Raw genomic sequence first — 72,089 nt, 5'->3', positions numbered from 1 at the left:
ATTTCCAAAGATAAACAGCTTTGATATAAATGTATTTTCAGGTTAAAGGAGAACGAAACCTCAGAAGATGGCTGAAACAAGTGTTTATCAGATAAGACCTGTATAAATTCTCCAAAATAGTATAAATTCTCGCTATGGTCTTGGTACAGCTGAGAGGAAGGACACACAGGTATTTCTCCCACCTTGAAGATTAAATTAGGCTATGATTAGCTTAGCCAGCTTAGTAAGGCAGTGACAAAATCTAGATCAGAAATGGGATCCTTATTTAATGCTCTTAATGAATATTAAACAGAAAAACAAAATAATGCAATCTTGGTCCTAGTCTTGTCATAAGGAAAACAAATTTGACCTCTTTGAGTACAGGCACCTAGACTGTTGATAATTAGATGCCTGATAGCCAACATGGGTTGACTGGCAGGTATAACAGTGTTATATTTCTTTACTCAATTTCACCTCTAACTCCAAGAGCTTTCATTTGGAAATAGCTTGGCTGGTCAATGAGATGAGGATGGATTGGATTGCAAATCAGGCAGTACAGCCTCTGGATTGAAAAATACTGCTTTAAAGATCATCTTTGTGAGGCTTCTTTCCTGAGGCAGTGGTAGAAATTTCAATTCTAGACAGTGCCTTGGGGAACCCACTGTGTATTTGGGGGATGAATTCGACCTTGTCCCTGGGGAAGCCATTGTCACATAGGAGGCAATCCTCTAATTCAGTCATAGCTGCTTGCAAAGCACCTGCATCAACCGGTTAGATAGCTTGAGTGTTTGGGCTTGTGTTAAGAAGGGCTTTGCCTTAAGGTCATTGGTCTTTTTTTTTTAAGGGAAAGCTAGATAAAAATTGCATTATGTTTAAATACATCACTCAGTCTAGAGAAAGTAAGTGAGAGAAAGGAAAAAGCTTAATAACTAAGAAACTAGATCTGAATCCAGAGACCCTTGCCTAGGCTTCAATTCATGCTCTGCCAGTTTTCGGCTAAGTGACTCTGAGCTCTCTAGTTCTCTAGACTCAGTTTCCTCATTAGTAAATCAGGGATAACAGCATCCATCAGACAGTGCTGCTTTGGGAACCGAGCAAGATCACCCATGGAAGAGCAGAGCTGGTCACTCGATCGCTTTAAGAGCTTGGCAAGCATTTATTAGGCACAACTGTGTTCTAAGCACGGGGTTTACAGACAGATGAATGAAAATCAGTATCTAGAGGAAAATGTGAACAAATGAGTAGAAAGTGTGGCAATTATAATGGGAGACCCCATGGTACTCAAAGAGGGTGGTTTCTTGTGCCCCATGAAGCCTCAGCTGCCTCTGGAAGGATGAGCAGAGTTTCCTAGGGGAAGGAGGTAGAGAAAGACATTTGGGGTGGAAGAAACGTTAAGTGGTGCACATAATTTTTATGGGGAATAAAACGCACCCTAAGTGTGGCTCTGCTACTTTAAAAATATTAGTTTAACCAAAATCAATCAAGCCACAGTCTAGCTAGGCTGTGTCCTGAGAGTGAGGGGCAGGTGGAGAGAAAAGCTTCAAGAGAAGACTTTAGCCCACCAGACCAGGGTCTGGTTCAACTGTCTTCATTCAGCGTCCTCCCCTCTGTGGAAACTGATGTGATCTTAATAGCATCCTCGTTGCTTTCTTCTGCAAGCTTCTGCCCACCCCTCTGAAGTTCTGTCCCCTCGGCTGCATGCCTGCTTCTAGTTTAGTCTCTCCCATCTCACCCCTATTCTTTCCTCTGGTCTAATCTACATCCTTCGGCATTAATGTTGGCTCATCTCTAATGACTTTAATCTCATTTTCAGCCATTTGTCAGATTTCCTTTGTCACTTGAAATGATGCTATCTACATCTCTGATTCTGGGAAGAATTCAATAATCTAAAAAGTGTGTTTGGAAGGTAATCCTGGAAGCCCTGAGTGGAGGGAGCAAGTGCCATAGGGAAGGAAAGGAAGCCAGGGAAGGAAGCAGACTGGGCAGTGGCCTCTGGGTGACTCGGGCTTGACCCCACTGGGACCTCTGGAGACAGTGTGGAACAGGTCTCAGGGTGTCTCCTGAGGGGTGAGGAAACTTTTTGCAGGTTCTTCTTGCACCAACTCCAGCCTGGCATTGCTTGGGGCCACACACAGAGTCTTAACTCCCCAGGACCTGTGGCCGCTGGAAGGAGCCCTCAGGTAGCAAGGGGCAGGTGCCATCACAAAGAAGCTATCCATGCCCAGTGCACAGAGAGGTGAGTCCTAAGGACACTGACAGCACCTGTTGCACTAAACTTTGGTCATCTGGCCTTTCTTCTTGCCTCTAATAGCCTCCCTTCCTCACAATGAACCTACTTTTGTTGCATCAATCCATTTAATCAATTCATTTAATCACAAATGCATGTACAACTAGGACCTGACAGTTTAATATAGTAAGTCCCCTACATATGAACAAGTTCTGTTCTGAGAGCATGTTCATAAGTCTAAAAGTTAGACTCGGTACCCAGTTAAGACAATCAGTTATATAGTACTGTACTGTAAAAAGTTTATAATGGTTTTCTCACAAATGATACATTAAAAACAAATGACAAAAAATAAACATTTGTAATCTTACAGTACAGTACCTTGAGAAGTACAGGAGTACAATACAACCGCTGGCATGCAGGGGCTGACATCGAGTGAACGGGCAAGAAGTTACTGACTGGAGAAGGGAGACGAGGTGGGAGATGGTAGAGGTGAAAGCTCGTCAGCAATAGGAGATTGAGGGCAAGCCACAATTTCACTCAAGCTTGATGTTGATGGAAGGTGGCTTTGCGTCTTCGGAAGTTTGAAACTTGAAGGTTTGTATGTAGGGGATTTACTGTACCCAGATGTCACCTTTGCAATGTCTCATGCCCCACTCCCCTTGGCCCTTCTCTTCTCGATTCAACTTCATCACCTCTTTCTGGTCCACAGCTGGAGCCTCCCAATTAGTCTCCCTGCTCCTGGTCTCTCTGTCTCTGCCTCATCTTACGTACTGTTGCCAGAGTCATGTTCTGAATGCAGAGTTAACACTAGTATTCCCCCTGCTCCTTCAGACCAAAAAAAAAAAAAAAAAAAGAAAATCTTTGGAAGTATGGAATGACTGCTCAGCCTAGCATTTCAGATTCTTTAAAATATGGGCCATATTTATATTTACAGCTTTGCTTTTCTGCTGCTGCTGCCAAGTCACTTCAGTTGTGTCCGACTCTGTGCGACCCCATAGACGGCAGCCCACTAGGCTCCTCTGTCCCTGGGATTCTCCAGGCAAGAATATTGCGGTGGGTTGCCATTTCCTTCTCCAATGCATGAAAATAAAAAGTGAAGTTGAAGTCGCTCAGTCGTGCCCGACTCTTAGCGACCCCATGGACTGTAGCCTACCAGGCTCCTCCATCCATGCGATTTTCCAGGCAAGAGTACTGGAGTGGGGTGCCATTGCTTTTCTATTGGTCCCTTAAAAGTTATATGCATTCCCTACCACTCCCTGCTGCCAAATTTGCCCAGTATGTCCCCATCTGTATGACTTTGTCCCCTTGAAATGCCTGCCCCACCTGCCACCATCTATTTGCTGAAATTGTAACCATTTTCATAGTTTAACCTGAAGGACAACTCCTTCATGGAGCTCTCCTGAGTTCTCCCTTCTTTGCCCCTTCTATTCAATCTGTGCCCCATGGCCCTTGCCCAATTTTGCCAGATATTGTTGTCATTCCCTCACTGTGCTGTAAGGCCCCAGAGGAAGAGAGTAACTAAAACACAGCACTTTGCACAGGGACAATATTTCTTGGAAATAATACATGTATATAAACTCTATTGCTAGAGGGTATATTTTCCAATGAGCTTCCTTGCGTGGCTCAGCAGTAAAGAATCCACCTGCAATGCAGGAGACATGGTTTTTATCCCTGAGTTGGGAAGATCCCCTGGAAGAGGGCATGGCAACCCACTCCAGTATTCTCATCTGGAAAATTTCATAGACAGAGGAGCCTGGTAGGTTACAGTCCATGGGGTTGCAAAGAGTTGGACACAACTGAAGTATCATAGCATGCACACATGCATACTTAAAAGTATAGTTTCACCTTATCAATAAATTTTAAATGCACACACATGAAATATATTTTGCCCAAATATAAATGGGATTGTCTGACTTATCTTACTTGGATGACAGACACTCACACAGTGGGTGTTATTGTAAAGCACTAAGCAGGAGTCATAACATTATCAAATATGCTACAGATTCCAGGTACTGTATCAAATGTGTCACAGACAGGATTATCTCGGGGAGAGGTAAAGGCTAATTTGCTTCTTCTGAGTATAATTGCAGGAATTAAAATACAGAACATCTGGTACACAAAAACCCTTCTCCCTCACCCACAGTGATCACAACCTTTAGCTGCCAGCTGGAATCAGGTCCCCAAGAAAGAACTATCTTACTTCAAGGCCCTGGCCAGGGGCAGCCCTAGGAGGTGAGCTGGGTATGCCTCGGGCACCCATGCCCTTTTATGACTGCTCTGTGGGCATCCTTCCCCCCCAGCCAGGCTTGTTTTCTGGTGTCCCATCCCACATGGCTGGTCCTCATTGACTGATGCTCTGTTTCTCACCAGCAACTCGACTGCCCAGGTGCTTATCACTGCAAGCTGCCTCACTTCCCCAAAAATGTTAAATTAAGAAGGTGTTTGATGTCTCTTGAGCAACAAGAGCTACCTCCTGTCCAACATTCCTTACATAATGAGTTTCTTTCTTTCTGTGCTGGGTCTTTGTTGCTTTGTGTGGGCTTCTCATCGCAGTGGCTTCTCTTGTGGCGGAGCACAGGTTTTAGGTCCGCGGGCTCAGTAGTGGCAGCTCACAGGATCTAGAACACAGTCTCATGTAGAATCTTCCCAGACCAGGGATCGAACCTGTGTCCCCTGCATTGGAAGGAGGATTCTTATCCCCTGCACCACCAGGGAAGAGCCGTATATGCATTTCTTAATGTGTAGTGCATGGACCACCAACATCAGAATCACTTTATTTGGAGGAGTACTCATTAAATATTCAGATTCCAAGCCTCTACTACCATGACTATGAAATAAAAATCTTTGGTGGTAGAATCCAGGGAACCCACCCCCCCCCCCGCCACTTTTTTGCAGATATTTATGCACACTAAAATTAGAAAACTCTTGCTTCAAAGTGTCTTACTTTGGGAATGGGAAATGTATATGCCTGTTTCTTTCCTGGCTGGTTGAACTCCTACATGTGACTGTGAGCAAGGTCTGTGATAAGTGTATTGTCACTTTAAGAAAATCTTGCAGAATTTATAAAGGAATTTTGATCACCTACATGATTATATAGGTTCAGAATGGAAACAAAATAACTAACACTTGAAATAGTAAATATTAAATTGGAGGTAGCTGGGGGAGAAGTTAAAAAGGAGCAAAAAATAAAAGTAGACAGGTCAACAATAAAAAGCCTACCATTTTCAATGGTCTCAGGGTATGTCCATCAACCAATCCGGGGATCCATTAATTCATAATACTGGGGGCTTCCTTGATGGCTTAGTGGTAAAGAACCCACCTCCCAATGGTAGGAGACATAGATTCCATCCCTGGATCTGGAAGATCCCAGAGAAGGAAATGGCAACCCACTCCAGTATTCTTGTCTAGAAAATCTCATGGACAGAAGGAGTTTGGCAGACTATAGTCCATGGGATTGCAAAAGAGTTGGACATGACTTAGCAACTAAACAATTCATAATATTAGCTTGAACTCACAGGCAGCCTCTTATCACCATTTGAGTTACATGTGCTCTTTTATGTAAATGGCCTCACCTTTACAAATCATAAGCTGTGTTTTTAATCAACCTTTGAAGAGATCCTTGTTGCCTACTGATACTCAGAAGCCAGAGCTGTTGTTGGCTGACAGCTCTGCCGCCTTCTGCCTCCGTAAGCTTCCTTGTCCCGGCTCCCACACAGATTCTCTAGACCCTTGCAGAGCCCTTCTCATCTGATACTGCCTCTGTCCTTTGTACATGGTAGGAATGGTCACAATGATTCTTGTATGGTAGAGCCCGATTCTTGTATATTTTGCCCCTTATCATGAAGCATAGTCCCTTAGAAATTGCTAGAGGTTCTAGCTTTTTGTTTTTATTGAAACTCTTCCTTTCTTCTACTATCTTTCATCTCTGTGTCTTACTAGAGGTAATCTGGGAATAAAGGCATTGTGGGATCAGGAAGGTGGGTTGGGGGAAATGATTTTGGTTTTCAGTTCAGTTCAGTTGCTCAGTCGTGTCCGACTCTTTGCGACCCCATGAATCGCAGCACCCCAGGCCTCCCTGTCCATCACTAACTCCTGGAGTTCACTCAGACTCATGTCCATCGAGTCAGTGATGCCATCCAGCCATCTCATCCTCTGTCGTCCCCTTCTCCTCCTACCCCCAATCCGTCTCAGCATCCCTCTTTGCATGAGGTAGCCAAAGTACTGGAGTTTCAGCTTTAGCATCATTCCTTCCAAAGAGATCCCAGGGCTGATCTCCTTTATGATGGACTGGTTGGATCTCCTTGCAGTCCAAGGGATTCTCAAGAGTCTTCTCCAACACCACAGGTCAAAAGCATCAATTCTTCGGTGCTCAGCCTTCTTCGCAGTCCAACTCTTATATCCATACATGACCACTGGAAAAACCAAAGCCTTGACTAGACGGACATTTGTTGGCAAAGTAATGTCTCTGCTTTTGAATATGCTATCTAGGTTGGTCCTAACTTTTCTTCCAAGGAGTAAGCGTCTTTTAATTTCATGGCTACAGTCACCATCTGCAGTGATTTTGGAGCCCCCCAAAATAAAGTCAGCCACTGTTTCCACTGTTTCCCCACCTATTTCCCATGAAGTGATGGGACCAGATGCCATGATCTTCGTTTTCTAAATGTTGAGTTTTAAGCCAACTTTTTCACTCTCCTCTTTCACTTTCATCAAGAGGCTTTTTAGTTCCTCTTCACTTTCTGCCATAAGGGTGGTGTCATCTGCATATCTGAGGTTATTGATATTTCTCCCGGCAATCTTGATTCCAGCTTGTGCTTCTTCTAGCCCAGCATTTCTCATGATGTACTCGAGCTTGGCTAAGGAAAATGCATCATTTTCACACCTAGCTTATATTAGTACATGTGTTTCTAGAAAAACAACCATCAATACTTGGAGAGCATCTATATATAGTTTAGATTGACCACGGAATATGTCATTCTTCCTGTGGGAAATACAGTCTAGGTTCTACAGCAATGCATCTCAGAATTTAACATGTACGTATTGATCATATGTGTGCTGTGCCAAGTCACTTTAGTCGTGTCTGACTCTTTTGCAACACCATGGACTGTGGCCCACCAGGGTCCTCTGTCCATGGGATTTTCCAGGCAAGAACAATGGAGTGGGTTGCCATACCCTTCTCCAGAGGATCTTCCCGATCCAGGGATAGAACCCAGGTCTCTCACATTGCAGGAATATTCTTTACCATTAAGCCACCTGGGAAGATCAATGGATCAGGGGATCTTGCTAAATGTAGATCTTAATTCAGTCGTTCTGGAGAAGAACCTGAGATTCTGAAGTGTTAACAACCCCTCACGCTAGTAAGTGAAGTTCTAGATAAGAAATATTAAAAACCTTTACAGTAATTTGGTCACCAAAATATTTTTGTGACTAGTAGTCTTTTCTTGGGCTTCCCAGGTGGCTCAGTGGTAAAGAATTTGGCTGCCAATGCAGGAGCTGCAGGAGAGGCAGATTTGATCCCTGGAGGAGGAAATGGCAACCCACTCCAGTATTCTTGCTGGGATAATCCTATGGACAGAGGAGCCTGGTGGGCTACATTCCATGGGGTTGCAAAGAGCCAGACACGACTGAGTGACTGAGCATGATCTGTCTGTAATTAGACCACTCATTTGAAATCTGCTTTTAGCATCTTAGAGAATACCCTTAAATGTTGGCCTTTCGTGGTGTTCTGTTTCAGACATTTTTCCATTCATATACACCCTAACCACTCAAGCAGAGGCTCTGTCCTCCTGACGACCTCTTGAATGTAGCATCATGCACAGGCCTCTCCCTAGATGTCCCACACAGATCCTCAAAACCAAGGCATTCAGAAGTCAACTCATGTTTCTTTCCTTCTAAAACATAAATAATTTTTAAGAGAACATCTAAGCTTCTTATCACCCATTGAGTCATCCTGGCCAGATGATTTCTGGAACCTCCACTCCCATATCTTGTGAGTGACCAAGATGAATTCTATCTCCTAAATATCTCATCCGCACATGTTTTCTTCTTCATCCTCTTTGTCACCACCTGTGATAGCAGAAGGGTTAAAGAATTGCTCAGTCACAGGCTGGAATTTAGTTATTCTAGAGAGTCTTGAGATAATAGGAAGACAGAGGACACAGTGGAAGTTCATTGATAAATCGGTGGCAGAATAAAAGTGAACCTTTTGGGAAATATCCTGACAGTCTGGAAGAATGTGCTAAAGCAGGTAGGGTAAATGTTACTAAATCATGTTACCTGTCTGTTATGAGCCATACTCTTTTCTGGGATATTTCATGTATTTTATTTTGTTTCTTTCTTACAGTAATCCTGGGGAAAAAAGGATAATGTTCCTACTTTGCAGAAAGTTTTATAGAAGTTACAGTGGTAACTTCTCCCACATCAAATGCTTAGAAAATGGCCAAGCTGGGGTTTTGCTCAGTTTTCTAATTTATAACCAGAGGTCTTTCTACTTGAGAAAAGAAGGAAAACCGAGTTATGACTCTTATTAACAAAGGTATGAAATGAACTCTTTCTCCATTTTTCTAACATGCAAAATTGTTTGACTTAATTGCAGGTTGTCTATTTTTTTCCAGTATTTCATGGTACAAAAATAGTTATTATATCTGCTGCTCAATCCATCCAGCGTATGTTAACCATCAAATGTTTGCCAAATAGATGAATGAATGAATGTTCTCAATGACATAGAAGACATTTTTCCTTTGGGCACTTAACTTAATTAAGAGGGTGTCTGAAGGGCTAGGAATAATCATTAAATCCTGAAGAGGACATACCCCCAGGTCTGTAATATCCCTCAGGAGTTCCTCCCTAACAAGAAGGATAAAACTTACTGTGACAGAAAGCAAAGGCTTTATCATTATATAAAAATACTTCCCTTCAATTTATATGTAGCAGTATGCATGCTAATGTATAATTGCTAGTGTAATTAGTGTTTCTTGTATAGCAGGTCTTGTTGTTCAGTTGCTAAGTTGTGTCTATCCTATCTAACTCTGTAACCTCATGGACTGCAGCATGCCAAGCTTCCCTGTCCTTCACTGTCTCCTGGAATTTGCTCAAACTCATATCCATTGGGTCGGTGATGCCATCCATACATCTCATCCTCTGTCAATGAGCTCGGTCTTTTGGTCTCAGATCTCTTGTCTGAGAAATGAAATGGATGAGTGAACAAGGTTTTCCAATATCTGGGCTGCAGCCAGGAATGTTGTGATCTCTGTTGAGAAGTAAAACCCATCGAATAGTAGTCTCCAGGCCTCCCATTTCAGAGCCCGCATATCTTTACCCAAATGAAACTCAAGCCCCTGCTGCTATGGCTTCTGAGTCCCAGTCACCAGCAGAGCAGGTTTCTATGTTTTTGGAGCTGCTTAACTGTCTCCACGTGTCTCCTCCTATTAATCCCTTCTTGCCCCTCCACTGAGTCTCCAGTAAGTCGTCCATTAGACCTCAAATAAGTCAAAAAGACCTGAGACTTTCTTTTCAGGAAGGAAGAATCAACACTGGATCTAACATTTTCTGAGCTGGGTTTAAACCATCTTGGTAAGCAAATTATTCCAGAAGCTTCTGAGAAACTGGAGGTATTCTCTAGCTGAGTAACCGCTGTCTAAAATACTCTTCAAAACAACAACAACAACAAAACTATTTGTTTGAAAGATCAAATACTATACCTTTTTTTGAAAATGTTTTTCACTTTATGGGAGCAATGTCTTCTCTTTTTAAGAGCAGTGTCTTTTGTAGGATCATTTTGCTATTTCACATTGTGAACATTTATTTAGAAATGTTCTAAATAGAGCCTGCACAACCCAATGGAATTCTATGGCTCATGAAAACTTTGTTCTAATCAACACCTTTCATCAGCTTCACACAAACAGAGGAAAAAGAAATTGATCAGATTCTGACTATATGTCCACATATAATTCATAAAGAAGCTTGGATATTGCCATGGCACTTATGGCTCAGACTTGTGCTAGAGAGCTGCACAGACTGGATGATAGACAGTTAGGCTGCGTAGTCTCTAAGAGCCTTCCGTCTCTGAACTTGAGCCTTTTCTGCTCGATGATGGCTTAAGCTGTCCTGGCTGTCACGTGCAGGAGAAACCTTCCCATGCTCAGACATACTCATGCACAAAGCTTGAACACCAGCTTGTCTGATTGCTAAAACACTTTCAGTGAAGTAAATGAGAAATAAAGGACATAGATGCAAAGACCCAAGTCTCTCAGAACACGGGCTATGGAACTTTTTCATTTTTGCTGGTGTGGAAAGTTTAGAAACTGGAGGGCACTTAGTCTCTGATGAAGCAGGGAGAGTAAAGGGACACCCCTGGAAAAGAAATGAGGAAAGTGGGGAACCTCACAACTCTGAGTCCAGCTGTTTATCCTCCTTTTTGCCGAATGGGCTGTGTGGCCAGAAGGGCTGCCTTGGTCTCATGATTCAGGACTTCAACAATATGTGAACCATGAACTTCCAGATGCTCAAGCTGGTTTTAGAAAAGGCAGAGGAACCAGAGATCAAACTGCCAGCCTCTGCTGGATCATCAAAAACGCAAGAGAGTTCCAGAAAAACATCTATTTCTGCTTTATTGACTATGCCAAAGCCTTTGACTGTGTGGAACACAACAAACTGTGGAAAATTCTGAAAGAGATGAGAACACCAGACCACCTGACCTGCCTCTTGAGAAATCTGTATGCAGGTCAGGAAGCAACAGTTAGAACTGGACATGGAACAACAGACTGGTTCCAAATTGGGAAAGGAGTACGTCAAGGCTGTATATTGTCACCCTGCTTATTTAACTTATATGCAGAGTACATCATGAGAAATGCTGGGCTGAATGAAGCACAAGTTGGAATCAAGATTGCTAGGAGAAATATCAATAACCTCAGATATGCAGATGACACCACTCTTATGGCAGAAAGTGAAGAGGAACTAAAAAGCCTCTTGATGAAAGTGAAAAAGGAGGGTGAAAAAGTTGGCTTAAAACTCAACATTTAGAAAACTAAGATCATGGCATCTGGTCCCATCACTTCATGGGAAAAAGATGGGGAAAGAGTGGAAACAGTGTCAGACTTTATTTTTTTGGGCTCCAAAATCACTGCAGATGGTGATTGCAGCCATGAAATTAAAAGATGCTTACTCCTTGGAAGGAAAGTTATGACCAACCTCAGTTCAGTTCAGTTCAGTCACTCAGTCATGTCCGACTCTTTGCGACCCCATGAATTGCATCACGCCAGCCTCCCTGTCCTTCACCAACTCCCGGAGTTCACTCAGACTTGTGTCCATCGAGTCAGTGATGCCATTCAGCCATCTCATCCTCGGTCGTCCCCTTCTCCTCCTGCCCGCAATCTTTCCCAGCATCAGAGTCTTTTCCAATGGGTCAGTTCTTCACATCAGGTGGCTAAAGTATTGGAGTTTCTAGCTTCAACATCAGTCCTTCCAATGAACACTCAGGACTGATCTCCTTTAGGATGGACTGGTTGGATCTCCTTGCAGTCCAAGGGACTCTCAGGAGTTTTCTCCAACACCACAGGTCAAAAGCATCAATTCTTCAGCACTCAGCCTTCTTCACAGTCCACCTCTCACATCCATACATGACTACTGGAAAACCATAGCCTTGACTAGATGGACCTTAGTTGGCAAAGTAATGTCTCTGCTTTTGAATATGCTGTCTAGGTTGGTCATAACTTTTCTTCCAAGGAGTAAGCATCTTTTAATTTCATGGCTGCAATCACCATCTGCAGTGATTTTGGAGCCCCCCAAAATAAAGTCAGCCACTGTTTCCACTGTTTCCCCATCTATTTCCCATGAAGTGATGGGACCGGATGCCATGATCTTCGTTTTCTGAATGTTGAGCTTTAACCCAACTTTTTCACTCTCCTCTTTTACTTTCATCAAGAAGCTGTTTAGTTCCTCTTCACTTTCTGCCATAAGGGTGGTGTCATCTGCATATCTGAGGTTATTGATGTTTCTCCCGGTAATCTTGATTCCAGCTTGTGTTTCTTCCAGTAGCATTTCTCATGATGTATTCTGCATACCTACACAGATATTTAAAAGCAGAGACATTACTTTGTCACCAAAGGTCTGTCTAGTCAAGGCTATGGTTTTTCCAATAGTCATGTATGGATGTGAGAGGTGGACTCTAAAGAAAGCTGAGCACCGAAGAATTGATGCTTTTGACCTGTGGTGTTGGAGAAGACTCTTGAGAGTCCCTTGGACTGCAAGGAGATCCAACCAGTCCATCCTAAAGGAGATCAGTCCTGAGTGTTCATTGGAAGGACTGATGTTGAAGCTGAAACTCTAATACTTTAGCCACCTGATGTGAAGAACTGACCCATTGGAAAAGACCCTGATGCTGGGAAAGATTGAGGGCAGGAGGAGAAGGGGATGACAGAGGATGAGATGGTTGGATGGCATTAATGACTCAATGGACATGAGTTTGAGCAAACTCCAGGAGCTGGTGATGGACAGGGAAGCCTGGCGCACTGCAGTCCATGGGGTTGCAAAGAGTAGGACATGACTGAGTGAACTGAACTGAACTGAACTGCAGGATGGTCTGACTGCAATTGGACCTAAGTAAGAACCTTGACAGTCACATTTTGTAGTTCTTTTCTTCACTAATTGTTATTTCTGAGGTGGATTTGGAGCTTATAGCATTTTCATCCATTGAGCAATAGATCAAGCATTTATTCCTTTTTAAAATATTATTACACAACGTTTTAAGCATATAAAGTGAAGTGAAAGTTGCTCAGTTGTGTCCAATTCTTTGTAACCCCATGGAGGGTAGTCTGCCAGGCTCCTCTGTCCCTGGAATTCTCTAGTCAAGATGTCCACTACCTACTGGAGTGGGTAGCCTATCCCTTCTCCAGGGGAGCTTCTCAACCCAGGGATTGAATCCAGGTCTTCTGTACTGCAGGCGGATTCTTTAGCATCTGAGCTATCAGGGAAGCCCTATGGCAAAGTAAAGTATATATATGTACATATACATATATATACATATATATACATATATATACATATATATATATATATATATATATATATATATATATATATATATTTTATGCTGTGGAGCTACTAAGCCTGTGCCACGCAACTACTGAGGCTCTTGGGCCTAGAACTCGTGCTCCACAAGAGAAGCCACCATAGTGAGAAGCCCATGCACCACAACTAGAGGGCAGCCCCTGGTCACCAGAGCTGGAGAAAGCCTGTGCGCAGCAATGAAGACCCAGCAGAGCTGAAATAATTAAATAAAATGTAAAAGTTTTACAGTGAATATTGTTATACCCATCTCCTGGATTTCACTGTTAACACATTAACTCATTAACTTATAAGTGAGTTATTTCTGGCTGCCAGAACCTGGACCTACTAGCCAGCCAACTGTGGTGCTACTGGTAAAGAACCTGTCTGCCAGTGCAGGAGACATAAGAGATGTAAGTTCTATCCCTGGGTAGGGAAGATCTCCTGGAGAAGGAAATGGCAACCCACTCCAGTATTCCTGCCTGGGAAAGCCCATGGACAGAGGAGCCTGGCAAGGCTACAGTCCATGGGGTTGCAAAGAATCGGACATGCTGCTGCTGCTGCTGAGTCACTTCAGTCGTGTCCGACTCTGTGTGACCCCAGAGACGGCAGCCCACCAGGCTCCCCCATCCCTGGGATTCTCCAGGCAAGAACACTGGAGTGGCTTGCCATTTCCTTCTCCAATGCATAAAAGTGAAAGTGAAGTCACTCAGTCGTGTCCAACCCTCAGCGACCCCATGGACTGCAGCCTTCCAGGCTCCTCTGTCCATGGGATTTTCCAGGCAAAGATACTGGAGTGGGGTGCCATTACCTTCTCCTGCACAGCACCAAACCTGGGACCTACTAGTCAGTCAACTAGTTCTCTTTTTCTTTCTGCAGAGGTTTCTCTTTCTCACCACGGACCTGACAATGTATGCTACATGCAGGGAATCTGAATATAGCCAGAGTGGGAGGGAGGAGAGCTCAGTGAGTCACACAATAGAGTCCAAGATTTAAAAAGAACATATAGAGATATTTGAATGCCCAGAAAGGAACCAGTCTGACTTTTATGAGGGCGGGAGAGCTATCTGTTCTCAACAGGGGGGGAAAGATGACATGAGAAACAGCAAGGTTTTTTCTGAGCTTCAAAACGTGTTTTGCTTTTTCTATTAAACCCGTTTATCTTCTCAAGATAAAACCTTAATAAAAACTTACTTCCAGAGAAAAAAGTTTCCAAAATGGATGAAAAATCTGATTTAAACTAGCCAGATATCTTAAATAAAGCACTACTGCCATTCCTTAGTGGGCTTTGTATTAGTAAGTCAATTCAGAAGTAAAAAATTCTCACTATATTGCAATCCCGTCTGTAAATCACAAGAATAGTATGGGATAGTGATTTATGTCATGTATGTATTATCATATTAACCTTGCTGCGTGCATGTGTGAGTGTTCATTGCCCTTTGAGACCTGCTGGTTGAGATGGCTCTCTTCTGCACACATAGCTTAGCAGAGACCAGCACAGGACCCAGTGGTTTCTTCCACAGTGTGTCCAAGTATGGCCCAGCCTTCCAGTGGTAGGAGGAAGGTGACAAAGCAATGACCACTCCCAGGATAACAAAGGGTATTCTGAGTTTATTAATGTTTACTTGCCAGCTGAGAAAACAAGGTCTACTAAACGTTCACTGAAGCGCTATTTACAATAGTCAGAAAATGGAAGCAACCTAAATGTCCATTGATAGATGAATGGATAAAGAAGATGTAGTACATATATACAGTAGAATACTACTCAGACATAAAAATGAACACAATAATGCCATTTGTAGTGATGTGGGTGGATCTAGAGACTGTCACACTAAGTGAAGTAAATCAGACAGAGAAAGACATATATCATAATATTGCTTATATGTGAAGTCAAAAAAATTGTATAAATGAGCCTGTTTACAAAACAGAAATAGAGTCATGGATGCAGAAAACAAGCATCTGGCTACCAAGGGGGAAAAGATGGAGGGATAAATTGGGAAATTGGTGTTGGCATATGCACACTACTGTGTATAAAATAGATAACTAGTAAGAACCTACTGTATAGCACAGGTAGCTCTACTCAGTGCTTTGTAATAGCCTATTTGGGAATAGAATCTAAAAAAGAGGAGATATATGTATAATTGATTCACTTTGTTGTATAGTGGAAACTAACACAACATTGTAAATCAACTATACTCCAATACAGAGACACAGATGTATAGCACAGACGTGTGGACACAGTGGGGAAGGGAAGGGTGAGATGAACTGGGAGAGTAACGTTGACATGTATATACTACCATATGTAAAATGGAAAGCTAGTGGGAGGCTGCTGCACAGCATAGGGAGCTCGGCTTGGAGCTCTGTGATTACCTAGAAGGGCAGAATGGGAGGGTGGGAGAGAGGCTTAAGAGGGAGGGGATGTGTATACACATACATCTGGTTCACTTGGTTGTACAGCAGAAACGAACACAACATTGTAAAGCAGTAATACTCCAATAAAAATTGTTTAAAAAAATTAAAGAACTGTATTGCAATAGAAGAAATTTTTAAAAACAACAAAAACAAATTATCTGAGTTTTTTACTGAGAGGGAACAAACAGGACAATTTGCAAGCTAAAAAGTGATCGAGAGTTTACACTTTGGACAGGGCAGAATGAGTCCTAGAGTCTGTACACAGTTGATTCAACGAGGTCCATTCCACTCTGGTAAAACTCTTCACTGGGAACCAGGAAGATTCCGGCATATTCAAAGGGCATTCAAAGCTCTTAATCATTTACCAGCTTAGGCCAGTGAATGGCTCAAAGTTTTTGGTTGTTTTAACAACTCTAGCTATGGTGAAACAAAGCATTCCATTTTGTTATTGCCTGGGCAAGTTCTGGGCTTCCCCGGTGGCTCAGCGTTGAAGAATCCACCAGCAATGCAGGATTCACAGGAGATATGGGTTTGATTCCTGGATCAGAAAGATCCCCTGGAGGAGGGCATGGCAACCCCAGTATTCTTGCCTGGAGAATCCACATGGACAGAGGAGCTTGATGGGCTACGGTCCAGGGGGATCCAAAGAGTCAGACACGACTGAGCACACACGGGCAAGTGCTGATTTAAGTGGAAAGTTTTTCTTTTAAAAGTCTAACCGCAGCACTGTTTATAATAGCCAGGACATGGAAACAACCTAGATGTCCATCAGCAGATGAATGGATAAGAAAGCTGTGGTACATATACACAATGGAGTATTACTCAGCTGTTAAAAGAATTCATTTGAATCAGTTCTGATGAGATGGATGAAACTGGAGCCGATTATAAGCCAGAGAAAAACACCAATACAGTATACTAACACATATATATGGAATTTAGGAAGATGGCAATGACGACCCTGTATGCAAGACAGGAAAGAGACACAGATGTGTATAACGGACTTTTGGACTCAGAGGAGAGGGAGAGGTGGGATGATTTGGGAGAATGACATTCTAACATGTATACTATCATGTGAATTGAATCGCCAGTCTATGTCTGACGCAGGATGCAGCATGCTTGGGGCTGGTGCATGGGGATGACCAGAAAGATGTTATGGGGAGGAGGTGGGAGGTTCATGTTTGGGAATGCATGTAAGATTTAAAGATTTTAAAATTTAAAAAATAAAAAACTAAAAAAAATTAGGTACACTCTCAGTAGCAGTGGTCTAACCGGTCTAATGATTCTCGATCTGACTTACCAATTTACTTTCCCCAAACTTCCTTGAATGTATCAATCCAAAAATGTTCTTTACTTTCACTACCACCTCTCCCTATTCTTCCTACTAACAGAGCACATGGCTGCAGCCAGTATCCTTAATCTTAGACCAGTTAAGGCTGGAGTGGCTCTGTCTGGTCTTTGAGCCAAAACAGAGTTCACATGTGGCTGTTTGGGATCTACACGAAGGCCTCCGCTTCTTCCTCTGAGTCCCCAGACTGCCGCCTGACCTGCCTCTCTTCTTTTCTGCTGCCATTACCTTATCTTATTTTCTGAACGTCTTCTCTACCCAGCCTTGCTACAAGAGTGAACTCATTTCACTCTTCCCTGCTGTTTCTGAAATAAGCAAAGAAACCCCATTTTGACAATGAGCGTTCTTACTGCTGGTCACATCAGGGAAGCCAATAGGGTTGGCTAAAATGACAAACATTGATGGTGAGGGTTTGCAATATTTACAAATTCTGAAATTGTTTCAGTATTCCTCTGAGATTTAAAGACCTTGACAAAATAGTTTTGCCTTCTTTCCTAAGAAATCATCTCATTCCTTTTCTTATATCACATAACCATTTCTACATTTTTAATTATATTTTAAAATCATTTAAAATTATTCATGTATATACTCTTTGTAGAGGAATACCTTTCAGAGTCTTCGCCTTGCTCGCTTGATCCCATCTGGTTTATCTTGGGCTAAGTGACTTAGTCCTTAGACCAAAGTAGACTTTTGCTGTGACCATTTTCTGTGTGTGTGTGTGTGTGTGTTTTGTGGTTCCCTTTCAGAATCTACTTCCCCATACCCTGTGATGACTTGGCTATGAAAGGCTTGCCCTCATCTGAGCTCCTACAGTCTTTTCTGGGGCATCAGGCCCTGGTGTCGAACTACAGTCTCCGTGTTGCATGTCCTGTCTACCTCTGTCCCTTTGTTCCTCTTTCTCTGTTTCTCTCATGAAGCAAACAGTTACCGCTTTGAGTTTCAAGGTGACCTGCAATGACCAAGCATAGCTTTCTTTCCCATTCATGATAGTTTCTAGCATGTGAAGACCCTGACTCTTATCCTTGGTTTATGTTGATTCTTCTTTTGTTTTTGCTGATAGCCAGGATCCAGTTTCAAAGCTATCTTTTTTTTCCTTATCTTTAATTTTTCCACATGTTATTCTAGTAAATTTTTTGTGCTTCTTCTGATGTCCATTTAATATCATTTTAGTGTCTGCTTTTATGTAAATGACTCTGCCATGTGTTCATCTACCCCCCTCTCTGTTTCTTCTTTCTTTCTCCTCTTCGAGAGCCTCCATATTCCCTCTTACTCTCACCTTCCCACCCACTGCTGAGGACCCAGGAGTCTCAGGACAGAGGGACACCTGGGGTCTCTAAATGACTGCACAGAGAAAAGACTTCCCCTCTTCACCCCATAAACCTTTATTTTGTAAACTACTGGGTTTTGTTGTTTTAGCTGTTAGACTGATTAACACAGCCTCCAGGAACTCCAGCCAGCTGCTACCTCTCCCCTGCTTCCCAGTAAGTGCCCACTGGTGTTAGTTGCTCAGTTGTATCTGACTCTTTGCAACCCCATGGAGTATAGCCCGCCAGGCTCCTCTGTCCATGGAATTCTCTAGGCAAGAATCCTGGAGTGGGTAGCCATTCCTTTCTCCAGGGGATCTTTCCGACCCAGGGATCGAACCTGAGTCTCTTGTATTGCAGGCAGATTCTTTACCCACTGAGTCACCAGGGAAGCCCACTGGTGAGTCTCTAACAAATTCCTGTTTCTGCTCTGGGTGAGTCCTCCAGCTCTCACCTTTTCTGGAGCAGAGGTGGTGGCCTACTGATCGCAGGGAGACAAGCATGTGCCAGCTCCACCACTTCCTGGCTTGGTTTCTCTGTTACCACTGCAGACTCTCCATTTTAGCCCTGCCTCCCCAGCTCTCCATCTCCCTGGATTCATCCTTCACAGAGCCTAGCTGCCATGATAGCAGAGGAAACACTAATTCTAAACAGAGAAACAGGCGCTGGTTCTTATTCTTTTATCCACACTTAGAGAAATTTTAGCTTTTCCCCAGCTCTTCACTGTCAGTCCTAAACAAGTCTATTGTATCTTTTAAATACAATTTTTTATTAATTTTTGGCCACACTGTGTGGCATGTAAGACCTTCATTCCCTAACCAGGATAGAACCCATGTCCCCTGCAATGGAAGCAGGGCGTCCTAACCACTGGACCACCAGGGAAGTGCCAACAAGTCTATTCTTCGTCCTCCTTTACATCCTAATGGTTCCTTCAGCACCATAAGTAACTTTCAGGTGACACGTACTATTCCTGATTTTCATTATCCTAGTTCATTTTCCCAACAATCCTGACATGTCAATATATCTACCCTGATTTTACAAAGAGTTAAGTAACTTGCCTGGAGAAGGCGATGGCACCCCACTCCAGTACTCTTGCCTGGATAATCCCATGGATGGAGGAGACTGGTAGGCTGCAGTCCATGGGGTCACGAAGAGTCGGACACGACTGCGTGACTTCACTTTCACATTTCACTTTCATGCATTGGAGAAGGAAATGGCAACCCACTCCAGTGTTCTTGCCTGGAGAATCCCAGGGACAGGGGAGCCTGGTGGGCTGCTGTCTATGGGGTCATATAGAGTCAGACACGACTGAAGTGGCTTAGCGGCAGCAAGTAACTTCCCTGAAGTCACACAGCCTGCAAGCGATAAAACCGAAGTTACGCCCTGGAAGGAGCCAGATCTTTTGCTCTATTTTCAACACTGTATTGTTTATTGTTCATTTTACCACTTACTTCTGCTGGCACTGGAGTCTTTTTATTTGTATAGTCTCTAACAGCCACTAGGGGTAAAAAGCCTAACAGAGATGAAAAAAAAAAAAAAAAGTTTGGTATCAATAACTCTCTAAAGCTATTAAAAAGCAATTGTATAAACAGAAAAAAAATAGGCTATATATTTAAGCTGATAATTTTCAAAATTGAGACTGGCTTGGTTAATATATGTGTGTATAACTTGTTACCATGTCCCACTTGAATTTTTTGCTGCAAGATTGGTTCTGAAAGATCTCTCCAGTGTAATTTTTAAGAAAAGATGATTTTAGATTAATAAGCTCTTAGGTAGAGTTTCAGTAGGCTTTGTTTAGTGGCCTGACTGAGCCAAAAAAGGGCACCATTTTATCACTTTTGGCTTGACCGTTATGTCTTCAGTTTGGGGATCAGTAGTGGCTAGAACATGAGCATATTTCAGCAAGAAAATCTTACTCACTGCTAGAAATAACTGAATTCATGCTCTACGTTCTTGTAGTTTATGGCTGTCAAAAACTCAAAGGCACAAATACCAGTCCAGAGACACAGAATCCTCTGGCATAAGTAATAATCATTCTTGCTCAGTTAACATAACCTTACATATACATGCTGTGCTGTGCTTAGTCACTCACTTGTGTCTGACTCTTTGTGACCCCATGGACTATAGCCCACCAGGCTCCACTGTACATGGGGATTCTCCAGGCAAGAACACTGGAATGGGTTGCCATGCCCTCCTCCAGGGGATCTTCCCAACCCAGGAATCGAACCCAGATCTCCCACATTGCAGGCAGATTTTTTACCACCTGAGCCACCAGGGAAGCCCCTATAGGTACATATATATAACATATTTTTTATCCATTCATCAGTTGATGGGCATGTAGGTTGTTTCCATATCTTGGCTATTGTAAACAGTACTATGATGAAGATAATGGTGCATCTATCTTTTCAAACTAGTGTTTTCATATTATTTGGATAAATACCCTGAAGTGGAATAGCTAAATTATATGGTAGTTTTGTTCTAAATTTTTTGAGAAACCAACACTGTTTTCCATATTGGTTGCACCAGTTTACATTCCCACCAATAGAGTATGAGAATTTCGTTTTCTCCACATTCTGTCCAACATTTTTTATTTCTGGCCTTTTTGATAATAGCCATTCTAATGGTGTGAACCATTCCATCTCATTGTGGCTTTGATTTGCATTTCACCAATAATTAGTGATGCAGATCATCTTTTCATATGCCTATTAGGCATCCATATGTCTTCTTTTGAACTATCTCACATCATATACAAAAATCAACTCAAAATGGATCAAAGATTTCAATGCAAGACCTGAAACCACAAAGCTCCTAAAAAGAACATTAGGCAGTATGTTCTTTGATGTTGGCCTTAGCAATATATATCATTCTGGATATGTCTCCTCAGGCAAGGGAAACAAAGCAAACAAATATGATCACATCAAATTAAAAAGGAAATGAGAAGAAATTTGTGAATTTGGTTAATATCCAAAATATATAGTAAACACATACAACTTAACCACAAAAAGTCCCAAACAACCTGATTTAAAAATTTGTGCAGGGGGATTCCCAGGTGGCTCAGTGGTAAATAATCTGCAGTGGTAAAGAATCTCAGTGGTAAAGAATCTCCCTGGTCTAGGAGGATCCCACATCCATGACTACTGAGCCCACATGCTGCAACTACTGAAACCTGTGCAGTCTTGAGCCCATGCTCCACAATAAAGAGAAGCCACCCCAGTGAGAAGCCCATACACCCCAGCTGGAAGGTAACCCCTGACTGCTGCAACTAGAGAATAGCCCAAGCAGCAAAAAAGACCCAGCACAGCCAAAAATAAATTAATAATTAAAATTATTTTTTAAAAGGGCAGAGGAACTGAACTGATATTTTCCCAAACCACATTGCTGATCTTTATTACTTGTATGCCCTAGCGAAGTCTAAATAGGAATAGTTGTCGTAAATCAAAGACATGAATTCTGTGAGTAATTTAGCAGTAATAACTCCTATTCTTAAAGATAGGGTAATATCTTTAATGATTAGAAACCTAGTAATGCTCATTTGACCCTACCTTCAATCTTCCTTTCCTGGGCATCCTTATGTCAGACTGGAAATATGTCTTAACACCCCCTGGAGAAGGAAATGGTAACCCACTCCAGTATTCTTGCCTGGAGAATCCCATGGATGGAGAAGCCTGGTAGGCTACAGTCCATGAGGTCGCAAAGAGTCGGACACGACTGAGCGACTTCACTTACTTACTTACTTACTAGTGACAAATGATCAGTATACACATCACAAAGTACAGTGGAAGCAAAGACTGGCCTTTTGTCAGAGGATGTCACGTAATCAAGTCAACTGTTCACACGACAGTGTAGGGCTTTGATTGTGGTACTTGATGTTTAGTATCTGGCCGAAGTCTGTTTGAGGCAAGTTCAGAAGAGTCCTTCAAAATTGGTATGGATTCCTGACTGAACTATCTTTTCCCTCTACTTTTAGTGAAACACAGTGCTGGGGGAAGCATATCCAGAGCTATTAGACCATCAGGTGTAACTCCTGGCTAGTACATCTTGGGGGAAGAGTCCCAGGTGGGCTTAAACTAAGCTGGCAGTCCAGACTTCACAGAAAAGAGAAACTAAATCAACTTGCTGCTTTGTGAAAGGCTAGAATTCTTTGAGTAGTTTCTTTTTAAAAATTTTTATTTTTAATTGAAGGATAATTGCTTTACAATATTGTGTTGGTTTCTGTCATACATCAACATGAATCAGCCATAGGTATACATATATCCCCTCCCTCTGGAACCTCGCTCCCACCTCCCACCCCATTCCACCCCTCTAGATTGTCACACAGCACCAGTCTGAGCTCCCTGAGTCATACAGCAAATTTCCACTGGCTATCTATTTTACATGTGAAATGAAAGTGTTAGTCACTCAGTTGTGTCTGACTCTTTGCGACCTAACTGACTGTACTTCTGTCCATGGAATTCTCCAGGCCAGAATACTGGAGTGGGTTGCTATTCCTTTCTCCAGGGGATCTTCCTGACCCAGGGACTGATCCTGGGTCTCCCACATGACGGGCAGATTCTTTGCCATCTGAGCCACCAGGCGATCCCTATCTATTTTGCATATGATGGTGTATATGTTTCCATGCTCCTCTCTCTCAGTTCATCCATCTTCTCCTTCCCCTCTGTGTCCATAAGTCTGTGCTCTATGTCTGTGTTTGTTTCCACTGCTGCCCTATAAACAGGCTCATCAGTACCATCCATCTAGATTCCAATTATATGTGTTAATGTAAATGATATTTGTTTTTCTCTTTCTGACATACTTCACTCTGTATAATAGGTTCTAGGTTCATCCACCTCATTAGAACTGACTCAAATGTGTTCCTTTTTATGGCCAAGTAACATTCCATTGCATATACGTACCACAGCTTCTTTATCCATTCATCTGTTGATGGACATCTAGGTTGCTTCCATATCCTAGCTATTGTAAATAGTGCTACAGTGAACATTAGGGTACATGTGTCTTTTTCAATTATGTTTTTCTCAGGGTATATACCCAGTAGTGGGATTGTTGGGTCATATGCTAGTTTTATTCCTAGTTTTTAAAAGAAACTCCATACTGTCCTCCATAGTGGTTGTATCAATTTACATTCCCATCCCTCGAGTAGTTTCTTTATTGTCTATCTTTTCTGAATCAAGTGTAAGGCATCAGCCAGTCTTGATGCTTACACATCTATTGCATAATTTATCAGGTTGAAGAAGTCTTTTACAGGGAAGCTTCCCAGCAAAGACCTTTCAAATAAACTTAAATCTCCAGTGGGAAACTGTTCAGGACATCAACTTTGATACTGCACTTCAAAGTTTGAAGATAAGTATTTAGAGATGGTCAACGGACAAAGATGACATTAGTGAGGTGTAAGTGTTCTTCAGAAATGGTACTCACCTTGTAATTAGCTTGGGTACTGGCTCTCTACTGCAATGGATGGGGCAGAAAGTATTATCAGTTTCTCTGTCTTTTTGTATCATTCAGTCAATGCAGAAATAATATTAATTTTCCATTAAAAACCAAATTGACATAGTTTTCCTTGACCTCATCTTTGCTGATTGATTTCCCCATTCTCTGCTCCCTTTAATAGGTAAGTTTATCTTGTGAATCAACTGTACATACTATCTCTAGATCCTCACTTGCAATTTTTTTAACTTTTTTATAACTTGAAAAATTATTCATGTGCATAATTTCACGATAATTTAGAGTAGAAGGCCTTATACTAATAAAAAAGCATCTTTATTTTGTCTTCCCACTCCTTTCCTACCCCATTCTTTTTAACTTTCTCCAGCTTGAATTATTTTGATACTTGTATTTATATCACTACATACTGACTTCCTGGAATTATGATTGATGATTTAATTCACTTATAACATCATCTCCTCCTCCTCTTCTTCCAGCATAGTTGTATTACTACATTTAGTTACTTCATTACTTACTTTTGTAACTTCACATAATAAAGTGCATATTATCTCTTATTCCATCAATTATAAGTAATTACAGACTATGTCTTTTGACTAACTTCCTAATAAAGGGTGTGTGGAAGATAACTGCATCTTTGCATATCTGGGTATGTCTTTACTCTTTCTTCTCATTTCCTTTTTGTCTTTATTTTCACATTCAATATATTCCTAAATCCATTGGGAAATGACTTTTAGGTTGTAAATCCTGTCTCTCAGATTTTGAAGATACTGTTTTCTTCTAGCATTAAATGTTGTGGAGGAGAAGATGCCATTTTTACTTCACAGATGATTTTTCATTTATTTTGCTGTTTCCGCATACAAAAGCAGGAGCTTGTTAATTGTTTGTCCTTGGTGGTGGTCCCCCAAATACCATCATGTGGGAAATTCTCAGTGTCAGTGGTGTCAGTGGTGCTGACACCCACAAAAGCTGTTCTGATTTTCCTTTAAAATTGTGTTCAATTTTTAAATAGAATATCCCTATTTTTTTCCCCATGATGGAGTAGAAATACTTGCCTTTTGGCATTTTATGTTATAGGTGGAGAGTGATGTTGAGTGGGTTTATATGACTTTGTATATTGACTTCTAACTAATTGATTTGTTTTCCAGCTGTGTTTCTTACTCAATCTCCATTGTATTTATTTTTCCAAGTTTGGGGTTTCCTTTTTCTTTTGCTTTTTGCCTTAATAGTCACCACTTCTTCATGCTTTCATACAGATCCTCTTTCACTCCACTTTTCTTAATCCACCAAAATTTATTGAAACCTCTTGTCTCTTGGAGAGCACTCTCTTATTCTTTTCATTCCCTAAAGTGAATTATTATGCTCTTAAGAGTTAAAACTCATGAGCAACTAAGAAGAGTCAGTTGCTTCCTGGAAGGAAAAATCACTTGGAGTTAGTGGAAATAAGGAAATAAAGAAATATTAATTGAAAGAAATTCTAGGGATTTCCCCCCACTAGAAACCCAAATCAAAAATAGAGCAAAAACAGGAATTTGAAGAAAAATGTACTAAATTACTGATAACAATTTTTGTGCAGATAGATAACTTCACATTTTCTTCTGTTCATTTTCTCAAAGTTTTAGATCAGGTCATTTGGCTGCTTATCCAGCATCTAAAACAAAAACAAAACTCATTGAATCAAAGAGTTTATGGTCTTTGTAGAGTATTTGGAAAATGCATAACAGTGCCAAGTTAACAAAAACTGAGCATACATCACCCATGTGAACATTTTGGCAAATTTTCTTCAATTTAAGTACATTTATAGGTATATCTCTATTAGCCTTTGCCCTGCTTCATTCCATATTCCAAGGCCAAATTTGCCTGTTACGCCAGGTGTTTCTTGACTTCCTACTTTTGCATTCCAGTCCCCTATAATGAAAAGGACATCTCTTTTGGGTATTAGTTCTCAAAGGTCTTGTAGGTCTTCAAGAACCGTTCAACTTCAGTTTCTTCAGCATTACTGGTTGGGGCATAGGCTTGGATCACCGTGATATTGAATGGTTTGCCTTGGAAACGAACAGAGATCATTCTGTCATTTTTGAGATTGCATCCAAGTACTGCATTTCAGACTCTTTTGTTGACAATGATGGCTACTCCATTACTTCTAAGGGATTCCTGCCCATAGTAGTAGATATAATGGTCATCTGAGTTAAAGTCACCCATTCCAGTCCATTTTAGTTCGCTGATTCCTAGAATGTCGACGTTTACTCTTGCCATCTTCTGTTAGAGCACTTCCAATTTGCCTTGATTCATGGACCTGACATTCCAGGTTCCTATGCAATATTGCTCTTTACAGCATCGGACCTTGCTTCTATCACCAGTCACATCCACAGCTGGGTATTGTTTTTGCTTTGACTCCATCACTTCATTCTTTCTAGAGTTATTTCGCCACTGATCTCCTGTAGCATATTGGGCACCTACTGACCTGGGGAGTTCTTCTTTCAGTATCCTATCATTTTGCTTTTTCCTACTGTTCATGAGGTTCTCAAGGCCAGAATACTGAAGTGGTTTTCCATTCCCTTTTCCAGTGGACCACATTCTGTCAGACCTCTCCACCATGACCAATCCATCTTGGGTGGCCCCACACAGCATGGCTTGGTTTCATTGAGTTAGACAAGGCTGTGGTCCGTGTGATCAGATTGGCTAGTTTCCTGTGATTATGGTTTCAGTGTGTCTGCCCTCTGGTGCTCACTTGCAACACCTACCGTCTTACTTGGGTTTTTCTTACCTTGGACGTGGGGTATCTCTTCACGGCTGCTCCAGCAAAGAGCAGCCGCTGCTCCTACCTTGGATGAGGTCTCCCCTCCTGACCTTGAACGTGGAGTGGCTCCTCTCAGCCCTCCTGCGCCCACGCAGCTGCTGCTCCTTAGACTTGGGGTTGCTCCTCTTGGCCGCTGCCCCAACCTTGGACGTGGATCATCGAAAAAGCAAGAGAGTTCCAGAAAAACATCTATTTCTACTTTACTGACTATGCCAAAGCCTTTGACTGTGTGGATCACAATAAATTTGGAAAATTATTAAAGAGATGGGAATATCACACCACCTAACCTGCCTGTTGAGAAACCTATATGCAGATCAGGAAGCAACCATTAGAACTGGACATGGAACAACAGACTGGTTCCAAATTGAGAAAGGAGTACGTCAAGGCTGTATATTGTCACCCTGCTTATTTAACCTATATGTAGAGTACCTCATGAGAAATGCTGGGCTGGAAGAAGCACAAGCTGGAATCAAGATTGCCGGGAGAAATATCAGTAACCTCAGATATGCAGATGACACCACCCTTATGGCAGAAAGTGAAGAGGAACTAAAAAGCCTCTTGATGAAAGTGAAAGAAGAGAGTGAAAAAGTTGGCTTAAAAGCTCAACATTCAGAAAACGAAGATCATGGCATCTGGTCCCATTACTTCATGGGAAATAGATGGGGAAACAGTGTCAGACTTTATTTTTTTGGGCTCCAAAATCACTGCAGATGGTGATTGCAGCCATGAAATTAAAAGATGGTTGCTCTTTGGCAGAAAAGCTATGACCAGCCTAGAGAGCATATTAAAAAGAAGAAACATTACTTGGCTGACAAAGGTCTGCCTAGTCAAAGCCATGGTTTTTCCAGTAGTCATGTATGGATGTGAGAGTTGGACCATAAAGAAAGCTGCAAGTGAAAATTGCTCAGTCCTGTCTGACTCTTCTCCAGGCCAGAATACTAGAGAGGGTAGCCTTTCTGTTTCGCAGGGGATCTTCCTAACCCAAGGATTGAACCCAGGTCTCCCATATTGCAGGCGGATTCTTTACCAGCTGAGCCACAAGGGAAGCCCAAGAAGACTGGAGTGGGTAGCCCATCCCTTCTCCAATGGGTCTTCCCCATCCAGAATTCAAACTGGGGTCTCCTGCATTGCAAGCAGATTCCTTAACCAACTGAGCTATCAGGGAAGCCTAAAGAAAGCTGAGCACTGAAGAATTGATGCTTTTGAACTGCAGTGTTGAAGAAGACTCTTGAAAGTTCCTTGGACTACAAGGAGATCAAAGCAGTCAATCCTAAAGGAAATCAGTCCTTAATATTCATTGGAAGGACTGATGCTGAAGCTGAGGCTCCAATCCTTTGGCCACCTAATGTGAAGAACTGACTCTTTGAAAAGACCCTGATGCTGGGAAAGATTGAAGGCGGAAGGAGAAGGGGATGACTGAGGATGAGATGATTGGATGGCATCACCGACTCTATGGACATGAATTAGAGCAAGCTCTGGGAGTTGGTGATGGACAGGAAAGCCTGGTGTGCTGCAGTCCATGGAGTCGCAAAGAGTGGGACATGATTGAGTGATTGAACTGAACTGAATTGATAGGTATATTTCTCTGGTGGCTCAGATGGCAAAGAATCTGCCTGCAATGCAGGAGACCCAGGTTCTATCCCTGGGTCAGAAAGATCCCCTGGATAAAGAATGGCAGCCCACTCCAGTATTCTTCCCTGAAGAACTCCATGGACAGAGGAACCTGGAAGGCTACAGTCCATGGGTTGCAAGGAGCCATACAGGACTAAGTGGCTAACCCTTTCACAATGTGCAGTGCTTAGTTTCTCAATTGTGTCTGACTCTTTGTGACTGCATGGACTGCAGCACACTAGGCTTTTCTGTCCTGGGATTCTCCAGGCAAGAATATTGGAGTGGGTTGCTATGCCCTCTTGCAGAGGATCTTCCCAACCCAGAGATTGAACCCAGCTCTCCCACACTGCAGGCGGATTCTTTACCCTTTGAGCCATCAGGGAAGGCCACTTTCACCATAAGTATGTTTATTTAAAATTACATATTTTAATTTCATATTATAATTTTACCTTCTATTTTTAATTAGAATTATGTATTTAGCATTTTGACATTATTAATTAATTTTACAAGTCATAATTTTTAATAGCTGTATAATAGTCCACAATGTGGATAAATGACAATTTGTTTGACTTGTTCTCTATTATTGGACATAAGGAAATATTTAGAGTTTTTGTATCAAAATAGTGTTTCAACAAAACTAATTATGTATTGCTATTTGTCTATATCTTGTTATACTAATTATGATGATTTTCAAGAACTTAATTTAGTTGGTCACAGACTGTAAACTTGTATCAGACCCCTAATGTGTGTGTGGAAAAAATTTTCCAGAAGCACTTCACAAAATTATGAGAATTTCTGACTCACCACACTCCTCCCAAGACTAGTATGAGTTTTTAAAACATTAATCAGTTTTATAAGTGCAAAGTAATATTCCACTTATAAATGCCTTTAATATTAGAATGTCTCATAAATAATTTATAGTTGAGTAATACATTTTTATTCTTTTATTGAAGGAGCTAAGTCTCTTTTTAAAAATTGTTGTACATTTAACATTTCTTTGTTTTCTTCTTTGTGTGTGTGTGTGTGTGTGTGTGTGTGTGTGTTTACTTTAACTTTTGTTTTCTTTCTTGGAGATTTGAAACTTTTTAATTTACTTTTGGACTTCGCTGGTGGCTCAGATGGTAAAGCGTCTGCCTACAGTGTGGGAGACCTGGGTTTGATCCTTGGGTCAGGAAGATCCTCTGGAGAAGGAAATGGCCTTTAACTTTATCACTAGATTACCTTGAAAATGTTTTAAAAGTATATTTATTTACATCTTTAGTACTGAAAAACTGAAGGATAAACATTTGCACTCCTCTTCCTTACCTTTGTAGGATGAGGAATTTTTTTCCTCAGCCTAATTTCTCCTTTTCCTTGTCATTCTAGCTTTTGTTAATATCCTGGAGTTTTTTCCTTTAAAATTATAATTGAAAATTACTGTTTTTGCACTACCTATCTTCTCTTTCAGGAATCATTTCAGCATATGAATTTAATTTTTATTGTCATTATTACAACAGGCAGTTAGATTTAACTTTATGTTTTCAGTGTTTCTTGGTGGGCTTATTATTTATTTACACTTTAGGCTGAAGTATAGTTGACTTAAAGTATTATAGTTTCAGGTGTATAACATAGTAATGATATTTTTATAGATTATATTTCATACAAAGTTGTTATTAAATATTGAGTATATCCTTATGCTGTACATTACATTCTTATATTCTTAATCTTCTCTGCCTAGTTTGCTTCTCCTAGTTTGCTTTTTCACTATTGCCTTCTAGTAACCACTAGTTTATTTTCTGTATCTGAGTCTGTTTCTGTTTTGTTATATTCATTTGCTTTTAGATTCTATGTCTAAGTGAAGACATATATATTTGTCTTTTTCTGACTTATTTCACTATATTTAATACCCTCCAAGACTAACGGTGTTAAGTAAATGGCAAAATTTCATTCTTTTTAATGGTTGAGTAATATTCCATTGTCTATGTGTATCACATCTTCTTTATCCGTTCATCTGCTGATGGACACTTAGGTTGTCTTGATTATTGTATATAAAGCTTCTATGAACATTGGGATACATATATCTTTTCAAATTAATATTTTTGTTTTCCTTGGATCTATACCAGAAATGGGACTGCTGGATAGTTTGTGGAAGGCTTATTAAAAGTATAATTTCTATATTGGCTTTCTAATTTTTAATCTATACCTTAGCTGGAAAATAACTTCAAGTAATTAAAGAAAAGTCCTGTCAGTGGTTTATATTTTGTGGCTGTGCACTTGTGAGAAGGACTTTATTGTCTATGTATATGAATAATAAATTATTTGGGATTTGTTATAAGGGCTCTTTAAAAAAGGCTTTTTAAAAAACCTCTTTAAAAAAGCATTTTCACCTAAAACCTCTGTTGATATTGCTTCACAGTTCTGACATTTAGAAGTAGAGAGAACACTCTGATGCTTTTTGTATAAAATTTGTAGAAATTTTCCCTATATCTTTTCAATTCAATAGTATCATTGGAGACATTTTGTGGGTCTTCTAATATCTTGCCTGATACTTTAAGTATAAGTCTTTGCTTTGGTTCCTGTTGTAGTGATTTATTATGTAGGTATACATATAATTCTCATGTGCAATTTACCTTCTCTTTTCTTTCTTTCTTCCTTATCATAATTTGAATACCTTTGTCTTTCCTCCTCACATTCTTGGCAAGCTTTTCAGGTTTGCCCTTCACAATCAAAGATTGCGCTTTCATCCAGTGATAACCCTTTCTTTTTACCTTCAGTGCAAATTTTAATTCTGCTATCGCCTTTTGGCTTTCTTGCAATCTTTTCCCTCTTACAACCAGTCTTCATCTCATGACATTTAAAAATCTCATTATTTCAATTTTTTTTCTCCATAGAGGCATTTTTGCTTGTTTGTTTCTGATTTCTGGTGAATACAGAGGGGAACTCTTGCCCCAGTGTAATTTGCAGGAACATGTTTTTCCTGGTGGGATACCAGGAGCTTCTTCAGGTGAGTTTTAGTTGCATGTTTCAAAACTAATGGCTTGAATCTTATTTTGATCACTTTGAACATGATCATTATCACCTTTTACCCCTGTTCTGAAACAGCATTTCTCAATCTTGGCATTCTGGACATTTGGACAGGATAATTCTTTGTGGCAGGGGCTGTCCTATGTCTTGTAAGAGATTTAGCAGTGCCCTGGGGCCCCACTCACCCGATGCCAGTATGCCAGTAGCATGTCCTGGACCACTCCCTGATGCTTACCACCCCCCCCCCAGCATGTCTCCAGACATTATCACATGTCCCTTTGTACCTGATGAGAACCACTGCTTTAAAGGAATTTTACCAAGTTAAACTCAATTCTAGAAAGAAAAAAGAAAGTTGTTAAGTAGGTTAGAGGTCAAAATAAGTCAAGAAGTCATGAAAAGATACCCTTAAAATGACTTTAAAGCAGCACTTACATTCATAGAAACAATATGTTGTTTTCTACAACAAATGAATGACCAATTGACCATGAATGCTCAAAGTGGTGACTTGTTTTGTGAATACTGCCATTAGTCAGATAATAACGTGACAGTAAACACAGCAAGAGCTAAGAAGTGACAGCCGCACCACCGTTTCCATCTTCACTATGGGAATGACATGGACCCAAAACCAAATGGTCAACCTTCCAATAGATAAATCAATATTCTATCCCAGACCATCAGTTTCAAGAGTAAGACAGCACATTTTAGTGTCTCTAGATGGGGCTCAGTGGTAAAGAATCTGCCTGCAATGCAGGAGACCTGGATTTGATCCCTGGCATGGGATGATCCCCTGGAGTAGGAAATGGCAACCCACTCCAATATCCTTGCTTGGGAAATCCCATGGACAGAGGATCCTGGTGGACTGCACTCTGTGGGGTCGCAAAGAATCAGATATGACTCAGCGACTGAACACACACACACACACACACACACGCAGAGTAATGTAAAGTGATGTAAGTCAATTATATAGTCTGATACAAGTTGATATTTTATCTAGGCAGCAGTTTTATGTGCTTGTAGCAATGTAATCTGAAGTTCACCCCATTTGAAATAGTTTTCATTGTCTGGAAAAATGTTCATTGTTTTAATTCAATCAGACATACAATATGGCACAACTAATATGATTATATAATTTTTTTGACAAGTATCATATATTTTCTCTTTTTAAATTTAAAGGCAATAATCCACATCAACTTAATTATACAGTCATTTAAATGAATTTATATCTATTTTGGAATCGGTTCAATGACTATGAGATTCATTTTGCCACTTTTTTTTTTTTTTTTTTTACTGTTCTGCTTCAGAAGGAAAATGACTAATGTCTTTTGCTAATAGCAATTACAGGAAAATATGGTTCATGTAGCAACAGAACCCTTCATGAGCAACATTCAACTTTTTATGCCAGAACCTTTTTTCCTTCCAAAGTCTGTATTGCTTGAATAGTTTAATTGTGTGTAAAATGTTGTCCAAATCTTAGATTTCAGGCAAAATAATCAAAACACTGCACACTGGCTGCTATTTTGATAACTGCCTGCATGCTCATCAGCCAAAATGTATCTGGGAATGCAAAGAAACCATGAACTTAAAGGCTAAAAGTGAGTTGAGAGAAAACTTTTTTCCCCCATGTGAAACTGTATGTTGCATAATGTAACCTATCAATATTCTCAGAGTGAACAAAAGCCTTTGCATTTGGGGCAGGTTGTAAGAGTACAAGGCCATGAACCCGAGGAAAAATTCTCTGGCCTCCCTCTTCCGTCCCTCAGGACGAAAAGCCAGGTAGTGCAGAATCCAGGCATCCACCATGAAGGTTCTTTTGTCCTCTGTTTTCGGCAAACTATTCTGGGCTTTGACAAAAGGTACATTAAATAGCACTGTTTTCCTCTCCCCTGTCCTCTGGGCAGGAGTTGGCCAGCAGACGAAAACTCTCCAGTGTACAGTCAATTTCTAGCCTGTATGTTCTCTTCTACCGAAGTCCTCATGGTAGAGTCCACAGTCCTCTGCACACCTGGGGAGAGGAAAGAAGATCTACCAACAGTGAATGCTTAAGTTTGGAAGATTAAATTTAAAAAAATATCGACAAACAAAAATAGAGAATGCAGCCTCCCATGTGCCTGTGGCTTTTCAAAAGCACTACAATGACCTGGCTTGCGTGGTTGAAAGGCCATCTCAATTTCTTATCATTGAGAGATTGTTTTCTCAGAAGAGCTAGATTCCTATTGCAAAAACAAAGATTTTCTTCTGTCTTGGTCTCTTCAGTTGCCAAACAGAAGAATTATTCATAAGTGAAAAGTAGTCATTCATGAAACCTCAGAAGATTCTAGGAGAAGAGAACAGAAAGTGAGGTGGGAGGAGTGTCCTTTCTTTCTTCACAAAAGATTCCCACAGGCAGATAGTAAAACCAGTGACTGAAGGCTTTGACTGAACCATTACCCTTCAGGCTCTTCTGAAACTATTACAACTATGAAAACACTCCTTATTGATTTTACAGTCTTTTTAACATTTAAAAAATCAAAGCTATACAAATACATAGTTTAAAAAGCTGATTAGTTCTATGAGGTTTATAATGAAAATCAGCATTTTCTTCCCTAACATTTCTCATTCCTAATTCAACAATTTTAACTATTCTTAGCTTCTTTTAAATGCTCATCCACATTTTCAGAGACAAGATTATATTTTCTGATGTTGAAAATGGACTTGGCAGATTTTATTCCCTTCTGTTGGCTTGATTGCTTTTGTATATTATTCAGAAGTTGAAAAACCCATAGAAGAAGCTGATAATTTTTACTAAGTAATAATTTTTACTAACACCTGGAAAAGTGCTAAACTAAAAAGTTACAGGTCAATACATTGTCACAAAGTGACCACATAAGCAGCATCAGAAATAGAAAGTTGTACCTCAAAAACTCCCTTAATGGCCCTCTCAATTATTATCCCCATCTGCATTTGTAAGTGCAGCCATAATTTAGTTAAAATTAATTAAGAAGTAAAGGAGTAACTGGAAGAAAAGTTATGACCAAACTAGACAGCAGAGACATGACTTTGCCAACAAAGGTCTGTCTAGTCAAAGCTATGGTTTTTCCAGCAGTCATGTATGGATGTGAGAGTTGGAGTATAAAGAAAGCTGAGCACTGAAGAATTGATACTTTTGAACTGTGGTGTTGGAGAAGACTCTTGAGAGTCCCTTGGACTGCAAGATCCAACCAGTCAATCCTAAAGGAAATCAGTCCTGAATATTCATTGGAAGGCTCATAGTGAAGCTGAAACTCCAATACTCTGGCCACTTGATGCGAAGAACTGACTCATTTGAAAAGACTGTGATGCTGGGAAAGATTTAAGGTGGGAGGAGATGGTGACAACAGAAGATTAGAGAGTTGGATGGCAACACCAACTCTATGGACATGAGTTTGAGTAAGCTCCAGAAGTTGGTGATGGACAAGGAAGCCTGGCATATTGAAGTCCATGGGGTTGCAAAGAGTTGGACATGACTGAATGACTGGACTGAACTGAACTGAAGAGGTAAAGATTTTTATTCATGATTTTTTTTGATTAAAAAATATTTTTGCTCTTTGATCAAGCATTCCCAAACACCACTGCTTTACCATCTCTCTCTCTCTCTCTCTTTTTTTTTTTTTACTGTATTGCATGGCATGTGGGATTTTAGTTCCACACCCAGGGATCTAACCCACATCCCCCAGCATGGGAAGGCAAAGTCTTAACCACTGGACCCCAAGGGAAGTCCCAGGAATTTTTAATATATTGTGTATGTGGATATAGACGTAGATATAGAGGGTGTTCATATGTATTGCAAGTTTTCTTCCAGTCCATGACTGGCCTTCTAAAAGATCTTACCTTTTCATAATGTTCTTGTCAAGTTTTTCTATCAATAATACACTCAGAAAAAAACTGAGAAATATTAGCAGTTAAAAGTTGATTTTAACTACTATCCAACATTAGATGGAATCTGGCCTTATTAATTTTAGTTAAACTTCCCTTTTTTTCATATATTATATTTCACCCAGATGACTTATGGAAGGTCTTTTGGGATATATTATGACTAGTGTTATACTTTCAACATAGATTCACTATGTGATTAATTAACCAACAAGTCTTGCCAAATTTGAAGACATCTCAACCTACTAATATAAAAGGATCTGCCCTTCAGAGCCTTTATGGAGATTGCACCGTAAACAAAGCACTTCACATGAATGTTCAATGACAAATGATATGATAATGACAAGAAAAATAATCAGTCAAGAAGGTAATAAGGTTATAAAGCAAGGGAGAAAAATTTTTGATTGGAATATGATGCCAAATCATTTTTTAAAATTTATTCATTTTTAATTGGAGGTTAATTGCTGTACAATATTGTGTTGGTTTCTGCCATATATTATGAATCAGCCATAGGTATACATATGTCCTCTTCCTCTTGAACCTTTCTCTCCCACCTCCCACTCCATCACATCCCTCTAGGTTGTCACAGAGCACCAGGTTTGAGCTCCCACATCATAAATTCCCACTGGCTATTACATATGATAATGTATATGATTCAATGCTACTCTCTCAGTTCGTCCCACCTGTTCATTTTAAAGCTTGTTAGAAACATCCTTATTACAAGTGTTCTTAAACACTTCACTCTATGCACTACAGAATGGGTATCACCTCCATTCACTGAATGAACAGTATGTTGAATGCAGCTTTTAAGTGGCTTGTAAAAGTGGAAACTATTACAACCATGTATTACAAAATGGATATCATTTTCATTCACTTAAAGAAATCTGTGCAAAACACAGCTTGCAAATAGCTTGTTAGAAACTAATTTATTACAAGACTGGTGAAACACTTCACTCCATGCATTATGGAAGGAGTATCACTTCCACCCACTGAAAGCACACTGTTCTGAACGCAGCTTGCAAGTAGCTTTTCAGAAACACCTTTTAACAAGTCTCCTTAAAGCCCTATCATTTTCAATCAGTAAAGAAGTTTGGGGCTACCGCAAAGAAAATGATTGATTTCTTCCTTTGTGGAATTGTTGTGAAGAGTCGCTCCCTCTTTCCCATCAGGACAATAACTACATTTCTTTCACACTCTCTTTTTTTGTTCTTTCTTGAAATTTGACACAACCAATTTCTCTGGACTCTCTACTGAAAGGGATTCCTTTTATTCAATTTGTCCAACATGAAATTTGAGTCAAGAACTTTCTAGGAAATGACAAACATGTGATTCATGTTTCAAAGTTATTTTTTCCCATGTGGACACCTTAAACCAAAAAAAGAATAAAACTTTGTCAGTAGGATTAAGGTGTACTGAATTCTTCAGGTATTTGGCTAGAATTCTCAGGATGACACTGAAAAGCCTGAGAGTTGTAAAACCAGAAAGACAGTAGTGCTACATGAAGAAAGCAGGAAAGGTTATTACATCACGGACAGGGTCAGAATTCTCAGCAACTATCTCATGACCAAAGACAAGCAATCTTCTTCCTCTCAAAAGCTGCTCGTGTTTTTGTGACCCCCATCTTTCTGAAAGACATCATTTTCCTTCCCATTACTTGAGCAGAAAGCCCCCAGTGTTTACCAAGAGCTGTTATTTCCACCTCTGAAATGTCTCTGACTTTCATCACTTCCCCTTAATTTCCATGAATAACCTCATCCCTGAACTATAGCTTCTAACTTGAAGTCTATCCATATTAATCACCCCCAACTAGGGTGTCTTTGGCCTCTTCTTATGCCAATACATCTTCAGTGGTACCACTATATTGTATTTCTTATTGTTATTGTATTCTGCTCAAAAACATCCAAGGTCTCACTTATTGCCAACAGAATAAAGTAAAAACTCCTTAGCAAGTGGTCAAAGCCCTTTGTAAACTGACTTCAACTGAAGTGTGTTCCTTTTTAATTTCAGGAACAGTCAATTTCCCTGCCCTAGACTACTGTCAATGCTTTGTGTGTGAAGTTGCTCAGTCGCGTCCAACTCTTTGCGACCCCATGGACTGTAGCCCACCAGGCTCCTCCCTCCATGGGATTCTCCAGGCAAGAGTACTGGAGTGGGTTGCCATTTCCTTCTCCAGGGGATCTTCCCGACCCAGGGATCGAACCTGGGTCTCCCACATTCCAGGCAGATGCTTTAACCTCCAAGCCACCAGGGAAGCCCGTCAATGCTTTAACTTCCCCCAACAAAGAAATTTTTTATTTCTGTTGAAATCATACACATCTCATGTTTAGCTCAAATGATACCTTCTGTATCTAATGCTTTAACTTCTCTAGTTAAACTTGGTCATTCTCTCCATGGTTCTCTCAAAGCTCTATTAGAAATGTTTCTCAGACTTTATCAAGTCTCCTAGAGGTCTGGTTAAAATGTGGATTTTGACTCAGTAGCTCTGGAATGGAGCTGAGATTCTGAATCTTTAATAACCTCCCACTGGACACCTGTGCTGTTGGACTTTGAGTCTAGTTTGAGGAGCAGAGTCCCAGTATTTATCAAGAAGCAGCGTTTTGTCACCATTCTGCCTAGTATTGGAGTCTGCTGGAAACACAGCTTCCTTCTCAGAAAGAATGCACTCCTTCAGAGCAGATTCTTGGCTATACCTGTATCTTATGCACTTCCAAGTCTAGTGCCTTGCTGGTAATTTTGGTGAAAGATTCAGCCAATGAAGCAAAATTCCAAAAGAAAATCTATATTGTGGCTTATGTCAGAATTTATTTCCCATTATCCTTGATGGCAGAGAATTCTATAATAATTCAGGAAGCCTATGCCTTGCTGGGCAGGCACTCTTCTTCATTATTTGATTTATTACTCTATCATTCAAAAGGATATGTGAAGGAGTTCCTTTGTTTTACAGTGCCATGCTTTGATTCCCCTGAAGAATGTCCTGTACTGGTCTGATGCCCTCTGATAATATTTCCATTCATCTCTACATTAAATGACCCAGGTAGCAATATCATTCATAATTGAAGCAATCTCTGGTATTTCAATTGTCACCACTGAACATTGTCTGGGATATCAACTTTTAGCATCCCCTTTCTGCCTATCATCTTTAATATGTTACCTCTTGTAACTAGAACTGAGCTTTTCTTGGGAAACCCACCAAGTATTCTTGGACCTACTAACCTACTTGTAATGAATGAAATAGGACAAAAGTGATGGAATGTCACTCCTGAGTACATTAAAAAGGACTATGACTTTCATCTTACTTGCATTCTCTCTCTTTCTTTGACTTTTCTCACTGGCACACTTTGGTGAGTAAATTGCTGTGTTGAAGAAGGCTAGTTGCAAGGAACTGAGGTTGGTTCCTTGATTCATCTCTTACCAAAAGCCAGTGAAAAGCTGAGTCCTACAGTCCAACAACCCATGAGGAATTGAATCATGACAGCAGCCACATGAGTGAGCTGGAAAGTAGATCTCTACCCAGTCAAGATATGAGATAATGTCATCCCTGTTTGTCGCCTTGACTAGAGTCTTGTCAGACACCTTGAGCCAGAAGACTCAGCTAAGATGCATCCTCAGAAACTGTGAAGTAGTAAATGTTTGCTGTTAAGCCACGAAGGGTTTTTTATATTTTGGCCTGTTATAAGGCCTTTGGGATTATTATCTTAGTTGCTTGACCAGGGACTGAACTTGGGTCCCTGGCAGTGGAAGTGCCAACTCCTAACCATTGGACCACCAGGGAATTCCCAAAGCCACTGAATGTTGAGATGGTTGGTTCAGTTCAGTTCAGTTCAGTTCAGCCACTCAGTCATGTCCAACTCTTTGCGACCCTGTGAATAGCAGCACGACAGGCCTCCCTGTCCATCACCAACTCCCGGAGTTGACTCAGACTCACGTCCATCAAGTCAGTGATGCCACCCAGCCATCTCATCCTCGGTCGTCCCCTTCTCCTCCTGCCCACAATCCCTCCCAGCATCAGAGTCTTTTCCAATGAGTCCACTCTTTTCATGAGGTGGCCAAAATACTGGAGTTTCAGCTTTAGCATCATTCCTTCCAAAGAAACCCCAGGGCTGATCTCCTTCAGAATGGACTGGTTGAATCTCCTTGCAGTCCAAGGGACTCTCAAGAGTCTTCTCCAACACCACAGTTCAAAAGCATCAATTTTTCGGTGCTCAGCTTTCTTCACAGTCCAATTCTCACATCCATACATGACCACAGGAAAAACCATAGCCTTGACTAGATGGACCTTTGTTGGCAAAGTGATGTCTGCTTTTCAATATGCTATCTAGGTTGGTCATAACTTTCCTTCCAAGGAGTAAGCATCTTTTAATTTCATGGCTGCAATCACCATCTGCAGTGATTTTGGAGCCCCCAAAAATAAAGTCTGACACTATTTCCACTCTTTCCCCATCTATTTCCCATGAAGTGATGGGACCAGATGGCCATGATCTTCGTTTTCTGAATATTGAGCTTTAGGCCAACTTTATCACTCTCCTCTTTCACTTTCATCAAGAGGCTTTTTAGTTCCTCTTCACTTTCTGCCATAAGGGTGGTGTCGTCTGCATATCTGAGGTTATTGACATTTCTCCCGGCAATCTTGATTCCAGCTTGTGCTTCTTCCAGCACAGCGTTTCTCATGATGTACTTTGCATATTAGTTAAACAAGCAGGGTGAGAATATACAGCCTTGGGGTACTCCTTTTCCTATTTGGTACCAGTCTGTTGTTCCATGTCCAGTTCTAATTGTTGCTTCCTGACCTGCATATAGGTTTCTCAAGAGGCAGGTCAGGTGGTGTGGGAGTCCCATCTCTTTCAGAATTTTCCACAGTTTATGTGATCCACACAGTCAAAGGCTTTGGCATAGTCAAGAAAGCAGAAATAGATGTTTTTCTGGAACTCTCTTGCTTTTTTGATGATCCAGCAGATGTTGGCAATTTGATCTCTGGTTCCTCTGCCTTTTCTAAAACCAGCTTGAATATCTGGAAGTTCACAGTTTACATATCACTGAAGCCTGTCTTGGAGAATTTTGAGCATTACTTTACTAATGTGTGAGAATCGTGCAATTGTGTGGTAGTTTGAGCATTCTTTGGCATTGCCTTTCTTTGGGATTGGAATGAAAACTGACCTTTCCAGTTCTGTGGCCACTGCTGAGTTTTCCACATTTTCTTCAACAATAATTAGCTAATCCAGTGGGTCTCCTTTGTGCATTTATAATGTATCTTTTTATCAACATAATTTTCACTATTCTTTTCACATTAATGGTCACATTTTTACCTAGGAACCCCTTAATAATAACATAATAAATTTGAAAAAGCTATTAAGCTACACATGGTTGGTTGAAAAGTAAAATGGTTGTATATAAATGAAATGTTTAGAAAAATTTCTACTTTCTAGTCTCTGTAAAGCCGAAGTTACAGAAAGGAAACAAAGAGGATGGGTCATTGGTGTTTCTGATGGGTATGTGTTATGGACAAATAGGTTGATGATGTGAGAAAGAGAAGGCTGAGATGAATGATATTTTTCATAAGACACATTCATAGCAAGGCTGATATTGTAAATTGATATATGAATAATCAACTCTTGCTTCCTCACCTAAGATTGCATTTTTGTTAAATAAACTATTACTTTTTGGAACATTATAATGCCCATTCAGTAGAGCTGAGACCAAATTTTCTTGAAATTTCTATTAAAATGCAAACTATTGCTAATACAGTGAAGACTTCTGAGCAATATTATTCAACAAAAGTCCTTTCATATCAAGTGTGAATCCAGTCAGAATTTGACAACTGGGTCTGTCCCAAGGAAATCTTATTCAAGATTTATTAAATAGGAATAGACGTTACTTTCATATTGAAATATGTAGTGTGTCATGAAATGTTAATTTCCCACCATTTTTGTATTCTAGGACAATTTAAGAAGTTGACAAGAGCAGCATTTAAACAAATAATCATTGTTATGCTTTAGTCCAAAAATCTAAAAATGCTGAAATGGTATTAACATTTTGTTAGATGTGAAGAAAAAGGCAATAGAGGTATCCTTAGGGTCGTTTAGGTCTGCAAACTACACAGTGATCCAGCTGTTGATAAAAACTGAAAATCAGTGTTTATAAGGCTAATATCTCAGGCTCTCAGAGACTATCTTCTCAACTTGGGATATTGGGTTACATATAGAAGTCATGAAATTTACTGTTTAATTTGGACTTGCTTAGAAATGCTCTTATAAACCTTGATTTAAGTATAGTTCTCACATCTTACTGCAATACTATATTCCCTTTCTCTGGCTTTTATTTGATTGTAAAGAAACCATTGTCAGAGTCTACAAATGTGGGTCACACCCAGCACTGATGTATGCTTCTGATCATGGACTTTTTCATCTTAGACAATAAGGGCCAAGCTTTGGAATGAAAGTTTTAATAAAAAGTCTGTGGAGAATAGCATAACTAAAGAGAAGAGGTATAACATCAATCACAAGGCAAGGTCCAAGTTTTGAAAGAAATGCAGATGCTGTAATGAAATCAAGACTTATATGTGTGTGTGTATATATATATATATGTATATGTATATACACACTATTGATACTATGTATAATGTAGATAACTAATGAGAACCAACTGTATAGCACAGGAAACTCTATTCAGTGCTCTGTGGTGACCTAAATGGGAGGGAAATACCCTAAAAGAAGGGATATATGTATATACATGTGGCTGATTCACTTTGTTGTATAGTAAAAACGAATACAAACATTGTAAAGCATTTATGCTGGCATGTCTGCTAAGTTGCTTCAGTCATGTCCCACTCTTTGCAACCCTATGGACTGTAGCCCACCAGGCTCCTCTGTCCATGGGATTCTCCAGGCAAGAATACTGGAGTGGGTTGCCATGCCCTCCTCCAGGGGATCTCCTCCACCCAAGGATCGAACCCGAGTCTCATGTGGCTCCTGCACTGTGGGCCGATTCTTTACCACTAGTGCCACCTGGGAAGCCCCAAAGCAATTATACTCCAATAGAAATTAATACAGAGAAGGCAATGGCACCCTACTCCAGTACTCTTGCCTAGAAAATCCCATGGACGGAGGAGCCTGCTAGGCTGCAGTCCATGAGGTCACTAAGAGTCGGACAGGACTGAGTGACTTCACTTTCACTTTTCACATTCATGCATTGGAGAAGGAAATGGCAACCCACTCCAGTGTTCTTGCCTGGAGAATCCCAGGGACAGAAGAGCCTGGTAGGTTGCCGTCTATGGGGTCACACAGAGTCAGACACAATTGAAGCTACTTAGCAGCAGCAGCAGTAGCAGCAGCAGAAATTAATATTAAAAATGTTTCTTAAAAAAAAAAGACCCAGCCCTCCTTTCTTGCCTTTAGAAGCTTACAGATTTCCTAGAACCCAATGTTTGTGTGGATAAATGACCTAAAAGCAGTCCTGGTTCCAAATTCTACTCAATCAATGCCGCATATCTTAAATACGGAATTGTTTTATATTTTGGGAGTATGGGAGTAAGTTCAGTTCAGTTCAGTTGTTCAGTAGTGTCTGACTCTTTGTGATCCCATGAACCGCAGCACACCAGGCTTCCTTGTCCATCACCAACTCCCACAGTCTATCCAAACCCATGTCTATTGAGTTGATGATGCCATCCAACCATCTTGTCCTCTGTGGTCCCCTTCTCCTCCTGCCCTCAATCTTTCCCAGCATCAGGGTCTTTTCCAATGAGTTAGCTTTTTGCATTAGGTGTCCAAACTATTGGAGTTTCAGCTTCAACATTAGTCCTTCCAATGTACACCCAGGACTGATCTCCTTTAGGATAGACTGGTTGGATCTCCTTGCAGTCCAAGGGACTCTCAAGAGTCTTCTCCAACACCACAGTTCAAAAGCATCAATTCTTTGGTGCTCACCTTTCTTTATAGTCTAACTCTCACATCCATACATAACTACTGGAAAAACCATAGCCTTGACTAGATGGAACTTCGTTGGCAAAGTTATGTCTCTGCTTTTTAACATGCTGTCTAGGTTGGTCATAATTTTCCTTCCAAGGAATGGAAGTAAAAGTACATCATAATAGTAGAATGCTAAGTGTACCACTCTGTCTTTGCAACCTATTTCACAATGGTGACCTCACCATAACCCTGTGGATAAGGTAACTCACCAACCTTATCCTCAGTTTCACAAAGGATAAAATTAGCTGAAATTATGTGAAAAAATTACAACCAACCAAGACAAGTTGATAACCAGGGCTCCTCACATTGTGATCCAGGTTTGCTTTATAGGCTGTCCTCACAATACGTGCTACTGCTTTCTATGCCTTAAAGTGGGAGCTGAGAGATGGGAGGTTTAATCCTGTAAGGAACACTTCTTGTAAGACATGACAAAAGCCACATGGACTTAAAAAATATAGGACTGCATGTCAGGTGTACTGGCCTTTCATGGCTTTGCTGCCTGTAGCCTGAGTGGTGTCAAGCTGGTCACTCATACTCCCTGAGTCTGAAATGTGGTTTGGATAACCTTAATCTTTCATACTGTTCATGGGGTTCTCAAGGCAAGAATACTGAAGTGGCATGCCATTCCCTTCTCCACTGGACCACATTCTGTCAGACCTCTCCACTACGATGCATCTGACTTGGGTGGCCCCACATGGCATGGCTTAGTTTCATTGAGTTAGACAAGGCTGTGGCCTGTGAGATCAAATTGGCTAGTTGTCTGTGATTGTGGTTTCAGTCTGTCTGCCCTCTGATGCCCTTTTTCAGTGCCTACCATCTTACTTGGGTTTCTTTTACCTTGGACATGCGGTATCTCTTCACGGCTGCTCCGGCAAAGTGCAGCTGCTGCTCCTTACCTTGGATATGGGGTAGCTCTTCTCAGCTGCCACCCCTGACCTTGGATGTGGGGTAGCTCCTCTCGGCTGCAGAAGCACAGTGGCTGCGATGGTGCAGAATAATCACAATGGTGTGATCACTCACCTAGAGCCAGACATCCTGGAATGTGAAATCAAGTGGGCCTTCGAAAGCATCACTATGAACAAAGCTAGTGGAGGTGATAGAATTCCAGTTGAGCTACTTCAAATCCTGAAAGATGATACTGTGAAAGTTCTGCACTCAATATGTCAGCAAATTTGGAAAACTTAGCAGTGGCCACAGGACTGGAAAAAGTCAGTTTTCATTCCAATCCCAAAGAAAGGCAATGCAAAAGAATGCTCAAACGGCCACACAATTGCACTCATCTCACATGCTAGCAAAGTAATGCTCAAAATTCTCCAAGCCAGGCTTCAGCAATATGTGAACCGTGAACTTCCAGGTGTTAAAATTGGTTTTAGAAAAGGCAGAGGAACCAGAGATAAAATTGCCAACATCTGCTGGATCATCAAAAAAGCAAGAGAGTTCCAGAAAAACATCTATTTCTGCTTTCTTGACTATGCCAAAGCCTTTGACTGTGTGTATCACATAAACTGTGGAAAATTCTGAAAGAGATGGGACTACCACACCACCTGACCTGCCTCTTGAGAAACCTATATGCAGGTCAGGAAGCAACAGTTAGAACTCGACATGGAACAACAGACTGGTTCCAAATAAGAAAAGGAGTACGTCAAGGCTGTATATTGTCACCCTGCTTGTTTAACTTATATGTAGGGTACCTCATAAGAAATGCTGGGCTAGAGGAAGCACAAGCTGGAATCAAGATTTCCTGGAGAAATATCAATAACCTCAGATAGGCAGATGACACCACCCTTATGGCAGAAAGTGAAGAAGAACTAAAAAGCCTCTTGAAAGTGAAAGAGGAGAGTGAAATAGTTGCTTAAAACTCAACATTCAAAAAACTAAGATCATGGCATGTGGTCCCATCACTTCATGGCAAATAGATGGGAAAACAGTTGAAACAGTGGCTGTCTTTATTTTTCTGGGCTCCAAATCACTGCAGATGGTGATTGCAGCCATGAAATTAAAAGACGCTTACTCCTTGGAAGGAAAGTTATGACCAACCTAGACAGCATATTAAAAAGCAGAGACATTAATTTGCCAACAAAGGTCCATCTAGTCAAGGCTATGGTTTTTCCAGTGGTCATGTATGAATGTGAGAATTAGACTCTAAAGAGGGCTGAGTGCCTAAGAATTGATGCTTTTGAACTGCGGTGTTGGAGAAGACTCTTGAGAGTCCCTTGGACTGGAAGGAAATCCAATCAGTCCATCCTAAAGGAGATCAGTCCCTAGTGTTCATTGGAAGGACTGATGTTGAAGCTGAAACTCCAATAGTTTGGCCACCTGATGCAAAGAGCTGATTCACTGGAAAAGACCCTGATGCTGGGAAAGATTGAGGGCAGGAGGAGAAGGGGATGACAGAGGATGAGATGGTTGGATGGCATCACCAACTCAATGGACTTGGGTTTGGGTGGATTCTGAGAGTTGGTGATGTACAGGGAGGTCTGGCATGCTGCAGTTCATGGGGTCACAAAGAGTCAGACATGACTGAGCGACTGAACTGAACTGAAACTTAAGCTTTTTTCCAGTTCTAAAGAAAATCTCTGAAGAAGTTTTAGAAAGCCTGTCTGTATCCTAAATAGCATTAGTATTCTGGAAAGTATGAACAAATCATAAACATTTATCTCAGGGAAGAATTGACGGATTTTACTTTCTGGGAACACAGAAAAGCCTGGAGGAGACAGCACACACCTGAAACGTCAGTGGATGCCTGATCACAAACCCATTAACATTTGTGCCATTCTTGTTGCTGCTGGCCTGGCAACCTGAAGGTATATTTCTGTGCACTAGAGAGAATGGACCAGTATAATCATGAAAGGATGCTCCATGCCAATGCTACTTTCCAAAAGAAAAAATTAAATGAGCCCTTATTGAAAGCAAATTAGCCACTGGACTTAATTACAAAATGAAAATGGTATTTACTAATTTCTGGTCACATATACACACTTGTCATTCAGTCGCTCAATCAGGTCTGACTCTTTTTGACCCCATGGAATGTAGTACACCAAGATTCCCTGTCCTTCACTGTCTCCCAGAGTTGGCTCAGACTCATCTCCATTAAATCGGTGATGCCATCCAACCATCTCATCCTTTGTCACCCCTTCTCTTCCTGCCCCTAATCTTTCCCAGCATCAGGGTCTTTTTCAGTGCACACTTGAGTGAGAAAAAAAAAATCATTAGGCATGTAGAAAGTAAGTTTTCAGGCTCTTTGGCTGTGGGAAGCTTCAGGGGAGAACAAATTAGTAACTTTTGTCTTTCAAGTTTGGGCACATACAGTGGGATAGAGAAATGCCTCAGAGGTCTTTATAATGAAGTGTGACCTCTAAGTTACCAATCATACTCCCTTTCTGCCTTTCAGGGAGCATTATTCTAACTTTAGGCTTCTCCCCATTATTGAGTGAGCTCTCAGACATCAGGGCCCAATCAAGAAAACATTTAACTGGTCCCTGTGGGTGGAAGTTGGGGGACATGTAAGGAGAAAGCACTAAATAATTAAAATGAAGATGACCATTTCTACAAGACATAACAATAAAAAGCCATAAAATGGAGGGATTGAAAGAACTATTTAATCGCTAAATTGCGTCTGATTCTTTGCAAGCCCACAGATTATAGTCCTCCAGGCTCCTCTGTCTATGGTATTTTCCAGGCAAGAATATTGGAATATATGACCACTTCCTTCTCCAAGGGATCTTTACAATCCAGGGACTGAACCCGCATCTCTTGCATTGCCAGATTCTGAGCCACCAAGGCTGAGAGAATACATTTTATGAAATTGGGACCAGTTTTGTCATCTTTTAAAATTGGTGCTTTGGGGTAAAATAGTGAAGCAATGAATCACATAGTCCAAAGTAGATTTCCTTCATGGTTGCTACATGACTTGTGTCCCATGCTGGTAGGTAAGAAGTTGGCAGCTTCCCTTTGCTTTGATGAGATTGGGCCCATGTCTATGAACCAGATGAGAGTAGAACTGTGTTGGAGGTCATGGTGATGAGTCTGTGCAAGGATTGTTTTACTTGGGTCTTTTTTTCACATGGCAGCCAGAAGCCTCTTATGAAGAATTCAAACTAAGGGAAGTAGAGTTGATACACACCAATCTGGTTCAAAGGTAGTGGACCAGGAGAGGAAGTTGATTTTATGGATTCTGTGGGGACCATATTGTCAGCGAGGCTAATTTAAGCTCTTGGAAGAGGAGCTTTTCTAAAAGTGACAGTAAAAATTAAGTAATAAAAAAGCCCATCTATTATATTAATGAAATTTTCTGGTATACATTTTATTAAGAATAGACTTTTTAAAGCAGTTGAAGGTCATAACAAAACTGAGAGGAGAGTACGGATATTTCTCCATTACTCCCTGAACCCACACAAATAAGGCCTACACCATTATCAACATCCCCCCACGACATTTGTACCCCCCAGTGGTACATTTGTTATGATTGCCCAATCTACACTGACACGTCGTAATCAACCAAAGTCCATAATTTAACTCTATTTCACTTCTGGTGTTGTACATTCTATTAATTTAGACAAAGTTTAATGACATGTATACATCTTTATATCAATAGTATCAGAGTGTATTCATTGCCCTAAAGATCTAATGTTTTTAAAGTGGCAAGTCTTATCGCTTCAGATCCTATGTCAAGTGGCATAAAGATAAAAAGAGTGTATGGGATTTCCCTGGTGACTCAGTGGTAAAGAAGCTGCCTGCCAATGCAGGAGACACAGAATCGATCCCAGATCCAGGAAGATCCCACATGCCTCAGAGCAAGTAAGCTCATGCGGCACAACTATTAAGCCTGTGCTCTAGTTCCTGGGAGCCGCAACTACTGAGCCCTTGCGTTGCAACTAATGAAGCCTACGTGACCCAGGGAGAAGCCACGCTTCTCTCTAAGGTTCTTGTTGTGCCCTTCCCCAACAAGAGAAGCCACCACAATGAGAAGCCTGTATACTGCAGCTAGAGTAGCCCCTGCTCACTGCAACTAGAGAAAAGCTCATGTAACAACAAAGACCCAGCATAACCAAAAATAAACAAATAAATAAAAATATTTTTTAAAAAGATAGGGTGCAAGTGAACTATATTAAGTAGACTGATATGCAAATGGAATAATAAAGAGGTAAGGGAGCCTGTACAGTTGGTGCTCCTGTGTGAGCTTCGTGGATCTCATTGGTTTCAGCCAGAGGCCTTTGGGAATCCACCTGGAAGGAAGAAAATGGTAACCATGCATGGAAACCCAAAAAACCACTTCATAATTCCAGGAAAGATACTCTCTAGGGACTCCTAGAGGAATCTAAAAGGGCTGGAGTCGTAGATACGCTTTCTGGGTTATGTGAAACAAAACCAGAATTTTAGCCTCAACTGCTGTGGTTGTACAAGCAAGGAGCAGATAATCTTTATGCAAGTTTATGATCTATTTTCTCCATGATGCCATAATCCTGTTGCTTTTTTCAACCAGGCAATAAAACAGTTTTAATGAAACCAATAAAAAATGATTCCCCCTGCAAACATCTGGTAATCCTCAGCTCACGACCCAAGGCCCTGCAGTTCTGGGTTACTGAGTAAGGGAATTCATTTGTTTTATGGTAAATGCAAAGGGGATTCCCCAGTGTTCTCTGATGGCGACAGAAGCATATTAAGAACCACAAATAAAAATAGCAGCCTAATTAAAACATAATGTAAAAGTTAAGAAGTTCAAACCTCAGCTTGTTCTATTGTTTATCCTGAGGTCTCTTGAGGGGAGAAGTGTCAAACATTTTGCTTTTTGAAGAAATCTCATTTTAATGTTTTAAATTAAATGCAGGCTATTTTTGTGGAATTAACACAACTTTGAAGTAATGAGAATTATGCTACTTCGATTTGCTTCTTCCCTGAAGATTTTTAAAAATAATCTGGCATATCCACATTACATTACTGGTGCCAGGTCATTCACCCAGTGCCAGGGTTTGGGGTAAAGAAGGGGGCACAGAGCCCCCCATGTATATCACATGAGGTGTTTTTGTGACCTATAGAGTGTCAACCATTCTGTGGACTCTGGTCAGGAGTCTGGTTCAGGATTACCATGCAAATTTCACAGGAAGTTACTAGCCTCAACATTAGAAGATCTTCATTTTTTGCTTTTTTGTTTCACTTACTTTTTATCATCATTGCCACACACATAACTAACAGGATAAGAGGAGGCAATCTTGATGCTTACCTGGTTCAGGAGATTTGTCTTATTTGGTGTATCATGATATACCAGTAAGTTCAGTATTCTGCATTTCTCCCCAGTTTTTTTTTTTTTAAACTGAGGCATAAAACACATAGAATGAGGCAAATTGAAGTGTATGTTTAAATGAGTTTGTGTATATGCATACACTTGTGTAAACACTATAGAGATTAAATACAAGACATTTCCTGATGCCCCTTGCTGGTTAATGCTATCATCCCAGAAGTAACTATTTTCTGATTTCTTTACATACAGAACATATTCCTTTGTATTTGACTTTCTTTTCTCAATACCAGGTTTGTGACATTTATCCAAGTTGTTTCATTCATGAACAGTTTGATTTTTTAAATTTGCCATGCCATATTCCACTGGGTGAATCCACCACATTTATTTATTCTCAGTTGATAGATTGCTTCCAGTTTATGACTTTTATGAAAAAAACCTACTCTGAACACTCGTGTATATATCTTTTAGTGGATGGACATAAGCATTCACTTCTCTTCAGTATTTAACCAAGACTAGGATTGCTAGGGTGTAGGTAGTTATAGGTTTAATTTACTAGTTAACATTTGCAAAGTGAAACTTTTAATTGACCTTTGTTCTCACTAATGTTTAGTATTTTCCTTCTTTTGATTTTTAATTTAAAAATTTCTATAAACTTACAGGAAGCTATAAAAATTGTACAGAGGGGTTCTGCCTACCCTTTAACCAATTTCCCTTGGTATTTACATGTTATGTAACCATAGTACAATATCACAACCAGGAGACAGATGTTAGTTTCATATGGAGACAGATATATAGTTTCATATAATTTTTAAAATTTTTATTTATTTATTTGGCTGCACTGGCTCTTAGTTTCAGCACAATGATCTTTCAGTTGAGGCCTGCAAACTCTTAGTTGTAGCATGTGGGATCTAGTTCCATGACCAGGGATGGAATCTGGGCCCCCTGCATTGGGAATGTGGAGTCTCAGCCACTGAACTACTAGGGAAGTCCCCATATCATCTTAATTACCTATGTATATTTGTGTAGCCAACACCCCTGTTAAGATGTAGAACTATTCCAACACCACATGATCTTCCTTCTGCTATTCCTTTACAGCCACAACCAACCCTTTTCCCTTCACCATCCCTAATTCTTGGTACCCAGTAGTCTGTCATCCATTTCTATAGTTTTGTCATTTTAAGAATGTAAGATGAATGGAATCCTACAGCAGTGACTTTTGAGACTGGCCTTTATCAGTCAGGATAACGTCCTTGAGATCCATCCAATTTACTGCATGTATCTATGGTAGTTCCTTTTTACTGTGGAATAGCATTCTGGGACAGGACATGACCTCAGGTTCTAAGGTACTAGTCCAACAGAGGAGAGAAGCTGTAGTTGCAAATGGCAAATGTAATCTCACTTGGATAATTTTCATCAAAACTCACAGAAGTCACGAAAAATAAGCAAAAGATGATGATGATGATGGCAACGACAATCAGAAATGTTCGACTGAAAAAAAATCTGTTACAAACCCCTATTGAGTTGTTACCAATGTCCACATCAAGAAAAGTCCCTTTAACCTATGTTCTTGAGATTTCCTAGAGATAAAGTTAAAGAATGAGAAATGGAGAGAGATTCTAAATGTGATGTCAGATTTGAGGATGCTCTCTAGCTTACGTTAGATGGCTGGCAAGGACCCAGAGGGATGGTATGGGGAGGGAGGAGGGATGGGGGTTCAGGATGGGGAACATGTGTATACCAGTGGTGGATTCGTGTTGATGTATGGCAAAACCAATACAATATTGTAAAGTAATTAACCTCCAATTAAAATAAACAAATTTATATTAAAAACAATATGGCAATGACAAATTTATTTATTGGTTTGATGAAACCTATTCTGTTACAAAGACGCTTTATTTTTTTCCCTTTTATCAATAAGCCAATTAAGAAGATGTTATGATTGTTGAAGCGTAAAAATGAGGAAATTGAAGCACCACGGGTTAAACAATTCACCCCAGGAACATGGGAAGTGGTGATGTTAGATGATACTATATGTGGTGTTAGCTGAGGCTATGATTATCTGGGCTTACTTACAGGTCTTCCAGTCTATGCCAGCTTTGACTAGGAGCTCGCTGGGATTGTCAGTCAGGGTATCTCAATTTTCTTCCATATACCTGTTTTGTGGGGCTTGAGATCCTAATAGTATGGTGGCAAAGGAAATATTCCAAGCATAAATGCGAAAGACGCAGGTATCTTAAGGTTCAGTCACTGAAATTAGATAGCATTGCTTCCACTGCATTTCACGATGGACAAAGAATTTGTACTTGCTTTTAGTCTACTCTAAGTGGGCTACAGTCCACGGGTCGCAAAGAGCTGGACACGTCTGAGCAACTTCACTTTCACTTTCACTAAGTATTGACTAATTCAAACAAGAAACTGATCTGAGGCAACTGTTGCTTTAATAATTCAGGACTGTTTCTTAAAATATTCTTTAAAATTTTAAATTGGAGGAAAGTTGCTTGATAATGTTCTGTTGGTTTCTGCTGTACAACAATGTCAATAAGCTATAATTACTGTATTGGATCCTTGCATCTGATCTGATATTTGGTATCACTTCATTTTATCTTAGCCAACAAAGTCTGATATTTAAAAATAGAGATTTAATTATTCAGTAGACTTTCATTAAGAATAGAATAGAATTAAGATTTCAAAGATATATTATTGTCTAAGGTGAATTTTAGAGAATAGAATAGAATTAAGATTTCAAAATATATTATTGTCTAAGGTGAATTTTAGAGAATAGAATAGAATTAAGATTTCAAAATATATTATTGTCTAAGGTGAATTTTAGAGAATAGAATAGAATTAAGATTTCAAAATATATTATTGTCTAAGGTGAATTTTAGAAAAATCACAGCTTCACAGTAGCATCAGGTATGGGCTTCTCATCAGTTAATCCTCTACTCCCTAATATCCCTAGAGGGATACCGGGGTCCTTGAGGGACCTTGTGATGTTTGAAGCAGGGCTATTAAGTGTTGGAACTGATTTTTGAAAACCATAGTCAGAACTTAGTCATGCAAATAGTGCTGTTCCTATGTAAGTAATTATCTTGGAACTTCAAAATTATTCCAATAATAGTGCCTTATTGGAAAACAATTTCTGAAGCAGTTATTCTGGAATTGATATGAGAGTCTGTAACACTCATTTTGAAAATCCTTGCCTGTTATTTTTTTCTTTTTCTTTTTCCTTGAGTGTGACTAATTTTTTAAGTGCTATGAGCCAAACAGACCTGTCTGATGAATGTGATGTGGGGTCAAACTAGGACTGCTGGTTTTGATGCTAAACAAGATTTAATGACAAACTAATTAGGAATGATGTTCTTGTTGCTTATAAATTGGCTTCTGATAAGTAGTTCCAAGAAAAACATCAAACATGTTTTAAGTAGTATCTCCTTATTAAATTAGTGTGCCTTTCAGGGAGTCCACTTTGAAAAAGGCAGCACACATTTGGATGTGTAAGCTCTGGTATACTTATTCAAAAAAGCAGATGGGCTACTTTATCTTTATCTTATGGCTATCCCCTCCAATATTCTTGCCTGGAGAATTCCAAGACCAGAGGAACCTCGTGGTCTATAGCTCATGGGGTTGAAAAGAGTCAGACATGACTGAGCAACTAACCCTTTCACTTTCTTATATCACTTACAGTCTGATATTATGTTTTTCTCATGTATATAATATCAAATTTTATACATATATAGTGATTTTAAAAAACTTTAAAATCTTCACAAGGAAGTCACAAACATATTATTTCATGACTATATTATTCAGTTTAGAAATGAAGAAATAAGGTTACAGAGAATTTAAAAGCCTTTTTTTAAAAAAGAAGTAATAGATGATAAAGGCCAGAACCATAATAAAATCAGTATTTTTTTCCTTCATATTGCAGCATTAGTTCTTTTTATGACATGGTATCTGAAACAGTGGAAGAAGGCAGCTATTTCATAAAGATGTTTGGATCTTAAAGAATAAATTAAAATAAAACAAAAAAAATTTTTTTGGAAAAGCATTAAAAAAGTATTTGCAGGGTTGATCTGAACCATTAACTAATTTTTTCTCATAAGAATCTCAGTTAATTCAGTAAATTATTCCATTTCCATCACCTTAGGTTCAAAGGATTTTCTCCTTGTTTCTAATTAGAGTAGTCTAAACAAGATGCTTTTGTGGCCCTTTAAAGGAGGGCATTGTATTTTTCTAAGCACTACACCCAGGGTCAATGGTACCTGCACCCACGTCAATCTGCAAACTCGCTGCTGTTCAATTAATGACTGTGAAAACAGAAATCCACAGCCTGACAGAATCCCCAGGAACAAGCCCCTTCCTCAGGAGGAGAAATGACCTGTGACCATGAATGGCTGGGCCACTGTGTTTTACAATGCCCTGACCTGTCCTAAGTACTTCAGCAACTTCCCACTGACCTCTGCATGTTTATCGGCAGAGTAAAAAACACAGTTCATTGTGCTAAGCCCTAGGACAGAAGATGTTCCTACAGTCATGGATGAAGCTCTTGTCCAAGCATTGCCTGCAATTCTGGTTTAAATAAAGGATGAAAGTTTCTGAAGAACATTAGCCTACCAAAACTGCAACCTGGGGTCTTCCCTAGTGGTCAGGTGGTTAAGAATCTACCTGCTAATGCAGGGGGCACAAGTTCCGTCCCTGGTCCCAGAAGATCCCACATGCTGGGGGGCAACAAGCCCCTGTGCCACAACTACTGAAGTCTGTGTGCTTTAGAGTCCATGCTTGGTGACAAGAGAAGCCATCGCAATGAGAAGCCTGCTCACTGCAACTGAAGAGTCACCTTCCTGGTCACCGCAACTAGAGAAAGCCCAAGTGCAGCAATGCAGACCCAGCATTCAAACAAATATATAAATAGATAACATAAACTAGAGAGAATTGCACCTGGAGAACTTCAAATCTTTTTTCTTCTCTCTTTAAGTGCATGTTCAGCTGTCTATCACCCTTACGGGTAATCCAAGACGGAGGCCTCAGAATTCTGCTAGACCTTGCTTTTCCATATGGAATGACTGAATAATTTCTGTTGTCCATCCTGTCCTCCCAGATAGCAGTCTGTCTTCCTGTTTAGTTCAGCAAGGTTGGAGTTTCAGGTGGGGTAAATGAGGATAAAATGAAGCAGGTGGTCTTTTTCCTCCGTGAAAGTGTTCCAAAGATGGGAAACTTTGGCAAAATTGCTCTCCTTTTTCTATTTCAAACAGAGCGAAATTCTTATATAATGACAAATTCTGGTTTCTAGATTGTAAACAGTAGGAGGAAATGTCTCAGGTTGTCTGTTGGCAGAGACGTGTGCAGGTTTCTTCTATATGAAGAAAAGAGCAGACAGGTTCCAAAAAAATAGAAAAAATGGCTGTAGACTGTGGCAAACTGAGTTCCAAAATTCTGTTTCTAAGCCCCTTGAAAGGTCAGAGCTCTAAAATCTGTTGTTCAGTTAAATCAAGACTTGGAGGAGCCAGAATTTCTAAAATGGAATTTGTGTAACATGTAGATCAGAGGGTATAGTCACTCCAAAAATGGAAACACATATCTACATGTGGGTATATCTAGGGCATGTGGACAAGGATTCAGAAAGGAAGATTATTAAAATGCAACAATTTCTTCTAAGCCCTCACTAGATCAGTTAAAGATTAGATTAGTGTGGGACTTAGGTATTATAAAAAACCAAACCACAAAATAAGTCCTATAATCCTGAAATCCAAGTGAATAAGAACTCTTTTCACACCTATGTAGGTTCTTTATCCAAACAAAATGCTGTTTTTAAGAGAAACTTTCTTTTTAAATTAAAAAAATTATTTTTTGTTTTTTAATCTTTACAGTGTTGTGTTGGTTCTGCCATACAGCAACACAAATTGGCCATAATTATATATACATCCCTTCCCTCTTGAGCCTCCTTCCCCTTCCCCCATTCCATCCCTCTAGGTCATCACAGAGCACCAGACTGGGCTCCCTGTGGAAGGCAGACAGTGGGACAAATGGAGAAAGTATCATCAAAATATATACACTATCAGGTGTAAGATGGATAGCTGGTGAGAAGCATTTTTGTTTTTTAAGAAGTATGCTGAGAATAGGGTGGATAAATATGAGAAACAGAAGAGTGATGACCCAAGCTTCTACAGTTGTATTAACTTTATTTTTCAAATAAAACATTTTTTTTAAAAAGGAGAGATTAAATTAGTGAGGACTGGAACATTTAAGTGTATTAAGCAGGAGGAAGATAGGAGACAAGGAAAAGATAGGAAGAGGTCCTGCTCCTGTCACATACTCAGTGATAATTAGCCATTTTTCTGTACTAAGACTGCAGTCCTTTCCAAATGGGAAACCATTGCCTCAGTAATTGCAAACATGCCTGTCACTGAAGCTGCTGATAAAAGTTCTTGGCATTCAGCAACAGAGAATTCTCTTACATTTATTTACTTGTTTTTGGCTACACTGGGTCTTTGCTGCTGTGCAGACTTTCTCTAGTTGTGGGACATGGGGGCTACTCTTCACTGTGGTGCTTGGGCTGTTCGTGGTGGTGGCTTCTCTCATTGTAGAGCACAGGCTCTAGGATGCTTGGGGTAGCTGCGGCTCCTGGGCTCTAGAGCACAAGCTCAGTAGCTGTAGGGCATGGGCATAGCTGCTCCACGGCATGTGGGATCTTCCTGGATCGGGCTAGAATCTGTGTCTTCTGCATTGCCAGGTGGATTCTTTACCACTGAGCCACCAGGGAAGCCCCAGAGAATTTTTTTTTTTTTTTTAGAAGAACCAGTAATCAGGCTGGGCTAATTTTTCTAATTTAGTTCTCTTGCTTCTGTTGTTGTTTAGTCCTTAAGTCGTGTCTGACTCTTTGTGACTCTGTGGACTGCAGCCCGCCAAGCTCCTTTGTCCATGGAATTTCCTAAGAAATAATATTGGAGTGGGTTGCCATTTCCTTCCTGATGGAATCTTATCCATCCAGGGGTTGAACCTGTGTCTCTTGCTTGGCAGGCAGATTATTTACCACTGAGCCACCCAGAAAGAAAATTTAGTTCTATTACATCATGCCTAAAGAGAGAAAAAAAAAAACATGAGTAGGGCCATGGTGTTTGTCCTTAAGGGACTCTTATGGCACCACACTTTATTTCATTTTTTAAAACTAGTTTTAAAATTTAGGGTTTTATATATGGCTCAAAAATTACAGAAACTGAGAGGAAAATACCACGAAATTCTCTCTAAACACTGGGCAGTGGTGGAGGTGACGGTTGTCTTGGTCTCCTTTTTTTCCTCCGCTTCATTCTTCCCTATTCTCATCCTTACTGGGGGAAGGATTTTTAGCACAACACACTGCAGGATTTGCCTGGTAATACCTCAAATGACTATGACTTGACATCTACAGACTGTGGGGCAACAAACCTTTGTTATAGGTCTGAGGTTCTCACTTCAGGCAGATACGTGGACCAGGGTATGTAGGTAAGTGTGGAGAGATGCATAGGATCCAAGAGGACAGCATGGCTTGCAAGCCTGAAGCTCTGTGGTCATGTGGCCCATTGTACAACCCGGAGACTGATGGTGTGCATTTGGCTTCACTGGGGTGGTCTTCTGCACATTTCCAGGCTAGACTCCACGCAGAACTCTTCTAGTCTTATACGTACATAAGTTTTGTTGTATATAGCTTTGGCCTTGAAGGGGACAAGTTGAGCTTCCACAAGTCTGATTTGGTGTTCAGTCAAACCCTTAGATCTTACCTTCCAGAATTCCTTCTTTGTACTTTCAATAAATTAACCTTATATGATTTAGCCAAGGTTCTGTCTGTCATCAATCTAATCCTGCTCCTGACAGTTGTCAATATGTTGATAACCCGTGCATCTGGATTTTTCTAAAACAGGCAACAAACACTAGCAAGAGAGAGGTGGCTTGTCTTGTTGGTACTCTGCTTTGAAGAATGTGGGACTCCATATTCTTTTTCAGGAAAAAGCCAGGACTACAGTGCCCTAGCCAGGGTCATACCAGGAAATAGGTCCCCTGGACTATAAAAATGAAGAGTAATATGGAGAAGAAACTCTGAAAGGAAGCTTGAGTTGTGAAATAGCAGAGGGACAGCAAGGTCAACAGCAGAGAATTCTAGGTGTCCAGCGGAGGCTGACTCCGTTAATTGAATTTATCCTGATGGAAATGGGAAGACAATATTTTACATCATCCAGAAACCCCTAGACTTGTTCATGTTGAACTATAGGTTATCCTTCTGGTCACTGAGCCAATATTTTCTTCAAGATATTGGAGGAATAGAAGGAACATACCTCAACATAATCAAAGCTATCTATGACAAACCCACAGCAAACATTATCCTCAATGGTGAAAAATTGAAAGCATTTCCCCTAAAGTCAGGAACAAGACAAGGGTGTCCACTTTCACCGCTACTATTCAACATAGTTCTGGAAGTTTTGGCCACAGCAATCAGAGCAGAAAAAGAAATAAAAGGAATCCAAATTGGAAAAGAAGAAGTAAAACTCTCACTGTTTGCAGATGACATGATCCTCTACATGGAAAACCCTAAAGACTCCACCAGAAAATTACTAGAGCTCATCAATGAATATAGTAAAGTTGCAGGATATAAAATCAACACACAGAAATCCCTTGCCTTCCTATACACGAATAATGAGAAAGTAGAAAAAGAAATTAAGGAAACAATTCCATTCACCATTGCAACGAAAAGAATAAAATACTTAGGAATATATCTACCTAAAGAAACTAAAGACCTATATATAGAAAACTATAAAACACTGATGAAAGAAATCAAAGAGGACACTAATAGATGGAGAAATATACCATGTTCATGGATTGGAAGAATCAATATAGTGAAAATGAGTATACTACCCAAAGCAATTTACAAATTCAATGCAATCCCTATCAAGCTACCAGCCACATTTTTCACAGAACTAGAACAAATAATTTCAAGATTTGTATGGAAATACAAAAACCTCGAATAGCCAAAGCAATCTTGAGAAAGAAGAATGGAACTGGAGGAATCAACTTGCCTGACTTCAGGCTCTACTGCAAAGCCACAGTCATCAAGACAGTATGGTACTGGCACAAAGACAGACATATAGATCAATGGAACAAAATAGAAAGCCCAGAGATAAATCCACATACATATGGACACCTTATCTTTGACAAAGGAGGCAAGAATATACAATGGAGTAAAGACAATCTCTTTAACAAGTGGTGCTGGGAAAACTGGTCAACCACTTGTAAAAGAATGAAACTAGATCACTTTCTTACACCGCACACAAAAATAAACTCAAAATGGATTAAAGATCTAAATGTAAGATCAGAAACTATAAAACTCCTAGAGGAGAACATAGGCAAAACACTCTCCGACATAAATCACAGCAGGATCCTCTATGATCCACCTCCCAGAATTCTGGAAATAAAAGCAAAAATAAACAAATGGGATCTAATTAAAATTAAAAGCTTCTGCACAACAAAGGAAAATATAAGCAAGGTGAAAAGACAGCCTTCTGAATGGGAGAAAATAATAGCAAATGAAGCAACTGACAAACAACTAATCTCAAAAATATACAAGCAACTCCTGCAGCTCAATTCCAGAAAAATAAACGACCCAATCAAAAAATGGGCCAAAGAACTAAATAGACATTTCTCCAAAGAAGACATACGGATGGCTAACAAACACATGAAAAGATGCTCAACATCACTCATTATTAGAGAAATGCAAATCAAAACCACAATGAGGTACCACTTCACACCAGTCAGAATGGCTGCGATCCAAAAATCTGCAAGCAATAAATGCTGGAGAGGGTGTGGAGAAAAGGGAACCCTCCTACACTGTTGGTGGGAATGCAAACTAGTACAGCCACTATGGAGAACAGTGTGGAGATTCCTTAAAAAATTGCAAATAGAACTACCTTATGACCCAGCAATCCCACTGCTGGGCATACACACCGAGGAAACCAGAATTGAAAGAGACACATGTACCCCAATGTTCATCGCAGCACTGTTTATAATAGCCAGGACATGGAAACAACCTAGATGTCCATCAGCAGATGAATGGATAAGAAAGCTGTGGTACATATACACAATGGAGTATTACTCAGCCGTTAAAAAGAATTCATTTGAATCAGTTCTGATGAGATGGATGAAACTGGAGCCGATTATACAGAGTGAAGTAAGCCAGAAAGAAAAACACCAATACAGTATACTAACACATATATATGGAATTTAGGAAGATGGCAATGACGACCCTGTATGCAAGACAGGGAAAGAGACACAGATGTGTACAACGGACTTTTGGACTCAGAGGGAGAGGGAGAGGGTGGGATGATTTGGGAGAATGACATTCTAACATGTATACTATCATGTGAATTGAATCGCCAGTATATGTCTGACGCAGGATGCAGCATGCTTGGGGCTGGTGCATGGGGATGACCCAGAGAGATGTTATGGGGAGGGAGGTGGGAGGGGGGTTCATGTTTGGGAATGCATGTAAGAATTAAAGATTTTAAAATTTAAAAAATAAAAAACTAAAAAAAATAATAATAATTATTATAAAAACAATAAAAAAAAGATATTGGAGAAAAAATTAAACAAGAAAACATGAATCAGTTCTGTGTATTCTATCTTTTATCTCATTTGGCAATTTTATTAGAATAAACTTTTCACTTTGTTGATCCTTATTTTCTATTTCATTAATTTCTGCTCATCTAGCATGTGGCTTTCCTCTTTATATACACACTTTTAGGTGGTTGTTTCCCTTTTCACATCACGACTTGTCCAGATCTCTGGGACTCATCCAGTCCTCTGGTATAAGGCAGTATCCAGCTCTAATTTGCCGCATGCTCTTCAGTATGTTAAGCTATCCAACCTTTTTGTAGAAACACATGTTGCTGCCGCTTGGAATGGTTCTCAATGAACAGGTTCCACAAGGTTTTTGCTGGGATGATAGTATTGCTCAAAATACAGTATTTTTTTGACAGTGCCCAAAATGTAGAGCCCAAAGACTGTCCTTTCATAATATGTTAGAATTATTTTTTCTTCATAAGGGATATGGGGGTAGACTTTTAAAGTGTTGCCACCAGTCTGACAAGTTTGGAGGATCTCTGCAGTGGAGGCAGCGAGTATTTCTTCTGAAGCTCATCCTTGAGGTGATTCCCAGGGTACCACCTCCTCTCCTATCAGTTCAGTTCAGTTCAGTCACTCAGTCACGTCTGATTCTTTGTGACCCCATGAACTGCACCACGCCAGGCCTCCCTGTCCATCACCAACTCCTGGAATTCCCCCACACTCATGTCCATCAAGTCGGTGATGCCATCCAGCCACCTCATCCTCAGTTGTCCCCTTCTCCTCCTGCCTCCAATCCCTCCCAGCATCAGAGTCTTTTCCAATGAGTCAACTCTTCACATGAGGTGGCCAAAGTATTGGAGTTTCAGCTTTAGCATCAGTCCTTCCAAAGAATATTCAGGACTGATCTTTAGAATGGACTGGTTGGATCTCCTTGCAGTCCGGGGCACTCTCAAGAGTCTTCTCCAACACCACAGTTCAAAAGCATCAATTCTTTGGTGCCCAGCTTTCTTCACAGTCCAACTTTCACATCCATACATGACCACTGGAAAGACCATAGCCTTGACTAGATGGATCTTTGTTGGCAAAGTAATGTCTCTGCTTTTGAATATGCTATCTAGGTTGGTTATAACTTTCCTTTCAAGGAGTAAGCGTCTTTTAATTTCATGGCTGCAGTCACCATATGCAGTGATTTTGGATCCCTAAAAAATAAAGTCTGACACTGTTTCCCCATCTATTTCCCATGAAGTGATGGGACCACATGCCATGATCTTAGTTTTTGAATGCTGAGCTTTCAGCCAACTTTTTCACTCTCCTCTTTCACTTTCATCAAGAGGCTTTTAGTTCCTCTTCACTTTCTGCCATAAAGGTGGTGTCATCTGCCTATCTGAGGTTATTGATATTTCTCCTGGCAATCTTGATTCCAGCTTGTGCTTCTTCCAGCCCAGCGTTTTTCATGATGTACTCTGCATAGAAGTTAAATAAGCAGGGTGACAATATACAGCCTTGATGTACTCTTTTTCCTATTTGGAACCAGTCTGTCGTTCCATGTCCAGTTCTAACTTTTGCTTCCTGATCTGCATATAGGTTTCTCAAAAGGCAGGTCAGGTCTCTCATACACATACATTAAAGCAGCCTCCGTGAAGTGATGAGAAAATTCCCTAGTATTTCCAATTTTCTCATTGTTTTTCAGGCTATTTGTATCACCTTGGTGTAAAATTCTCTGTGTTACTTTTGAAAGCAAGAAAGATAAACTGGTTGTAAATCCCCAGTTTCCCAGAGAGATGGACACCAAAGTCAATTCATTTTCTGTTATTACTATGTGCAATGCGCAGAGGCCATGGGGTTGTGAAAGAATAAGTACATATTATGAGTATATACTATCCTTAAAAACTCATAGCCTGATGAGAAATAGTTATATAGATGACAATAAAAAGTGTTAAAAAAACACAAACAAATTTCTGGGGGAAAACTTGCATGACTTGTGTGCATACGTGTGTGCATGTGTACACATATACGCATAACTGTACTCCTGTCCTGAGGATAGGGCTATTGATATGACATGGTAGGGAAAGAGTTAAGCTCTTCTGAAGGATGGATATGCTTTTTAATATGTTGTCTATGTTGGTCATAGCTTTTCTTCCAAGGAGCAAGTGTTTTTTAATTTCAAGGCTGTAGTCACCATCTGCAGTGATTAGGATCCCGCAAAGCTAGAATTCCAGTTGAGCTATTTCAAATCCTGAAAGATGATGCTGTGAAAGTGCTGCACTCAATATGCCAGCAAGTTTGGAAAACTCAGCAGTGGCCACAGGACTGGAAAAGGTCAGTTTTCATTCCAGTCACAAAGAAAGGCAATCCCCAAAAACATTCAAACTACTGCACAATTGCACTAATTTCACATGCTAGCAAAGTAATGCTCAAAATTCTCCAAGCCAGGCTTCAACAGTATGTAAACCATGAATTTCCAGAAGTTCAAGTTGGCTTCAGAAAAGGCAGAGGAATCAGAGATCAACTTGCCAACATCTGTTAGTCATTGAAAAAGCAAGAGAGTTCAGGAAAAAAACAAAAACAAAAAACAAAAAAAAACTACTTCTGCTTTATTTACTATGTCAAAGCTTTTGACTGTGTGGATCACAATAAACTGTGGAAAATTCTGAAAGAGATGGGAATACCAGACCACCTGACCTGCCTCCTGAAAAACGTGTATGCAGGTCAAGAAGCAACAATTAGAACTGGACCTGGAACAACTGACTGGTTTCAAATAAGGAAAGGAGTATGTCAAGGTTGTATATTGTCACCCAGCTTATTTAACTTATATGTAGACTATACCATGTGAAATGCTGGGCTGGATGAAGCACAAGCTTGCTGGGAGAAATATCAATAACCTCAGATATGCAGATGACCCCACTCTTATGGCAGAAAGCAAAGAGCTACCAAAGGGCCTTTTGGTGAAAGTGAAAGAGGAAAATGAAAAAGCTGGCTTAAAACTCAACATTCAAATAACAAAGATCATGGCATCCAGTCCCATCACATCATGGCAAATAGATGGAGAAACAATGTAAACAGTGACAGACTTTATTTCCTTCGGCTCCAAAATCACTGCAGATGGTGACTGCAGCCATGAAATTAAAAGTCGCTTGCTCCTTGGAAGGAAAGTTATGACTAACCTAGATAGCATATTAAAAAGCAGAGACATTACTTTGCCAACAAAGCTCCATCTAGTCACAGGTATGGTTTTTCCACTGGTCATGTATGGATGTGAGAGTCGGACTATAAAGAATTGATAAGCCAAAGAATTGATGCTTTTGAACTGTGGTGTTGGAGAAGACTCTTGAGAGTCCCTTGGACTGAAAGGAGATCCAACCAGTCCATCCTAAAGGAAATCAGTCCTGAATATTCATTGGAAGGACTGATTTTGATGCTGAAACTCCAATACTTTGGCTACCTGATGTGAAGAACTGACTCATTGGAAAAGACACTGATGCTGGAAAAGACTGAAGGCAGGAGGAGAAGGGGACAACAGAGGATGAGATGGTTGAATAGCATCACCGACTCTATGGACATGAGTTTGAGTAAAGCTCCAGGAGTTGGTGATGGACAGGGAAGCCTGGTGTGCTACAGTCCATGGGGTCACAAACAGTTGGATATGATTGAGTGACTGACATGAACTGAAGAATGGATAATATTCATCAGATGAAACTGGAGGAATACGGCTTTCCAGATGGAGAGAATAGGGAGCTAAAGCCAGGAACAGGAGAAATATGGTTCTAGAAACTGTATTTTGTTTATCCTCAAGATGTTTCAGGGCTTCCCTGGTGGCTCAGATGGTAAAGAATCTGCCTGCAATGTGGAAGACCTGGGTTCAATCCCTGGGTCAGGAAGAGCCCCTGGAGAAAGAAATGACAACCCCCTCCAGTATTCTTGCCTGGAATATTTCAAGGACAGAGGATCCTGGTAGGCTACAGTTCAAGAGGTTGTAAAGAGTTGTACATGACTGAGCAACTAACACTTTCACTTCACCTTCAGGATGTTTAACATAAAAGCCTCAGTACAGACTGCAACAGAGACTAAATATACTCACCAAACACACATGAGAAAGCTGAGGAAGAGGAAATCAGTTCTTCCAATTCTATATTACCTTCCTATTCATTTTCTAAGGAAATGATGTGTGTGCTGTCACTACAAAAATCTGGAGGAGGTATTCAGCCCAAATACTGTGCTCTCTGGGGCCAACTCTGGTCCAGAGTAAAGGAAAAAGAGAAATGAAGTAATACTTATGGAGCAGCTTTCCATTAGATCTAGATACTTGCCAACATACTTCTATTTAATGAGCATAATGATTTATTTTATTGGCATCAGGGCTGTGATTCAAAGATTAACTTTAAAGATTTATTTATTTTTGGCTGCACTGGGTCTTTGATGTTACATACGCGTTCTCTCTAGTTTCAGTGAGTGGGGCTGCTCTTCACTGTGGTGCTCGGGGTTTCTCATTGCTTTGGCTTCTCTCCTTGTGGAGCATAGATTCTAGGGTGCATGAGCTTCTGTAGTTGTGGCTCCTGGACTCTAGAGCACAAGCCCAATAACTGTGGCTCATGGACTTTGTCACTCCGTGGCATGTGGAATCTTCCCAGACCAGGGATTAAACCCATGTCCCCTGTATTGGCAGGCACATTCTTTACCACTGAGGCACCAGGGAAACCTCCAAAATTAAATCTATGCTATGCTGGTCCCTACAAAAAATCCACCAAATAAAGATAAATAAGCTTAATTTTTTTCATTTCAGTTGAGTATTAAAGGGTCAAATGGCTTCTCCTAGGCAAAGAGACAGGGAAAAAATGCTTAGACCAAGGAAACTAACTGGAAGACACAATGTGACTTGGAGAGGCATGATGAAGTCAGATAGCTAAGACCCTATCATTCATTAATTTATCAATTCATTCATTGCACAAATATTTGTTGAGCTCTTACAGTGTGTAAGACGCACTGCCCTGTGGACTTAGGATATAAGAGTAACCAGATAAACCAGATTCCTCTACTTACACACCTTACATTGTGGGTGAGTAAGTGAATCCGCTCAGTCATGTCTGACTCTTTGTGACCCCTTAGACTGTAGCCTACCAGGCTTCTCCATCCATGGGATTTTCCAGGCAAGGATACTGGAGTGGGTTGCCATGCACACAAATCAAAAGTCAATGAATAAGAAAGGAAAATGCTAGATAGTGGTGAAAAGTGCTGCAAAGAGAACTATAAAATACTAATCAGTAAAGCTAGATGGCTACTTTAGATTGCATTGAGTGGTTGGATGATCAAGGAAGATAATACGTATAAGCTGAGAATTGAAGGCAAAATCAAAACAAAATACCAACATAAACAACCACAAACTTTTGGCTATGAGAAAGTCAGGATAAATAGAATTCTGGATGCAATATCCCTGAACTTAGACTCCTATTGATGAGCTCAAGGAACATAGAGAAGCTAGGGTGGTCAGAGCATGGTGGGAAAAGGGAGAATGATATGAACTGAGGCCAGGTGAGCAAGCAAGGAGGCAGACTATTTACAACTTCAAGAGAAGTTTCTATTTTAGTCTATGGGTAATGGGAAATCCCTGAAGAGACTTTAATTAGGATTGATTTCATATAATATTTTAAAAAATTAAAATAAATTTGAAAGCTCTTTGTTGTGTAGAGAGTGAACCTAGAGAGGCTCAAGAATGACATGAGACCACTGGGAGATCACTGCATCATACAAGAGACAGAATTGTCTGGAAGGGATAAGGTTGCTTAAGAGCTTGTGAGAAGAGCATGGGTCCAGAACCAAGTCATTCATGCCAGTGAAAACCTGTAAAAATTTACAAGACATGATGGTATAAAGAGTGCATGCGTCCTCAGTTGTGTCTGATTCTTTGTGATCCCATGGGCTGTAGCCCACCAGGCTTCTCTGTTCATGGGATTTTCCAGGCAAGAATACCAAAGCAGGTTGCCATTTCCTATTCCAGGGGATCTTCCCAACCCAGGGATCAAACCCACATCTCTAGCATCTCCTGCGCTGGCAGGTGGATTCTTTACCACTGGCACCACCTGGGAAGTCTGGTATAAAGAACGATGAGCTGCCAATTGCTTGGAAGACAAGCTTTGTGCAGCAAGATGTTTCTTTCTTCCTGGCAAAGACCTCGTTTTTACTCCCCACCTTTTAAAAGACATTGACAGCCTTTGAAGATTCTGAAAAATGCTCATAAAATTGAAAAATTTCTTGGGTGATATCAATGGCAAATAATGATTGAAAACTAGGCCTCCATAGACAGAGCAGTTTCATCTGGATCCATGTAAACAGAAACTGTGTAACAGCCAATTTCTCCATGACAAAATATTAGAAGAAATGTAAGCAACTATGAGATTTTTATGGACTTCACAATGTCACTTGACAGAGGCATAGCTTCGATTTTCCTCTGCTGCTCTCACAAAGCCATGGAGCATTGGAACCATTGCAAGGCACATTCAGCAAAGAAGTAAATTAATGCAAAGCTAAACTTAATTTTCTTTTCTTTTTTTGTTGAAATCTTTTATTTTAAGGTCATGTAAGCTTGATATAAATCAAGATGGCTATTATAACAACATACATTTTCCTTAATCACCGTCTGTTAAAAGTAATGTTACATTTTAAAACCTGAAGGAGACAGGAATTGCATTTTACTTGTGTGCAGTAGGATTTGATGTCGTCTCGCAAACTTTTGCAGTGAAAGAATATCTAATTCAGACTTGCATAATATTTTATGAAGACATTTTTTAAAAGCTTCAAATAAGCTTCTAACATATTTTCAAAGTCTTTATTGAATTTTGTTACAGTATTGCTTCTGTTTTATGTTTTGACTTTTTTGGCCATAGGGTATGTGGAATCTTAGTTCCCCAACCAGGGATGGAACCCACACCCCTTGCACTGGAAGGTGGTGGTCCAGTAGATAAGACTCCACACTGCCAATGCCAGGGACAAAGTATTCAATCCCTGGTTGGGGAACTGGGATCCCACATGCCACATGGCATGGCCAAAAAAAAAAAAAAAGGAAAAAATAGAGATAAAAGCCCAATGTGAAGAGACAAAACAATGAACAAATCTAGACTTAGGGGTAATTTATATATTGAAATTAGATGGGGATATTAAAATAAGTGTGATTAATATGTTAAATACTCCAACATGGAAAAGGTAAAAACATGGTATAGCAGGTTGGGTTTTTAACCAAGAGATGGAAAGTGTAAGAAAGAGTCAAATGCTAGAAGTAAAAAGAATACAGAGATGAACAATGGCTTTAGCAGGCTTATTAGTAGTTTCCATACAGCTGAAACAAGAATTAGTAAATTTGAAGAAATTGCTCAAACTGAAATTCAAATAAAAGTAAATGAAAACAAGCATAGCTCAGAGATATTACAGTTTTGGTTCCGGACCACTGCAATATGGTGAATATCGCAATAATGGGTGTCATAGGAATCTCCTGGTTTCTCAGTGCACCTAAGAGTCATGTTCATGCAAAAATAAACAAATGGGACATAATCAAACTAAAATTTTTTGCACAATGAAGGAAACTATAAGTAAGGTAAAAGGCAGCCTTCAGAATGGGAGAAAATAATAGCAAATGAAACAACTGACAAAGAATTCATCTTCAAAATACACAAGCAGCTCATGAAGCTCATACCAGAAAAATGAAAGACCCAGTCAAGAAGTGGGCCAAAGAACTAAACAGACAGTTCTCCAAAGAAGACATATAGATGGCTAATAAACACAAATAAGATGATCAACGTTACTCATTAACACATAAATGCAAATCAAAACCACAGTGAGATACCATCTCATGCCGGTTAGAACGGCCACCATCAAAATGTCTATAAACAATAAATGCAGGAGAGGGTGTGGAAAAAAGGGAATCCTCTTACACTGTTGGTGGGAGTGCAAGTTAGTACAACCACCATGGAGAACAGTGTGGAGATTCCTTAAAAAACTGGAAATAGAACTGCCATATAACCTAGCAATCCCACTGCTGGACATACACACTGAGGAAACCAGAATTGAAAGAGACACAAGTATCCCAGTGTTCATCGCACCACTGTTCACAATAGCTAGGACAGGAAGCAACCTAGATGTCCATCGGCAGATGAATGGATAAAGAAGTTGTGGAAGGAATGTGAAAGGAAGTTTTGTACTTATACACAATGGAATATTATTCAGCTATAAAAAAGAACAAATTTGAGTCAGTTCTAATGAAGTGGATGAAACTGTAGCCTATGATACAGAGTGAAGTGAGTCAGGAAAAGAGATACCAATACAGTATATTAATGCATATATATGGAATTTAGAAAGATGGTAATGATGACCCTATATGCAAGACAGCAAAAGAGACACAGATGTAAAGAACAGACTTTTGGACTCTGTGGAAGAAGGTGAGGGTGGGATGATTTGAGAGAATAGCATTGACGCATGTATATTACCATATGTGAAATAGATGACCAGTGCAAGTTTGATACATGAAGCAGGGCACTCAAAGCCGGTGCTCTGGGACAACCCAGAGAGATGGGATGGGGAGGGAGGTGGGAGGGGGGTTCAGGATGTGGGGAAACATGTGCACCCATGGCTGATTTATGTTGATGTATGGCAGAAACCACAATATTGTAAAGTAATTAGCCTCTAATTAAGTTAAATACACTAATTTAAAAGAGTTATGTCTATGCTATACTGTAGTCTATGAAGTATGCAATAGCATTATGTCTAAAAAGCAATGCACAAATCTTAATTAAAAATACTTTATTGCTGGGTCTTCCCTGGCGATTCAGTGGTCAAGGCTCTGTGCTTCTACTTCACGTGTGTGTGCATGCTCAGTCACTTCAGTCATGCCTGACTCTTTGTGATTCCATGAACTAGAACCTGCCAGGCTCCTCTGTTTGTCCATGGCATTCTCCAGCAAGACTACTGGAGTGGGTTACCATGCCCTTCTCTGGGGGATCTTCCCGCCCCAGGGATCAAACTTGCATCTCTTATGTCTCCTGCATTGGCAGGCAGGTTCTTTACCACTAGTGCCATCTAGGAAGCTCTCTACCACAGGGGTTACTGCCAAAAAAAAAAAAAAAAAAAAAAAAAAGGTCTGGCTGAAGACTTGATAATAACTCCTGCAAAGGCTGAGTAAGATTCCTTCACAGGGAACTATCTTTCTCTCTGTTTCTCTGGAGACCAGCCTTGTCTCTCTGAAGAAAACAGGACAGCTTCTTGAATAAACTGAAATGGTGCTGCTGAAAATGTCAGTTTTCACAGATAACTGTTGTTTCTTCCTAATTCACTGATGCTTTCTTTTGGAGGTTATAAGGGGAATTTCCCCCCTTTTTTTCCAGTTCGTGTATTTTTGGTTGTTTTTGTATATACGTAGGTATGGAGATATAATTGACAGGTAACATTTAGTTTGAGATGTACAACTGAAGGTTTGATACACTTACCTACTGTAATATGATTATCACTCTAGCTTTATCTAGTACCTCTCTCATGTTACTTAAGTATCTTTTGTGTGTGTGCGTGTGGTGAGAACAATTAAGGACTAGTCTCCTAGCAACTATTGTTTACCATACAGTATGGTTGCTTATGGGCTTCCCAGCTGGCACGAGAGGTAAAGAACGTGTCTGCCAATGCAGGAGACATAAGAAACATAGGTTCAATCCCTCAGTCTAGAAGATCCCTTGGAAGAGAAAATGGCAACCCACTCCAGTATTCTTGCCTGGAAAATTCCATGGACAGAGGAGCCTGGAGGGCGATAGTCCATAGGGTCACAGAGTCGGACATGACTGAAGTGACTTAGCACACATTGTTGTTTATGATCACTGTGCTGGGCATTAGCTCTCCAGAACTTTTTTATCTACTAGTTTTAAGTCTGTATCCTTAAATAGCATCCCTCTAATCCCCCACCCTATAGTTGTTAGTGACCACCATTCTACTCTCTGCTTTCTCAAGTTAGGCTTTTTTAGATTTCACACCGAAGTGATATATAGTATTTGTCTTTGCCTGACTTATCTTACCTAGCACAATGCTATCAAGGCTGATAAATGGCAAGATATCCTTCTTTTGAATGGCTGAATAATATTCTAATGTGTGCGTGTGTGTGTGTGTGTGTGTGTGTGTGTAAAAATCAACAATCTGATTCTATACAGAAAGGCAAAGAAGTAGAATATGGGGTTGACTAAAGGATATACGAATGAATCATCAAAATAGAATCCAGAAAATGACCTGTATGTGGTAAATCGATTTTAAGCAAAGGTAATTAGAAGGCACTCCACAAAAGAGTACAGTCGACCTGTGAACAACATGGCTTAGAACTGTGCGAGTTCACCTACACATGGTGTTTTTTCAAGAGGAAATACTGCAGTACTACAGAATCCATGGCTGTTTGAATGTGTGACTGTGGAATCAAGGATATGGGGGCAGCTGTAAAGATACATGTGGATTTTTGACTGTGGGGTAGGGCATCCCTACCCTTGTATTGTTCAAGACTCAACTGTATATCCAAACAGTTAATGAACACACGGAAGGTGCTCATTCTTATTAGTTATTAGGGAAAAGAAAATCATAAAAAATATGTATATGTGTAACTGAATCACTTCGCTGTACACCTGAAACTAACACAATATTGTAAATCAGTTATGAAGAGTGGAAGTGCTAGTTGCTCCCTCTTGTCTGACTCTATGTGACCCTACGAACTGTAGCCCATCAGGCTCCTCTGTCCATGGGACTCTCCAGGCAAGAATACTGGAGTGGGTACTCATTGCCTTCTCCAGGGGGTCTTCCCCACTCAGGACTGAGCCTGGGTCTCTTGCTTTGCTGGCAGCTTCTTTACCGTCTGAGCCAAAAATCAACTATACTCTAAAAGAAAACTAGAAAAAACAAAACAAAAACAAAATAAGATAGCATTACTCAATCTTCCAAAGGGTTAGAATTAAAGAGTGAGTAAAACAATTGTCAGTGATGGTGTAACTGGAACTCCACCCCTGTTGGGAGAATAACCTAGTACAATGATTTTGGAGAACTATTTATTTCTACTAAAACTGAATATTGGCATACTTATGACACAGCCAGTCCACTTCTGGAAATACCCCAAGAAAAATGTATGCCTCAGTATCCTAAAATACACATTCAAGAATGTTCATAGCAATATTAATTCTCACAGTGGGAAAAGCTGCAAATGGCCATTAATAAAATAGATGAATATATTAGAATATTCACACATGAAATACTATATAGCAATGAATAAGAACAAACCACTGCTACTTATTGTGGCATGGATGAATTTCACAAAAGTAATGTTGTTGAAGCCATATTTAAAAGAATATATAATAGGTTCCAGTTTCATCCACCTCATTAGAACTGATTCAAATGTATTCTTTTTAATGGCTGAGGGGCTGGTGCACTGGGATGACCCAGAGGGATAGTACGGGGAGGGAGGAGGGTGGGGGGTTCAGGAAGGGGAACACGTGTATACCTGTGGCAGATACGTGTTGATGTATAGCAAAACCAATACAATATTGTAAAGTAATTAACCTCCAATTAAATAATTATTTATTTATTTACTCCAATAAATACATTTATTAAAAAATAAAAGAATATATACTATATGTCTCTATTAACATAATATTTAAAACAGGAAATCTATGATATTTGAAATCAGATAGTTGGCTACATCTGAAATAAGAGAAGAATGGCTGGTTGGCATGGGGGCAAGCAGATACTTTTGAGATACTGGTAATATTTCATTTCTTAACTTGAGTGCTTGCGGCATTTACTTTGTAAAAATACTTCAGCTTGTATAATTTTGATATGAACACTTTCTCCATGTCTTTCTTTAATAAGCAATTTATTTAAAAAATAAATACATGTTTGGTTTTGTCTCTTTTGATCTTAAAATGAAATCAGACTATACGTATTTTTTATAATATTTGCTTTTTCATTCAGCATTTTTATTTTGCATTTACATGTTATTTATTTATTTTATAGGTCCATATGTGCAACTATAGTTCAGAACACTATATGATCATACTGTGTTTTAGAAGAATCACTCCTGGTGTTGTATACTGAATGGATTTGAGAAGGAAAAAGCAGTGGCAGGGAGACAAGTCAGGAGCTGTCAACATTTTGGAGAAATTAGGGTGGCTAGATCAAAGGCAAAGGAAATAACCATGATAATGGGGCCTGAAATTTAAGAAATGTTCTTCTGGCATCCCCATAAGATCTGGTGACTGAATATTG

Source organism: Ovis aries, chromosome 8 (genome assembly GCF_016772045.2).
Source record: "Ovis aries strain OAR_USU_Benz2616 breed Rambouillet chromosome 8, ARS-UI_Ramb_v3.0, whole genome shotgun sequence".
NCBI classification, from domain to species: Eukaryota; Metazoa; Chordata; class Mammalia; order Artiodactyla; family Bovidae; genus Ovis; species Ovis aries.
This window is presented reverse-complemented; position numbering follows the sequence as displayed.